Raw genomic sequence first — 63,524 nt, 5'->3', positions numbered from 1 at the left:
TTGTCAAATGTTGTGCGTAGCTGTTATAGGAATGCATAATTTACTTATATTGTAATGCATGCTTACTTAAGGAACCATATAATTTGTATTCTGTAGTTATGCCAAAAATAAATAAATAAATAAATAAATTAATTAAAAAGAACATTTTAAACTCGCCTTAATTACAACTATTTTGTACTCCGAAACAATATTTGACGCGAAAATTTCCATTAGTTAAGACCATTCTTAGGCTGCTGTTAGACGGACAGTTTGTGTATATTTAACATTCAACTACGCGTGCAGTCAGTAGGTACTGCAGGTGCTGACCGGGCACGGCTGCTTCGGTCACTACCTGCACAAGGTGGCGAGGAGGGAACCGTTCCCCGTCGTGCCATGAATGCGGCGCTGCGGATGACATCGCGCAGCACACCCTAGATGTGTGCAGCCGGTGGGATGAGCAGCGCCGTACCCTGACGGGGACAATAGGGCGGGACCTCTCGTTGCCGGGCGTGGTTGCTGCCATACTCGGTAGTGAGGAGTCCTGGGAGGCGGTGGTGGCCTCCTTTTGCGAAGAGGTTATGTCGCAAAAGGAGGCTGCGGAGCGGGTGCGCGAGGACGCGGCGGACGCCCACCCGCTCCGGCGCAGACGTACGGGGAGAAGGCGAAGGCAGTTCGCTGCTCGCCGGATCGTCTAGTGAGGCCAGCGGGCTCTGGGCAGGGATTCCGGAACCAGCATTGCATGGCCTCACTCGTCTGGAGGGCGGGTCGGAGGACAACTGACCAGCCCCTCCGTTGACGCGGGAGCCCTGGCGCAAGCCAGGGCGGCCGGGCGGGGTCGCGGTGAATGTGCATCGACCCCACGGCGCCGACTCAACCGGCGGGAGGTAAACCCGGGGGGGTTTTAGTGGGGTAGGCCCTCCTGTCTGGAGGAAGAGTCCCCACATAACCCCTGAGTCTCCCTGGGCTCAGGTGTATCTATAAACATTTCCTCCCGTAAAAAAGTAGGTACTGCAGTAATGCATGATTAACAAAGATTGGCAGATCATTAATGTAAATGAGAAAGGTCCAAGCATTGAACCATTGCAATTGCCATAAACATTGTCTGGGCGTTCCCGATATGAACTAAATATCGATATTTATATTAATAGCACCACCTAGCGAGTTTACCACATACCTACTAGTTGATAGGACCTAGTAGGTATACCACGCCGTACTGTTAAGTAACGCTGTTCGCCAGGTGTCGCTACTAACGCTCATCATACACACACAGTACCGAATATAAAATATTGGTCCACAACATTATTCTTTTAGTAATAATACTAATAATAAACAGGTTACAACTGCTAAATATAAGGCTGCAATATTACAAAGTAAAATCGCTAAGTAGCAAAATAAGCACGTAGTGATTTTAGTCTATGTAATACTTAATGGGCAATGTAATGTGCAACGGCGATGGTAATATTAAGCGAAATGTGGATTATTATACGACAATTCGTTTAAAATTACGAGGCCGCTAGCGAGCGGCCACCGAAACAGCGCGATAACTTTTTAGCGAGTTAAATGATGTACGTACGTACGTACAAAGCTTCGACACGAAATACTTCTTCGTGACGATAGACGCAAGAGCGACCCCAGCTTTAGGGAGCCATTACATTTGCCGGAACATCACAATACTGGGAATCGCATTATAAAAAATTAATTCGGAAAAAGCTATGTCCGTGTAATAAGACTCCATTCCGCATTAGAAAGTACGAGGACTCCTTTGCCTTTGAAAAAAATGTCCAAGAGATGCATAATTAATCCAAGAGCTGAATAATTGCGATTTATATGTTTGGTTTCATGTTACCTACGTTTCTTTATAACAATATGAACAAAAATGGAAAATTTTTGTTTGCCCTTGTTCATTTAGTTAGGTAATAACCATTGACAATAAACTGGCCAATAATGTTATTGTGTGAGCAAATATGAGAAGAGCTAATATGAGTCTTGGGTATAGGGGATACCTATAGTATACAAAAAATGTCACAGGTGTCCGAAGTGTCCGAAGTGAAGTTGAGGGAGGGCGCTGCATTCGCCTAACGAACATCGCTCTGTGTTAATTTATTTTAAAAAAATAGCTACTATAAGTTTTCCAGTTCTTAATGTTTATATAAGTGTTCATAGTTGTTCAATTCGCCAGGAAAACTATTATCATCGTGAAATACCTAGTACTTTAAGGAATTTTAGAGCGTAAATATCGGCTACAAAATTTTCTCTGTACGACTGTTAAACTTGTGTATGACTTTAAATTTTAGTAATAAAGAATAAAATTTCGTGATATATTCCTGCAAAATCAGTGAGTGTTGTGAAATTAATCAAAACAACAGGATAAAAAGTGTTTTTTAAAAAGGAGACTCCTTGCGTCGTTGCTACCGTTCGTTAAAAAAGTGTCTTGCTATTGTCATTTTATCTCTAGTTGTATTAATTAAATAATAAAAACAAAAAATAAATTAAATATTCGTATTTTCTCGGATTCGAATCTGGGGGTCTACTCTCGATCTCCGTCCGAAACAATTAATGCCAAATAAGCAATACTTGACCAAATGAAAAGACGCGTGATGCGAATGAACGATGCATACTGGATACTTGTCTTTTAATTTTGTCGAATATTACTTGTTTGACAGTAATTGTTTCGGACGGAGATCGAGAGTAGCCCCCCAGACTTATGACATCCGAAGTGGGTCGGAGTTTTCTAGATTTGCATTGTCTCGGATTCGGAACGAATACCAATCGGATGCTGTGGCTGTGCGCAAACGCGTTTAGAAGAGGCCGGCCGGCGGGCGCGGCGCGGCAGGCGCATGACGTCAGTCTTGTACGAACGTCAGGTCAAACAATTCTTTACATTCACGCACATCTGGCCGCCCCACCAATTTTGTATGTATAGTATCATTGACCTACCAATAAAGTATAGTCGAAATCTTGCTGTTGCGTAGAACGGTCATTCTCGTTTTTCATTGGAATTAGTGACTGGTTTGGATTTTAAAGCTACCTAAACGTGAGTGTCATTTACTAATCTCTTCTTTATACGTCGTAGTTAAACTTTATTTTTTATGGTTTGTGGCAAAATTCCTATCAAAGACGTTGTAAGAGCTTTTTAGCTGATTTGATTGAAAAGCTAGTAGGTGTAGCACGTGAATTGGTACGTATATACATATATATACAATTCATGTTGCGATTAGTCGCAAATTGCATGGTGTTAGCGAATCGTGACAATGACTTTATTGTTTTTGTTAGAAAATTACTTTCAAATTGGTTAATCAAGAATTGATATTTATAGAAATAAGAATAAAAAAGGGTACGTATCAAATTAATGTTAAGGAAACGCTGACGGCCGGCCGCCATTGCAAAAAATTGATTAGAAAGTACGTGAAACAAGGAAAAAATATTAGTATGTCGCTGCCTTTATACAACAACGCAATATTATAGAATAATACGATTTTGGATTATATCTAAAAGCATACAGCGACGAGCAGAGCAAGTGAAACTACCGTGAATAAAGCACCCATCTTCTGATGACTAAATACAAATTACACAACACATGTAGGTACTGCTTGGTGGTACCTATCTGCTACGTGATGTTTTGTTTACAATAAATAAATGCTCTCGTCGTCGCTGTATGCTCAGTTTATTAGTCATCCGTTCAAAATTGTAGTAGGTATTTGGCAATACTGCGTTTTCGTTCAAAGACTGTAGAAAAGGCTGTACGGTAGAACCACGGAAGAAAGAAACAATGAAGTGACTTAAGCCTCGATTACTATCAGAACCTTAGGGATGGAAGAACCGATGTCGCTAAAACTGACACATTCTTAATTTGAAACACTAGAAAATCTCGATATTGATTGGTCCCAGAGTCGTAGTTTCACATTTAAAAAGATTACATTGGTGAAATTACAGGCACACTTGTCAACCTTTGTCTCAGGGTGACGGGCGCAGTGGTAGTGCCCCTCAGATCTGCGATTTAAAGCTCTGAGTGGCACTGTAACTGTTATGGATAATAAAAATAATAATATAATAATAAAAGATTCAGCTCAACACTGCCATCTAACGGTTAATTGCTGAACGACGGCAAATTGGAGTTATTAATTTGGTTCTCCTAAAAAGAAGCGATCATTAGGGCTAGCACGATAGGGCGCGACTAGCGCGAGAGTGACATAAAGCGAGAGTGAGATAATGCTATTCTCGGAAAGAGATCTAGTCGCTCTCGCGCAAATCGCGCTTGTTTGTGCTAGCCCTGCATATTGCAGGGGTATAAGCTGTACTTTCGTCTCCTGTAACAAAAAAAATATTTCGATAAAGAGAAAATAAGACCATTTATTAAAATGAGACTTTCCGATGATACGAAATACAACCACGAATATTATTTTTGGTGCGGTTATCATTTTTGCACTCCAAAACAGCGAAATAAGGCCTTCTTCCAGGACTTTGGAGAATGTGCTCGAAAGAACCACTATACAAAGCGAAAGTGGCGGACTGAGCTCTGATAGGTCTTTCGAGACCTCTAGTTGGCACGCGTCAGACGCTAACTAACCACTTCTACTGTATTTATTGTTCTGTGGGGAAGAACCTTTGTTTACCCAATGAAATGGGTGTAAATTTGGTGAAAATAAAAAAACAGGCATTGTTGTGTTTGGTTATTATAGTGAAAGGATATTATAATAATTTATATTTATAACTATAACAGTCACTGGACTTTCTATGTCTGCTGTGAAGATTGGAAATTAGGCACAAGTATTTTCATACGCTGTTATATAATACCCAGCGGAAGATCAGTTAACTTTATTTTATTTAACTGCCTCTGTGGCCGAACGGTTACCGTGCCGGACTGCCATGCAGAGGTCCCAGGTTCAATTCCCGGGCCTGGAGAAATATTTGTATGGCCTACATTTATTTGTCTCGTGAGTTTGGGTGTAATTTGTAATTGTCGATTTGTGTGTCCATGGCACCTGCGACACAGGGTTTCCCTAATGCGGGGCTATGTCGAGTGTGTGCGTTATTATTATTAGTATTGCACATGGGCAAACTCGTTATCGATGTCTGTATCTGAAGGATGATTAAGCACTGTTTATCCGAAGCGTAGGTGGTTACGCAGAAATATTTTTTGTTAACACTTACCTGCATTCCGTAAAACTTTTTTTTTAATACCAAGTGACGGGACGAACAAGTCATGCGCGCCTGGTGTTAAGCGACACGCCTGTCTACAACAGTCGCAGTGCCACTCAGAGCTTTATATGGCTAGGATTTGAGGGGCACTGTCACTGTGTCCGTCACTCTGGATGAACTCTTTAACAAGGACCTCTACTGCTACTAAAGTATCTATAGCGTGGATTTAAATGCGTTTCACTTGTATAAAATTGGGTCCTATTATAATTTTAAGTATTTACATGAAACGAGTGAGGGGACTACTTAGACACAAAAAGAATTATGGAGAGTAATCGAGAGATACCCTTACCGAATAGAGGGGTAGCTAAATACGACTTCGAGTAGACAAAAACACAGAAGAAAAAACAATGGAAGTGGAGAATTAAAAAGACACGCTATGAAATCCTGATAACGATTAATCATAGTTTCTAATTTAAAAAGATTCTTTTAATATAATTTAAACTTTACTCAGTCGCTATAACGTTGAAAGTTCAATACCTTAAGTGCTGCCATCTTGCGATCAGTAGCTGGACTACGACGAACGATTAACATCTGAACGAATAGATTTTTTGCAGTCAAAACAGCACATTGTGTGACACACACACAACCATACCTATCACACAGCGACAATGGCGGGCTGAGCTTAAATAGGTCTTTCGAGACCTATAGTTGGCACCTGTCGGACGCTACTAACCACTTCTACTGTATTTATTGTTCAAGATAATAATCCGATGACGTGTGCACTATTACCGCGGAGAAAGTAGGTAAAATAGCTAATAGCTTTGTAGCATTTGTCAACAAAATGCGATATTATTATACGCACGAAAAACGTTACCCTCGGTTATATGCCAAACTGTGTATCTAATGTAACACAGTCTATATTATTTTTAACCGACTTAAAAAAAAGGTGGAGGTTGTCAGGTCGATTGTTTTTTTGTGTAAGTTACGCGATAACTTTTCGAACCGATTTTGATGATTCTTTTTTGTTAAAAGAGGGTAGGACCTCAGGAGTAGTCCCATTTAGAGGTACAATCAGAAGAAAATATTCCACCTCTAAGGGTGGCGAACTAGGAGATGAACGACTTTTGAGGTTGGTTTTTTTCAATGACATACAAAAGTAATTATCTATAGTACGTTTCAAATTATTGTGTAACATCATAATTATACAGGGTGGAACGGAACGACCGACAAAGCCGAAAATATCACGTTGAGAACCCAACATACATGAGTTTTATTTACTTTAAATGTAAAATCAGAGCAGTTGAAAAATATTCGTCCAGATTTAAAACTTTCGCGGTGCAACAACCCTAAGCGAATCAATCGTGTTAGTACATCTACTGCCCCACAGGCGGCGTTCGTGTCATTGGCACTCGCAAAAGAAATAAGTGCTCTCACTTGAATAGGTAATTAAAAAACATTGAACTTACTTTAAATTAAAATGATGTTCGATTTGTCCACGTCCCCTTTACTCTTGCAGACATTCCAGACACATTCCTGGGTGTGCCGGTCATACGCCGATGTGGTTTTCCACGCAAACACACTAATACATTTCACTTGCTTAACACAAGCACTACTTAATAACGGCATTATTCTAAAAAGTTGCTGTCACAACCCAAAAACCAACAAGTAAACGTTGTTTTTTTGTTGTAAACACGAGAAAAACATGAGACCACGAGTTACCATACAACCAGGCATTTTGAACTAATTTATGAATGAAAAAGTGTTACCAACTAGACTAAAGCAAATATCACTAAACAGAATGTTCCCAGTAAAGGTAAAAGACTCCTGAATACTAAGATAAAAATAATATTAAATTATTAAATTATAAAATAAAATATTAAATAAAATTAAACCTAATTAAATACGTGTCAAAAATACCAATTTTTTTTTTTGTCGCTAGAAATAAAAGACGCTTTTGATTTCAAATCATCACATAAAGGGACAAAGTCACTTAATTGGCAACTCTGCATAGAGATGCGCGCGGCGGCGGCGTACGCGTCGGATATCATTGATTATTAAATATCTAAATGTTAATTTTAAAAAGACAATTATGATAAAGAAAACTTTCGCAATAATCGTATTGTCTGGTATAAGTACCATGAGCAATTTAAAAGTAAAAGTAAAGTAAATGCAGATCGTTTAATGAATTGTAATAAATAATCAAATTTAATCAAAACTAAGAAAGCGAAACGTGGAGGTGGTCTGCAGACCTCCAAGATCCTCCGATTTATTTATTTTTACATTACATTTATTAAAATTTAAACTACACAGCTCAAGTTAACAGAAATTTTAGTTTTAAATGTTGATATCAATAGAATGAACTCTTCGTTTTAAAGTTAGTAAATTCTTAAGTAAATTCTTGTAGTGTAAATTAAAACTATTTCCAAATGCATTCATAAATAGACTAGTACAAAAAAACGATCTCCCCATTATGCTAGCAAAAACAGATAACAGTTATCAAGTGTCCATCTCTAAATTTCTACTGACGTGATTGGCTGCCTCAATTTACTATTTTACGTTAGGGCCGGATTAAGAGTTACGAGACTATTGTAATTTGAGTAGGTACTTGACGCATGTTGTAGAACGTGTTTACTTAATTTAGTTATGTTTATTTAAGTTAGTCTTATCTTATGACGCAGGCAATATGAGTTAAACTCCTGATAGGGTCATTTAGAAAACTTCACTTTTCTTAAGTTGACAACAACCTAAGAAAAGTGAAGTCTAAATGACCCTGTCAACTATGCGTTGTCATAAACTACCTACAAAGGTTTAAAAACAACATGTTTCCCGAAGATTCTATGAGAGGTGCATTTTTTCGGTAAATGTAAATATTGGGTCGTCAAACACTCAATTTAGGGGTGTGAATTACTCTCAAAGTAATACAATAAAATACCCGCGTAATTAATCATCATTCACATGATGACTGATCAAAGAAAGTGGTTGATCAAAGAAAGCGACTGATGGGGTGCTGATCAACGACGGAGGTCAACGACCTACTAAATTACAAAGTTTTTGCCCTGAGTACCTCCCGGTAGTTGCCTCCAAACAGCTGTGTTTTATGATGTAGGGTTGACAATACAGACTTTTCAAGCAAATCTTTATCATTGAATAACTCGGAAACTATTACACTTAGAGCAAAAAGACTTTCAGTACAATTAAGTACATATTTAAGACTCTTCACAGTTTTCCGCTTTGTCGGTCGTTCTGTTCCACCCGGTATTTATGTATAACGAGATAAGTACGTTCGAACACAGACCACGGTCAATGATAATATCTCGTGCGATTTTCCTCAAAAGTTGCGACGGCAAAAAAACGTATTTATCCCTCTGCTCTGTTATAAGAATTCTCGTGGGCCATACATACCACTTGGTTTTTTCGGAAAGGCATAGACTTGATATTTTGTTAACTATTATTTCTACTTTTAATCTACACAAATGTGAATGTTTTTATTTATTTTTTAATGCATTGGCCTACCATTATCAAAATAGGTTCTACTGAAAGCTAATTATAGTTTTATTGCCGAGAAAATATTCACAAATCTTTTTTTATATAAATCGTATTATTTACAATTCGTATAGCGTTTTGAGATTTGGAAGGTTACCCATTCAATTAATTTCGTCGGGGACAGTGCAATAACGCGTAACTAGCATTTGTTTATGAGTCTCCATTTCGGTAATTAAGTCGCCTAATCAAATCCGCGTAAAGTCGTGGCAACTAAATTAGCGTGATTTACGGGAATCTATTGTTATCAGTCCGTAGACAACATAAGTTAAAGCTCACTGTGCAAAAATGAGAGTTGTAGCCATTGAAATAACAAAGCGAAATTCGGTTTGGTGCGGATACGCGCTTTCTACCAATAATCGGGTGCTTGAACGCTCCCAGGGTAGTGTATCTGTCTATTTCTTTCATATGATTTAGAATGTAGTTCCATCTCGCTCTTGTTAGATGTCAACTAGCCAGGCAGAGGCAATAATTAATGTTTAAAAAGTAAAACTCATCATCTTGCCTTGCCATTCTCGTTCAACTTTATTTACGTATTTAAGCAATTCAGTTTTACCACGTCGTATGAATTTCATGGAACTTGGCTGGTTGCTTAAAGCTCATAGTAGGCCCCCAGGTTCTTTTTTTCGAATGCGGTAACACCCCCTGGACACCATCCAATTACTTCCGAGGCCTTCCCCTATGACTCTTCAGCGCCCACTGGGGAACCACTTTGGGAAAGCATATTTTATATGAAACCGAATGCTGCGTAAATTACGTGACTCACAACTCAGAAGGTTATTGTACGCTGGTCTTGCCTCACCGATAATTATAACATCAGTTACGTAGAAGAACTATTGTTCTATGGGACTATTGTTCAGCACACATTCAATATTTCTTTGTTATCCGCAGGAACATCATGACTTCCAACGAAACAAATTCCACGAGTTCCTGCACAGCGGAATTCGGCACAAAGATCTTTGCTTATTTCAACTTGGTAAGCACCTTTTTGATGTTTCTATTTTGCTTTTCACTCGCTTTAGGATTGTATGGAGGAGTAACGCTGATACAGTAGACCTAATGATATATTCTACACAAACTGTTTGGACTTGGCAGTTGAAATAATAAAATATTTTGTGGTGCCTACATTAAGAACGGCTCAAGATCGTTACTAAGGTTCGTATTCCAGAACTCTACTCAATGCTCAAGTCAGGATTTGAGTATGATTTCGAGCACTGCAAATACGACCCTAATTGCAAAGACTTGACTTAAGCATTGAGTACAGTTCTACAATACGACCTTTAATATTCAATACGCTTTTTTAAGTGGAATAGGGTATTTCCCGAATAAGGCATTTTGTGAATGAGGCCTACCACGATTACGTAGTTTTACGACCATAGGTCATTTTGCGAATAGGTCCTTTGTCGACTAATCCCCTCGAAGCGACGAATTTTTCCAGCTACCGTGTATGTCAAAGCCTTTAAAAAACCCTATTTACTACGCCCACTAAAGGCTACTGTGTCAATCAAAAACACTAATATCAAAAACAGCATTTTGAGAAAAAGTTGCGTATAGAATTTTTCGGTGTTTTGTAATTTTTGAGGTTGGTAACATAAAAAGATACATTTAACTTACGTTGTACATTAGATGTTAAAGAAATCTATCTAACCAACTGAATTTTACTCTGGAATATAAGTTATTTATATTGAGAAACTAATACATTGCTTTTCTTTTGATAACAGCCGACAGATGCTTGTTGTCATGAAATTACAAAACACTTTATCGAGGCTTATTGTGTTTTGGTTTGACACAATAGAAGGGATGAATTTTGTACGGGTTTTTGCAAGTAACGTTAGTAAGAAAGTATCTGCGATTCGTCCTTACATTCGTGTGTAAAATATTTCAGTTGTTTAACTGTAGTAGTAGCAGTAGAGCTCCTTGTGAAAGAGTTCGTCCAGGGCGGTACTGCCACCTTACCTGTTTCTGCCGCCGTTACGAGGGGCTCTACTGCTTTTAAATGCTGGACCATGCTGGACTGCCACGCAGAGGTCACGGAATCGATTCTTGGGCCGGGAAGAATATTTGTGTGGCCTACATTTATTTCTCTCGTGAGTTTGGGTGTAATTTGTGGTCTATGTAGTGTTCATGGCACCCGCGGTACAGGGTTTCGGCGGGGCTATGAGTGTGTGCGTTATTTATCGTGAGAGCGCAGGGAACTTTAAGGTACCTGGAGTGTGTAGAAAGTATCTTGAGTTTCCAAGAAATAGATTCAGTGTCCCTAATTTTTAAATTAAAGTCAGACCTCAAATACAAAATAAGTACTTACTAATTCATTACAACATTTTTTCTAGGTCCTCGTAAGCGTCTCAACTCTAACATCTTTAGTCGCGTTTGTGTACTTCATGATTGCGGGAGTATTCCTATCCTTGGTGCATACGCATCAAGTGGATCCTGTGTTGATAATAGGAACCATTATTTCCTTCGTCTCGTTGTTCATCTTAGCAAAGGGTCTTATCTTTGCTATACTTCTCGTCTGTGGTGTACGAAAGGTAATGTGCCTATAACGTAGAAGCTACATTCTCTTAGAGTTATGTGAAAATTTCACACACATATAGACGATTTCTAAAATATACTTAAATATATTCTGAAATATGCATATGTGAAAAAAAATTGTTATTGACAATTGTTTAATATATTATCGTTCAATGTAGATGCCTATCTAAAAATACCTTATCACGGCATGTCCGAGCAGGATTCGAACTTGCATTCTCTACGCGCAAGGTTATTTTTAAAACTATAAACTACGTACCTGTTGAAAAATAATATTATTTTATGAAAACACAGGTTGTATAGAAGTTGACATGTAACAAAATAAGTATAATATAGTACTTACATATAAAAAAATAAAATTAAAAAATGTAAAATAAAATATTAATATAATAATAAATGTAAAATACTATTAATTCTGTACAAAAAGTGCATTGTTTTGCTTACTGTACTAAAGTTATGATTTATTATATCTTTACATACAAGATTTTAGCACTTTAGTTAGTTCCCCACTTAAGCTACATTAATTATATAAATAAATGCACTACTCCACACTTAAATCCCATTATAATTTTCAGCAAAAGCCACAATACATTAAAGCGTACTACGTATACGGAATCATTGTTGTGGTACTATCCTTGTTCTCTGCAATCAGCATTCTGGCTACTACGTCGGAAATTGGACTCATCATTTGTGTTTCGATCTTCGTCGTTTGCGGTAAGTTTAAATCTATTAAGATGCTATTCCGTATAACGAACAAATGTCGCGTGTTCCCTGCAGTCCGGCACCGTTACTAACATTTTTACCTGTTAATAATCCATCCACAAAAGCTTTAACTAATTTTATGGTATGGTTGAAGATAAATTATTTGCACTGATCAATTCTTTTACTTAAGGGTCGAAACACAAAACTGCGAATCGGCGCGAATTGCTGCGATGCGATTTTGTGCGGCAAGGCATCTCACTGCCACTGTTCGGGTAACCATTCCTTCGACGATCGTCAACGGTTCTCAACGTATGGTTTAAACTTAGTAGCGACATGTATCGTAAAAAGAGTGTTGCGCTGCTGTTATTGATAAGAAAGTATAAGAAACAAACACAAAGAAGATTAATATCGCCGGAATGCGCGATGCGGAGCAATTCGCAAATTCTTGCGCAGTATTGTGTGTCGACTCTAAAGCATGCATGGACTTCAAAAGCAGCCATGGGTGCGCTAAATGCTTTTTCTGAATTCTAGTTTTGAATTATTTCTTTACTCAACAGGTCCATTTCTTTTTAACAGCAGGTTCTTCGTAAAATACCGACAGCAGACTCTTTTCTTGCCATTGCGTAAAAGTACTTAAACTAGTTGTTTGCACTATGCAGATGGCACTTGCGTTACCGAGACGATTCGTTAGCTCTTTTGTCATTTTGTACTCAAGGTGAAGGCGATAAGACGAATCAGTGCAAATAGTTCGCCAACTATAACTACAGAGTGTGGTAACGGATTTCAATATAGTATGGTTTTTGCATTATAACAAAAAACCCAATTTGGCACGAATCTGCCTTATATGTGCCTTATTTCTTCGCACCAGCAAAACAAGCTGGCATTTATGTGTTAAAGATTAACCGACAAGGAAAGCCAACGATTAAATAAAAGAAATCGATCCTGAAAATATTTTCACACCGATATTCAATAATTTCTATATCGATTCTGTTCTTAAAATTAACACGGTTATGGTCCTCGCCAAAGAGGAAAACTGCGAAAAAACAACCTAGTACTGAGATTTGTTTTTTTAGTAAGTACCTATACAGGTTTTACTGCTAGTCTACGGGGAAATCCTATGATGAAATCGAATTATTAAAAAGTGACGTAGTCATAATGTTTTGGTATTTCCGTCGTCGACGAGACGTATTATACAACTATGTTTATTGTCGGAAATAAAAAAAAAGAAAGGTTTATACGAAGAAAGTATGGTAGTCTGTTGTCCAACTTTGAAAAACAGTCGAAGCGCAGCGAGCGAAGCGAACGAAGCTTTCTTGACATCTAGTCAAATTGCGCAATTGGGCATGAAATTACAAATGAGCATAAAACCTGAGATTATTTACCGCGACCAGTGACCTGAGATAAATGAGGTTAAAGGTCACCACGTCAAGTTAGTGGCAAAATATTGAATTGTAAGATTTTGTGTGCAAGAAAAACTTTGAAAACAGAAAGACAATAAAAATGAGAATGATTACGAAAGACTGTTGCGCTTAAATTTATAGTCTTTTGGGATGACCTTCAGTCGTGATAAGTTCATTAAAATCGACTGCGTCTATCTTCCCATAGAAAAACGTCATGGAACAGTTTCAGAATCGAACCGGGTAGGTTTACGAGTGTTTAAATGAAGTATTGAGTAAGTTGTTTTGTCCACAGTACTCTACTCTTTCATCCTAGCGATGATCAGGAAGACATACCGGAATTATGAGACGTTGCAAAACCAGTACCAGCACATGCCTAACAACGAAAAGGTGTTATTTTAAGAAATATCTATTTTGAACCACTGCTGCATTTAGAAATAATCTTTGTTGTGATGAATTTTGATCTTAAAATAAAGTATAACAGTGTGGGCATGGGAGTGTTTATTATTACAGGATCGATATTTATTCCCCATGAAATTGGGCAGGCAGGTCATTGTAGTTGATAAGTGAGCTGAGCTGAGAATAATTCAATATTTGAAATAAAGGTATAATTTGTGTTTATTATATGTATTACATTTGCACAGGAGTGAGTACTAGAGTAAGGCGTGTGGGAAGTATGGTAAGAAACCGACCTCAAAAATTCATTTATCCCCTAGTTTGCCATCCTTAGAGGTGGAATATTTTCTTCGAATTCAAATGGGACCACTACTGAGGTACCCTCTTTTGCAATAAAAAAAGAATCATCAAAATCGGTTAACAGGCCGGAGTTATCGCGTAACATACATACAAAAAACTACAGTCGAATTGAGAACCTCCTCTTTTTTTGAAGTCGGTTAAAAAAGGACCGCTAAGGAACTACTCAAATTTTAATTTTAATCCAATCATTTATTTCTTTGTTATGTACATTATACACTGGTGACTATAATGCATTTTTAATACTGTGATCCAATAAAGTTTTCATAGATTAGTTCTTATTAGTTTGTAAATACACTATAATCATTCTGTCCAATGAAATATAACACATGAAATGAAACGTAATTTTTTATCATTGAAGTAATTAAATAATAATTTCTTAAATTCAACACAAACAAACAAACACGAATCTCAATTATTTACCCTCTCTTTGACTATTTTGACAAAGAGGTATGTTTTACAAGAAATGTCTTATATTATTCTTGCCTTAAGACTGACTATTGTATATGCCGAATCCATAAATTTACCCTCTCTTTGGCTACTTTGACAAAGAGGTATGTTTTACAAGAAATGTCTTATATTATTCTCGCCTTAAGACTGACTATTGTATATGCCGAATCCATACATTTTAACATTTTTTAAGAGTCTCAAATTGTTTGTATTTATACCTGTTGATTTGAGTTTATTTATAGTAACTTGTAATATGTATTATAAGAGCAAAATTCATGTTTCTAATTTCGAGCACTACAGTTTAAGTGGAATAGTGATCAATTTCAATATTAAGTGTTAAGCATGCTTTTAACTGTATCTCTAATAAGTTATTAATTATATTTCATGAAAGAATATTTAATGTATAAAAATATTTTCAAATTAATGTTGTGTTTACGATTCGGCCATAAGGTCAATATAAACAATTTAAAAACTTGTTTTATTTTATCAAACTTACGTAATCCGTGCAGATTCCAAACTTAGCCGTTATTACAGTGATAACAACTAATAATTTTTTGTACTCACAAAAGACAATTATTCTAGAGTACCAAAGATTAAGCCCTGTTAGTCCTAGGCAATAATGATAAAACATTCAGCCATAAAGACCTACATCCTAAAAATTCTTTCTGATTACTTTAATATTATAATAATTTTAAAATATACTTTACAAAAACTAGTCGCTGTAAAGTCACGTTTTATAAACTTTAGTGTGGTCATTTGACTTAAACAAGGATTAAGAATTTGTTTTTCACCAAGTAACGGGACGACTAAGTCGTGTGCCTGGTGTTTAGCGACAAATCTTCGCAAGTTCCATGTGCCTGTAATTCCACCAGCACCCTTACTCTTCATATCACTAACGCAGTAATAGGTAAGGTGGCCGTACTTCCCTTTTTTTTTTGTTAATCCGGGGGAATCTGCTTACAGATACCCCGGCCCCGCGGGGGCAGAGCCGGGGTTATGTGGGACTGGACTGAACCCTGAAGGGGAGCAGCCCGACCGCACTAAACCCCCGGAGTGTTCCTTCTCTCCGCTGTAGGTGGGGGTACGGGTACGCTGTTGCACTCGTCCGCGCCCCCACCAGCGGCTGGCCGCGCCCTGCGCAGCCCCTCCCCGAGAAGGGAGACACATCGGTCCCCCGACTCCGAATGTGAGGCTCGCCGAACACCAGACGAGGCTTCCATCCCGGGCCCCTTTATGCTGGGCAACGAACTCCCCCGAGTCCGCTACCCAGGGGCCATGGGGGGCCAGGACAGCATCCACTCAACTGTGAAGTTCAGTGGCTGCTCCCCCAGGCCCCGCGGCGGATCTGACGACAGGCTCCGCCGCAACACCTAACGCGCTTCCGCGCGGACTCTCCGAAGGGAGTCCCTTGGAGCGCCCACCACGGGCCAACCGCCCACATTCGGCCGCGGAGGATAGGACGAGCGGCAACGACACACCGACACGTCTCTTCCCCCGCGGCCCCGCCGCCACTGCATCGTCGAAAGCGGTGCAGCCCCGCCAGGGTCGCAGAGGACAGGACGAGCGGCAACGACACACCGACACGTCTCTCCCCCCGCGACCCTCCTCCTCGCGCATCCGCGCGGTCCCGCTGACCAGACGAGTCCCGCCCGTACTAGAGCCCCCCCGCCACGACAAGGCGGGAACCCCTTCTTGGGTTCGTACTTCCCTGGGCGAACTCTTACACAACTGCTACTAACTACTCTCTTTCATTTTCACCAGTTAAGCAATCTGTTATGGACCTTATCAATATTAAGGCGTTTTAATTGTGAAAGAAAGGCCTTTAAGCAGTAAAGTAAGTCAGGTTTGTAAAAATTTACCTAATTTAATTAATTGCTAATCCGTCACTTTTTCATCAACACCAGTGGCGTGTTCTCTTTGCAGATACCCGGTGGAATAATTATTAAACACATGCCCTTCGAGCCATAATGCGTCTGTTACACATTAACAATTTTATGAACAATGATTCTTAAAGCCGTTTTATGGTATAAACTCATTTTCTTCGCAACCCATCGCAACACACGGAACCGCATTAAACCGGTCAGAAAGGGCTTTACGTCTATGTAAATTTTCTCCACTAATGTTTTACAGTACCAGTGGCGTAGCGTAGATTGCTGCAGCCTGGGGCCAACCTCAAATTTGGTGCCCCCTCCATATTCACGATTACAAAAGTAATTTGTTCCATATTAGCCTGTCGTCGTCACCTTTGTGTTGTTCAGGATATCGTTCTTTCAAATAGTGTCATTTATTTTATAATTTTAAGTAAAAAAAGTATTTTGACCAGTTAGGGCTGTGCTGGGCCGCCCTTGACCTTGGGACCCCTTTGCACCCCCAACGCCTCGGCACTGGTGTGGAATAAATTTACTGCTAGCAATCATGACAGTACTTATCGGTGTAAGTATGTAAAGTTTATGTAGGTGTATATTATTTCAGTCATATTTATATTTACATTTAATTTATTGTATTTACAATAATAGTTCCGTAGATTTTCTCCATTCATCACTGCCAGAGTTGGCTGGATGAGATCTGTTCCAGAGTTAGCTCACTTTTGTATAAATAATGTAACATTTAATTTTTAATGACATTTCTTTGTGCAATAAAGAATTATTATTATAATGAGAGAGAGAAAGACGTAGTGCTTTCATGTCGTGGAATAGAAACATGCAACGTCGTTTTCGCTCTTATTGTGGGCATGCAAAGCTTTTACTGAGTATGGGGACTCCTTTGGTTTTTAAAGATTTTTTAATTTTATTTATAATACTAAGTCATGGGTCGCGCAAGTCGTGCGGCTGGTGGTAAGCCACACGCCTGTCCAGAACAGTTGCAGTACCACTCAGAGCTTTAAATCGCAAAGATTTTAAGAGGCGCTGCCACTGTGCCCGACACCCTGAAGAAAGAAAGACATGCCCAAGACATGCAAGGTAATGAAATCCAAGAGCCGGACCTACGTTTTTTATATGAACATAATTTTTATAAAAAAAAGTAACCGACTTCAAACTTTGTTTACCAAAATGAAACTAAAAAGATAACAATCGGTTACCGGAAAGTGCGCGAAATCGGATGCATCTCCTAGCTTAGAGGTGGAATATTTTCTTGAAATTAAATGGGACCAATAATAAGGTAGATAGCCTCTTTCCAACAAGAAAATGATCATCAAAATCGGTTTACAAATGCAGGAATAATCGCGTTACATACACACAAAAAATATGGTCGAATTGACAACCTCCTCCTTTTAAAAAATATAACGAAGCTTTCTGTTTTGTTTGTTCTGTGAGTGTAGATTCCAGAAGAACGAACATGTATGTTCAAACGAGGCCGGTGTGCTGCGGCGGGTGTGGCAAGCCCATGATGTCAGTCTTTGCACGCACGTTCGAACAGGGGCCTGAGCATAAATTTGTAATCGTTCACATTAAATATCGCGTTTACGTTAACATGTTTATTTAGAGCTTAATAATACATTCATAAGGTTTAAATTAAAATCTTACCGCAAACGCGATATTATGTTTACATATTTGAAAACTTACGCTAAGGCCCCAGTGTATATATCTACTTTCATGTATACTTATTGGCCGCCGCAAGTTTTGTTTATTTGAAATCTTGCTGTTGCGTGGAACGGTAATATACTATTTATTCACTGGAATCAGTGATTTGTTTGGATTTTACAGCTGCTTAAACGTGAGTATGCTATTTACTAATCTCTTTGTAAATATACGTCATAGTTAGGCATTTGTATTTTTTATACTTTGGGTCAAAATTCTTATCAAAGGAATTGTAAGAGCTTTTAGCCGATTTCATTGATGCAGCAGTAGAGCTCTTTGTGAAAGAGTTCGTCCCGGGAAGTATTGTCTTTTTATCTATTTTTGCCACTAAGCAGTAATGTTAGCATTACTGCGTTCCAGTTTTGATAGGTAAGGGTTTGCTGGTGAAATTACAGGCACCTGGGACATGTCAAGTCTCAGAGTGATGGGCGCAGTGGCAGTGCCCCTCAGATCTTTGCGACTTAAAGCTCGGAGTGGCACTGCAACTGTTATGGACAGGCGTGAAGCTTACTTTCAAGCGTACGATTTGTTCGACCCGGCACTTGAAATTATATAAATTATATAAAAAAGGTTTGTAGGTAGTGAATTAGTACGTATTTTGTCTACATTTTGGTAGTGGTGGTATTCGAGTAGTAGTACCGTGATATTATTTTATTGTATTTTGTTCAAAAATTAGTTCTAAATTGGCTAATTGAGAATTATAAGTTTCATCGAAAGGAGAATAAATAATCTCAGTACAGAGTACTAAAAAAACCAACCTCAAAAGTCATTCATCCTCTAGTTTGCTACCCTTAGAAGGGAACATTTTCTTCAAATTTAAATGGGACCACATCTGAGGTACCCTCTTTCCAACAAAAGAAGAATCATCAAAGTTGGTTCACAAATTTATCGCGTAACGTACATACAAAAAAAAGATGCAGTTGAATTGAGAACATTCTCTTTTTTTGAAGTCGGTTAAAAAGAGTATTTACGGAATGCTGGCGAGAGGCCGCCATTGCAAAAAACATTGACGACAAAGGACGTGAAACAAGGAAGACATACTAATATTGTTATGAAGAGACTGTATGGTTTCTACCATACAGTCTCTTAAGTAAGCCTTCTGGCTTACTCATTTAAATGGGTGAAAATTAAAAAAAAAAAACGTAATAATTTGTAACACTGGAGTTTCATATCTATTATAATATCTGTTGTGACGATTGTATAGCAGGCACAGATAACTTTGTTTGAAAATTACAATGCATAAGAATAGTTTATACTAAGTTGTTATTTAGGTTACCCAGCGGATGGCAAACAGTACATAGACATTGTTGGCGGAAGGTCAGTTAACTTTTTTGCATACTGGCAAAACCATAATCGACGTCTAATTCATGGATTGTGTACTGTTTATCCGAAACGTAATTGGTTACGTAAATGTTTTTTGTTTATTTTAGTTTTAGAATAGAATAGAATAGAATAGACATTTATTGCAAATTTTGTATTCCATAAAACCTATAGCGTGCATTTAAAAATGGCTGATAATTTTAAGTAGGTAATTATTACAAGAAACGAGGAAGAAGACTGCTTAGAAACAAAAAGTTTTTGTTATGAAGAGTCATAGAGACATAACCAATTGCAATTTAAAATATTGTTGGGTCATGGAAAAAATTCCATTTTGAAAAAAAAAAATGTTTTTCTGAAAAATATTTTTTTTTCTTATATTTTTTCCATATTTTTCTACGTTTTACACCTGTCAAAAATTTAAGATACTGAACCATTGACTTACAGTTATATGGACGTCGGGTCCGCGCTAAAAAGTGTCCGCACTTGTAAGGCGCTAAAATCGTATACAGAGCGCCAAACTCCGTTTTAGTCTTCATTTGTTCTACTGACAGCGCGATACTGCGATGACATTACAATTTAAATTTCGAATAGGTTGACTTGGGACATTTTTTTCGTGGTTTTTGTATTAGACCAGTCGTCCATTTATTTGTAAGTCAATGTAGGTACTGAACGAAAACGATGGGGCCAAAAAATTACCTCTTTTCCTTTTGTTTCGATGTTTCCCAATCATTTTCAATCTTGTTTTACTGTAACGGTAACACAATTTTATTTTATAATTCACGCTAAATAAAATTTCAAAACGTATATATATATATATATCTATATATATAACATAATATACAGTCTTCGAATTAGTTGTGTACTTGTATAATAGTTGATTTCAATTTTATTCTAAAATAGTTTACCTTCAAAATATTCTTGAATTATATTTGTCAATTATTTTTTTCTTGTTATCGTAGACACGATAACCATTGACCTACCAATAAACGATAACTAATTTTGTTTATTAAATTATTTTGTTATACTTCAACTGTTTTTCTTTCCTCGTTATAGTAAAGTGAAAAGTTGCGTGTTTCGCTCGGCAGCAAAGTTGTTTTGCGTCTCGTGCCCTGAAACCCTCCCTACGCTCAGGATTCTATTTTGAACCCACTTGTTTCCCTCGTGGTTCAATTCACTCGCGTCAAACAACAGCTGTACGGCCTTGTATAATAAATAACTATTACAATTATGAAAATTGGTAAAAACAGTAAACTGTCGTAGGAAAGATGTCAAATCGAAGATTTCTTAATGGTAAACTTTTTGAGAAACATTTTAGTACTGATTTTTACTTCAAAATTAAGCACAGCAGCGACTCAGCTTTTTTTTGTATACATTCAATATTTCTTTGTTATCTGCAGGAACACCATGGACACCACCAATTCCAACGAAACGAATTCCACGTCTTGCTGCACAGTGGAATTCGGCACAAAGATCTTTGCTTATTTCAACTTGGTAAGCACTTTTTGATGTTTCTATTTTGCTTTTTACTCGTTTTAAGTTTGTCTTGAGGAGTAACGCTTTAATACAATAGACCTAGTGATATTACAGTCTAAACAAACTTTTTTACGAAAAAAACCAACCTTAAAAATTTGCCTTTTGGCATTTCTCCTAAAACCGCTTTCGCTGTATTCGTTACCTCCCGGTCTCCTCAACAATAATAAAATTGAAACGCATATGTATATCCTGCTGTACACTATTGAATACTTCCTTTCATCTGTTTGCAATTTCCATCATCAGCCAGCTCTAAATAAAAATATTGTCCTCGTCCTCCTCCGTCCTCGCCCTCTTCTTTAAATCCATTACTGTCTACCTCTCTAAACTTCTAAATCTACCTATACCGCTTACTTAAAAAAAATGGCGGTAACTCTTAAACTAAAGTGTTTTGGTATTCTTTTGTTTTTTCGTCTTTTTTGCATTTTAGTCGCGAAAATGAGTGCTAGTGGGAAGAGCAATAACGAAAATACTGTAATAAGATACATTCCAATACGTCATCAGAAGTTCAGCAGACTACTATTAATGTGCCTGGAACAATAATAACATTTTCTTTTAGGAATTGTATTTTATACATTTTAATGTTAATTAATTTCTTTTTAACTCTTTCTATTATACATCGTCCTCTCTTTACTATTTTATTATTTCCTCGCATTGTTTGAGAAAAATTCTATACATGCATCGGCGGGAACGGGGATTGCTTGACTCGTGTTAATACAAGGCCTTGTAACTCATACTCGTCCAACCACCCCTTATTTTCCGGCCTCTGCAATAATGGACTATATACTCTAATTTGCCGCACATAATTAATAATAATAACGCACACACACATAAACCAAAACTCACATACACACTCAATCACGTTATGAAACCATTACAAATAAACCACATTTTTTCGCATACTTACACAATATACTTTACATCATATAAAAATGTAGTACTGACACTTCATCAGATACAAACACAAACACAAAACTTTATAAAACACCAGACACACTTATTCTTGTTTGCTGTTATCAACTGCTTATTAAATAGAGCCATCACTCATCTACTGTGTAGAACTGAATTACCTTCTGAAACACTCATCTACATAATCATTTCAAATGGATAGCAATCTTATAAATTCAAACGAATTAGACGAACTTGCAATAGTGGAGAATTATGCTTGTCCCATTGAACACATTTCAAATTACATAAACATAAGTAACGCAGATCTAAAAATTATTTCCCAAAACATTTGTAGTATATACTGTAACCTTGATGACCTTCTGGCTACATTGACCAAACTCCAGACTAAAGTAGACGTCTTAATTTTAACTGAATGTAGTCTGAATCTCAACAAATCAATTCCCCATATGGATAACTACACTGGTTTCTTTACCACAAAACATATAAATAAATGTGATGGAGTAGTCTTTTATGTAAATAATTGCCTTTCGACTAGTGTTGAAGAGATTATGCTAAAGCAAGCATCATGTTTACAAATTACCGTAAATAACGTAATTATTCTGGGAATCTACCGCTCTCCTTCAAATACAGATGCGGCTGAATTTCTTGACTCTCTTGACAAACATCTCGCAACTATAACCAGTGCTAAAAACGTTGTTATTGCAGGGGATTTAAATATAAACCTCATACCTAAGGTTGACGAACATTCACATGTAGTTAAAAACAGAAATAAGTACCTTAACATGCTAGCAATGCGTGGCATTCTACCTGGCCACAGATTACCTACCAGGAAGAGCAGCTGCTTGGATCATTACATGTTGAAGTTGGATATGACAAATGTATCTGCTGCTGTAGCCGTTCTAGACACAACAGTAACTGACCATTACATGATTTTTCTAAAAATTTCAAATATAATCAACAGAAATAACTTATGCCCCAAAACAAAAACAACTATTAATTATGACAAAGCTTTACTTCTTGTACGAAATAGCAATCTACACGAACTTCTTTTACAAACCAACCCTACTATATTAACTGAACTTTTGATAAATTCTCTAAAGAGATGTTTGTTAGAGAGCACAATATTAAAGCCTATCCCATGTAATGTGCGTCTAATAAAACCTTGGATGACCCTCGGTCTACTTAGATGTATCAGAAATAGGAACGATATGCAAAGTAAGTTGAGAACGGACTTAGATGATGATAATAATATACTCAAAATTACATATAGAAGATACCGAAACTTTGTTACAAATTGTATTAAACAACTAAAACGAAAATATGATAGGGAAAAATTCAATAATGTTCAAAAACATCCGAAAAAGCAATGGCGTGCTATTGATAATTTCACAAATCGCAAAAAGAACAAAAGTATTAGCTCAAAATTATTACAAATTAAATCCTCGCCTATGGAATCAGTTAATTTTGTTAATAATTATTTTTCTAACGTAGGCAGAACATTGGCCGAGAATATTTGTACTGGGCTCCCTAATTCACAACCAAATGCATGTTTGATGAATAACTCCTTTGTTCTTTTAAATACAGACTGCCAAGAAGTTTATTCCACTCTTATGAACCTTAAGGGCGACAGTGCACCTGGGATAATATACCTACCAAATTTCTAAAAATGGCTTCAAAACATGTCGTCCCTATTATTACACACTTGGCTAACCTCTGCTTTGAGCAAGGCATTTTCCCACCAGCATTAAAGTGTGCCATTATAACACCAGTGCACAAGAGTGGAGACAAAAATACTCCCTGTAATTATAGACCCATATCAGTTCTAACAGCTATTTCCAAAATAATTGAAAAGCTGATGAACTCCAGACTAGTGAGCTACTTGAATAGAAATGATATTCTATCAAGTACACAGTACGGTTTCCGCCAAGGTGTATCCACAGAAGATGCAGTATCGACCCTTGCCTCACGAATTGTCACCCAGGTAGACTCTGGAAGGAGATGCGTTGTCGTTTTTCTAGATTTAAAAAATGCATTCGATACCGTTTCAATTCCTATCCTTGTGCGCAGACTTGAGGAAATTGGCATCAGAAGTACACAACTGCAGCTCTTTGGGGACTACCTTCACGACCGGAAACAACGTGTCAAAATAGGCGACGTCGTCAGCGAGGAAGAGGACGTAATTTTTGGCGTTCCACAGGGATCCGTTATGGGACCGACCCTGTTTCTAATTTACATTAATAGTTTATGTAAAATGAAACTAGAAAATGGACACGTCCTCTGCTACGCTGACGACACTGCAGTTGTGTTCACTGGTCATTCGTGGGAATCTGTACGTAACTCTGCAGAAAAGGGACTTCGCAAAATAGCAAACTGGTTTAATTCAAACTTGCTCACTCTTAATATGACAAAAACCAATTACATCTGTTTCACCATAAACAGTACCACTCAGCCCAACAACAATTTTACAATTAAAATCCATACCTGTGCTAATCTCGATACGTGTTCTTGTGAAGCTATAGAAAAAGTCGCGTCTACAAAATATTTGGGCATAGTGGTTGACCAACGATTATCGTGGCACCAGCATATAGAACTGGTAACGGCTAGAGTGAGAAACCTTATATGGATATTTAAAAAACTCAGGCATGTATTAGACAAAAGCCTTATTAGGAGCATTTATATAGCATTGGGGCAATCTGTAATGAGCTACTGCTTGCCAGTTTGGGGCGGAGCAAGTAAAACGAACTTCTTGTACTTAGAAAAGGCTCAGCGATCCTTGTTGAAAGTTATTTATTTTAAACCCTACAAATTCTCCACAGAGGTTCTCTATCAACAAGCAAATGTCCTGACTGTTAGGAAGTTATATGTTTTACACACCATCCTCTGTGTCCACAAAACTTTGCATTTAAATCATGCACTTCTCGACAGACGACGCCATTATCAGGTAGCTGCCGTAACTAGAGTTCGTACCACCTATGCCCAAAGACTATTTGTTGGACTCTCCACTTATCTTTACAATCTTGTTAACAAGACAGCAAATATTTATACGAAAACCTCCCGAGAATGTAAAAAGGCATTAGGTGATTGGCTTAGGATAAAGACATATGATGAAATTGAGGCCCTAATAAAAATGGGTGAATAACTCATTTGTATTATTTACTTAATTAGTCTAATTAAGTTGTCTTATCCCCATACATTTATATGTAAACAACCACATCATAGAAACGTGCGCCCACCAATACACAGAAACACAGGCACTCAAACACACACCAACACACACCAACACAGGCACTCAAAGACACCAACACACAACACACACACACACACACACACACACACACACACACACACACACACACTTAAACTTAGTTCATAGTGTATTTTGTTTTGTTTTTATTCTTTATTTACTGTTAATAAAAATGTAACATTGAGGAGCGGGGCTTCTAACACAAGTAAATTTTACTTACAAGTAGCCCCAACATCGGACATTGTAAAATTATTATCTAGTGAATAAATGAATTTTGAATTTTGAATTTGAACACTCAACATAGCCCCGCACTAGGGAAACCCTGTGTCGCCGGTACCATGGACACACACATAGACAACCACAAATTACACCCAAACTCACGAGAGAAATAAATGTAGCCCATACAAATATTTCTATTTGATGTTTTGACATTCGGCCACCTGGAGTATTTAAAAAGTGTCTTGCGTGTCCAAGAAATAGATTGAGTGTCCTCTAATTTTTAAAATCAGATCTCGAATACAAAATAAGTACTTACTAACTCATTACAACTAAAATTTTCTTCTAGGCCCTCGTAATTGTCTCAACTCTAATATCTTTAATCGCGTTTCTGTACCTGTCGATATACCTGAGAATAATCCTGCCCATGGCGGATGAGGAGCAAACGGATCCACTGCTGTCGGTTCAAATGGCCATTGCCATCATCTCGTTGTTTTTCTTTGCAACGGGTCTTGTCTTTGCTGTACTTCTCTTCTGTGGTGTACGCAAGGTAAAGTACCTATAAGGTAGAAGCTACATTCCCGTAGAGTAATGTGAATCTTGGTAAAACCATGAAGTACCTAAAATTAATATCCATTGTAGACGACTTATAGGTCATTGTGAGACCTATACTGTACAACACGGTTTAAAGTACAACGAGAAAAAGAGTGAGTTCTTGCTGTTTAAGGGTAAAATTAAAGAACCAGCATATGTACCACCAATACTTTTGAATGGGATACCTTTGAGGCGTGTTGCACGGTACCTAAAGTACTTAGGACACATTGTGACAGAGGACTTAAAGGATGATCACTCAGCGCAGGGCGTTGTCGGTTCGAAACTATATGTTGGCTCATAGATTCACAAGGTGTACGACTGGAGTGAAGCTCCACACTCTTTAGAGCATAATGCCAGAGCTTCTACACATGTGCTCTATGGTCCAACTTTACGCTGAGATCGTACGGCGCCTTGCGAGTCCAGTATAATAATACCTTCAGGGCCTTGTTGAAGCTTCCCCGTTTTTGTAGCGTATCTGGCATGTTTGCGGGTGCTGGCATGGATAATTTCTATGCCATCATGGGCAAAATGTCCACTTCGTTAGTACGAAGGTTGAGGGGTAGCAGCAACGAGATCCTGGAGATGATAGTAGACAGGATGGATGCAGCTGTGTTACGGAGGTTCAGTTGCATGTTCTACGTTTGAGTCAGTGAACCACCTGGGCGGCTGGGTTTGTCCTGTTTGTTATATTTAGGTATTATTTTTGTAATTGAGTACTAATTCTAATACTACATAGTTCTAAGGTGTCATGTTACTAACTAACTTGTATGGACTACATTGTCTGAAATGAATTATTTTTATTTTATTATTTATTTTTTATTCTATTTATTGTTATTTTCAGCAAAAGCCGGAATACATTAAAGCGTACTTCGTGTACGGAGTAGTTGTGGTGATGCTATCCCAGTTGTCTGCAAACGTCTTTGGGGGTGCTATGTCGGTAATTGGACTCATCATTAGTGTTTCGGCCTTCGTTGTTTGCGGTGAGTTTAAATGCATTATGAAAGCCATTAGGTGGTACGACTAAAACCCGTTTTGACATGAATCTGTCGTATCTATTACTTCACACCAATAAAACAAAGCCAAAGAAAAATAAGAGACGAAAAGCACTCAAAATATTTTCATACCGATATTGTATTAGGTTCTGTAACTTACTATATTATCGATTTTGTATTTATAATTTCCATAGATGTGGCCTTCCCCAAGAAGAGAAATTTCGACAAAAATACTTTGATACTCAACTTTTGTTTTATAAGATTTCATTACCCTTACAACTACTTTTACAGGATAGATTTAAATATGATCAACTAGATGCCAATTAAATGTTTCCATATACATATACCACAACATTATACACATAACGTTTTGGTATTTAGGTCGTCGTCAAGACGTACCTACTACCTTTGTTGTCAGAAATAAAAAAAAGTTTATACGAACAGAGTATGTTGTCTAACTTAGAAAATTGGTCGAAACGCAGCAAGCGGAGCGAGCAATTTAATTAAGGTGTAGTGTTGTCTGTATGATATAATTAACATCTTGAATGAATATAAAAAAACGGTGAAATAAGAAAAAAATAGAAATATTAGAAAGACTGTAGCGCTTCGGTAGGGGATCGACATTCCGCAGCTTAATTTATAGTCTTTTTGGGATACCTTCAGTCGTGATAAGTTCATGAAAATCGACCCCATAGAAAAACGTCATAGAACAGTTTCAGAATCAAACCGGGTGGGTTTACGAGTGTTTGAAATTGTTTGTAAATGAATGAAGTACTGAGTAAGTTGTTTTGTCCACAGTACTCTACTCTTTGATCCTATTGATGATCAGGAAGACATACCGGAAATATGAAACGCTGCACAGCCAGTTGGAGCACAAGGATCTCGAAGAAAAGGCTTAAGAAATATCTGGTTTTAACCAAAGAAATAATCGTCGATGTGATGAATTTTGATCTTAAAATAATTGTATTTGCTTGCTTTGTTTCCGACTAAAAATCTGGGCTTGGTATTGTTTACTATTGCAGGTTCGATATTGTAAAAAAATTTGCAAGCAGGTATTAAGTAATCGCGTTTGAACGAATTTTAGAATTAGTGATATTGTCCGATTCTAGTAGATACCTACGTCGAAGAGTCAATAATTCAATAGTTGAAATAAAAGTATAGATAATTTGTGTTTAGTATACATTGACTTACAAATAAATGGACGACGGGTCTAATACAAAAACCACGAAAAAAATGTCCCAAGTCAACCTATTTAAACGTAGTGACATGTAAAGGAATATGAAAAAGCTAAAACGTTTAATTTAAATTGTAATGTCATCGCAGTACTGTCTAATTTCGCTTGCTTCGCTGTCAGTCGAACAAACGAAGACTAAAGCGTGAATGACGCTCTGTATACGATTTTAACGTCCTATAAGTTCGGACACTTTTTAGCGCGGCCCAGACGTCCATATAATTGTAAGTCAATGTTAGTATATTTAACTCTTGCACAGTATGGAACAAGAGTGAGTGAGTAAAAAGGACTGCTGAAGAACTATTCATATACAATAATTTATTTCTTTGTGATGTACAGGACATGAATTAGTTAAAAGAAATGCATTTTGAATCACTGTGATCCGCCTCGCGGCTTATAAAGTTTTCATAGATTCGTTTGTCACGCAGTCCGATAAAATATGATGACATTTATTACGTTTGTGGAATTAAAAAAATAAGAACACAGTAAATTTTATTAAAAATCTCCGTCATCAATCATTGAGGTAATTAAATAACAATTTCTTAAGTTATGCATAATTCTTGCAATTTCTAACTTCTCGTGGAAATTTGTTGTAGACATTCCAAGTTATACAATTACACTCTTTTGAAGTGGAGCAGTTTTTCATGGTCTAATTTGTAGTAGATCGACGGCGAGCCCGTGTGACGTATTGAAACTAACTATTGAACTGGTAGATGTCGCTACGATGCTACGAATTCAAAAGGAGGAAAAACAAATTCCATACTTGTTGTGAAATCTTGAGAACACTTAGGTATCTAAGAAGTACGATGGCTGGTACTCTTACCCCATCAGACTATAATTGCTAATTGAGGGTGGTAAGGTGCAAAATAAAGTTTAGCGAGAGCATCCTGTCATGCATGAATGATCCATAAAGGTGAAAATCACGGCGCAGCTTTACCAACGTTGCAGCAAAAATATGTATCGAGTACGTTTTAATATTTTATTTTGCCGTATTCTCTCTTGAATAGTAGGTAATATTAAAAAAAAAGTCATTACTGGCTGATTTAATTGTGACTAATACTTATTCATAGTTTACCAATTTATACATTTTCGTTATTTATAAATACTCGTTTAAAGCAGTACAGGTGTTCAATATCACAAACTTTTAAATGGCGCCTTTAAAATTTACGGGAAGTCGAGATTGTTTTATTTATGTGTATATAGTTGTTGTCTATGCCTAATTTTAAATACATACGCTCTGGGATGGGACACCGTGCAGGCCAACAAGAATCTCAATTTTTTTTTACTTTCTCTTTGATTAATGATTACTTAGACAGATAGGCATGATTATAATGAAGTGTTTCTTAACATTCTGACATTAAAACTTACTATTGTGTGTGCCGAATTCATAATCTTGGTACTTACATCATTTAGTGTCTCGAATCGTCTGTCTTTATTTAAAAGTACCTGTTGTTTACAAAATTCATGTTTGTAATTGCGATACATCGAGTATATAACCAGAAAAGAAAAATCCCTGGCAATTCATTAGGTAAATGGGCCTTATATCGCTTTTAAATATAAACTTCGATTGCGCTGAAATTACAAATTAGAAAACTGATATAGTATAGCGCCAACAACTGACCTGTGTGTACGTCTCTGTATATTCCAAAAATATTCTGGATTTATTGTAATAAAGATGATATCTCTAACAATGGGGTTCCATGCGGTGGTGTGGGAAAAACAGCAACACATCTAGTTACAAAATAAACGGATATATTATTAAATGGATAATAATATTTAATATTTATGGATAATACAAATATTAAATTAACACCCGTCAATTGCTTCGAATTCGGGCTGACCAATCGGAGCGCAGTTGTCACAGTAATGATTTGGCAGAATCTTAGGGCAGAATAGTTTTCAAACAAATTAAATGACATTTCGTGTCTATACCTGGTCATACACTCAATGTATCGGCCACACTTAAGTAAGTAGAATAGAGATCAATTTATCTCTAAGAGAATGTTAATTAAACGTGTTATTTTAATTAAAAGTTTCATAAAAAAGCTGTTATAATTATTTTTATAATTATTACTAAAAAATCCCTAGACTAGATTTTTTCTGTATCTCCAGTAATGAACACCAAAACTCCACTGATTAACTAACCAGTAATGGACACTCACCAATAAAGCACACCCAGTAATTGATACTTACCACAAGAAACGTGTTACTATGATACAAAATTTTGTCTTAAATCTAATAAGATTTGAGACAAAAATTTTCTAATAAGAAATGATTTTAAAAATCAGTACAGTGTACTAAAAAACCGACCTCAAAAGTCATTCATCCCCTAGTTTACCCTTAGAGGTGGAATAATTTCTTCAAATTTAAATGGGACCACATCTGAGGTAGCCTCTTTCCAACACAAGAAGAATCATCGAAATCGGTTCACAAATGCCGAGTTATCGCGTAACATACTTATATAAAAAACCATACAATCGAATTTTGAACCTCCTCCTTATATTGAAGTCGGTTAAAAAGATGACGAACACTGGTGCTTGTCAGTTACTGGCGCCACCACCTGCCTAAATTGTTTATTAAATTTGGCCATACATATATAATTACATGTATTTAATACACATATATTTTTTTCTGACATTTTGCTATTTATGTATAAATTTTCAATTGAAAATTGTTGTTTTATTTAATTTGCCTAATCCGTGCAGATTCCAGAGATATTTCAGAGAACTAAAGTGACCGACATAGCTCGCAAAACCAGTAAGCTTAAGTAGCAGTGGGCCGGGCATGTCTACTGGAGCAGACTTGTTCTGGAATGGCGACCACGTCAAGAAAAACCTAGTGTGGGACCATTGTGGGACGCCCTGCAGCAAGATGGACGGACGACCTGAACAAGGTGGCCAGCAGTGGCTGGGTGCGGGCGCCCCTAGACCGGGAAAGTTGGCGTTGGTTCTTTAAAATAACAAGCTAAAAAACTAAATTATGAGTGACCCGGACATATCATGCCGATGCACCCAGACATAGGTATTTATGTGCTAGTATCAAACCCAATGGGTGATCAATCCCTCCCTCTCTCCTTAATGATAACTGAAAGGCATACTTTGGAAGCTCTCGTCAAAACGAATAATTTGAGCCCAAACACAAGGTAGCTGCTGTATATTGTTCACAAGCAGTTACCAATATCAGGTGTTGTATTTGATTGTCCTGTGACATGATTACGACAAATGGAAAGATGAAGACGACCTTTGATTTGTGAGAATTCAACAAACACACTGCACATGCCTATAACATTTGAGTATTTTCCTCGATTTCCATAGGTTCCCCTCATCAGATTCTGACTTGGTGACAAGGGCTTATCTCGAAAGTATATCCTGTTTTGTTGTTTAGTACAAGGTTTTCTATAGTTTTACTTCGTCCTGGGAAGCACTGCAACTTAATTATTTCTGCTGTTGAGCAGTAAAGTGATCATTATTGAGTTCCTGTTTTGAAGGGTATTGGTGAAACTATAGACACACGAAAATTTGTCAACTTTATATGTTAGAGTGGCACTGCGTCTCAGGTTTTTGCGGTTTAGAGCTGTGAGTGTCAGTGCAACTGTTATGGATAGGCGTGCCGCTAAGCACCAAGCCCACGACTTGTTCGTTCGTCCCTTCACTTGATATCATGAAAAAGAAGTCAATGAGTGTTTGTCAAACATTATATATGTCAAATTAAATGGGCAGTGTTAGCCTAGCGCGATAACGATTGCTTCTGAAATGCAGATTTCGAATCCTTGTGACAGCGTGCACCTATGGCATTTATTTTGAATTTAAAAAAAAAATATTTTCCTACCATCCCCCCGATATTTATTATTCGGGGTCCTTGAATACATGTGTTTTCTATGTATGTTTCTTTGTTATTTTATTTTTTAATTTATTTCGGATTCATTTGCGGATGTTTAGTAGTAATACCTCTCGTTTAACGGATGCAGGAAAACATGTGACGTGATGTAACCTACACGTCGAGGAAAGTTAACAAATCTTAGAAAATGTGTAAAGATCCCAACTCGCATTCGGTCAACGCAGCGGAGGCAGAAAGCCTCACCGCAGACGAGCCACGTGTCTTTTTTTGTTTACGGGGGAAATGCAAGCATAGCCTCGAGCACGAGGAGGCTCAAGGGTTTTGCGGGACTAACCCTGCAGGTGGAGGGCATACCCACTAAAACCCTCCCGGCTTACCCTCTTGACCAGGTGTTGTGGGCGCAGTGCGTCTCGCAGATTCACCACTAGGACGCGACGCCCCCGGCCAGCCCGGTTTCCACCAGGATTCCCGCGCTAGAGAGCGGAGAAACGGCTCACTTGACCCATCCCCCCAGACATACCTTTCTAATTTGTGCCCCAGACGGGTAGCAGTGCGTAGCAGTGAGACGTATAAGGAGTTAATGAAATGATTAAATTAAACGATAATCTATGTATAATTGTTTATACATTTTATTTCTTACACAAGTATAAATGTATATAATAAATTCCTTAGGCTCAATTTATATTGCGGCGGAACTGAATGGAAGCGAATTTTTGTAACGATATTGTATGTAGTATAATGAACTTTATGGTCAATTGTGTTTCGTACAAACTAGATACGAGCCAAAATCTGCCGCGGAATGTGCGAGCTTCTCGAGAATAATAATCATATTTTGAAATAAATCTAATAGTTTAATAGGAAAAATCTCTGGCGTTCTATATAGAATCAATTTCATCATTTAATGTTCTTAAGTGATTTCCCGAATCCCAAAAAGGTTCAGGACCCCGATTCAAAACTCTTCCATATCTTAACGAAATCGTTCGGTTGGATATCGCTCTCGAATCGAAGGGCGCTTTCCGAGCTATTCAGAACATTCGAGTTAAACGTACGATGTCTTTATCTAACAACGTTTATGGAGTTAGTCGGCACATATGGATTATACGAAAAATCTAGTAATCGTACGGGTGTGACGTCATTTCGGTTCGGTTTCGAATACGACAGTTTGACGTTCGATTCGGTTATTGTGAATAAAAATGAAAAGAAATCGTACGATATCTACGATATCGACTCGGTCGACAACAGAGTTATTGTAAGTTTCTGAATAAAAAATATTGTCGTAAGGCAGTCTCCATTTTCTGCCTATGTTCCTTGAAGTTTAGGTAAAAAAACTCTACCTATTCCGATCCCTGCCCATGTCCGCAATGACGCAACAGACAAGACGAATAGGAGAGAGAGATAGGCGCTACCGATCTTTCTACCTATTGCGATAATTTTTATTAGTTCCTACTCTCTTTTCTTATTTTCGGAACGGTTGTGTTTCTGTTGACAACAATGCTTTCTGAATTAACTGCAAACTCTTGTCATAGAAGTATTATGCACAGGTCGTACGTATATCATGTAGATTATCAATCAATCTTGGCTCTTAGAAGTAAGTGATTCAACGTGCCTGAAAGAGAAAATAATATATATACACGGTCAATGTATGCACGACGTCATACTGGCGACACTGTAATAAGAAGGTTTGGCACGGAAGACTATTTTTATAATATTTACCCTACGTCTGTAGAGCAGACGTGTCGTGTGTGTTTTAATTCATTCAAAGTGGTTTCATTTTATTTTCTTCCGTACAAAAGTAAGTAACAAATTCTGGTAGCAATAAAACTGCTCCAAAGCACATTACACTCAATATTGTGAAATTGAGAAAACACGATTTAATTAATATATCTTATTGCGCATAATGTAATTATTTTATATAGTACATAATATTTAGTTATCCACTCTTAACGAAAACATAATAAATATTGGTTACGTTCAGTAATTTTTTGAATTTTCAAATCGTTACGGCAGTACCTATTCGGTTTCATGTGCATTATTATGCTGTTTTCATTTTTTACAATTAATAGTATTTTATGCAATCGTTGCATAATGAGGATTCTTAGGGTCGTATTCCAGAACTCTACTCAATGCTCAAGTCAGGACTTGAGTATGATTTCTAGTGCTTTAAATATGTACGACCCTTAAAGTCGAGCTCTGTGTTTATGCCTGTTTATTATTATGGCCTAAATAATAGGTACGAGATTTTAAGACCTAATTATGTGATGATTGCATATAATACTTTTTGTACGACTAAATAAAATAATGAAATAGAACCAATATTTATGTATATTTTGCTAACAGTCCATGACAACAAATGCATTTATTTAAAATAAATGTTAACCCTTAGAATAATAACACATAGAATGATAGTTTCATATCAGACGAACTGTCACAAGTGAGGCAAAAATCAAATTCATGTAGGCTAGTTTTAGTAGTAGGTTATATTTCGGTTTTAGTGAATATTTATATATAAAAAAAAGTTGAAATGCGTTACTTCCTTGTGGAATGTAATGTTAGTATCTATTTTATGTTTGTCTGACGTATTTTTAAACTAATTTACCGCACATTTCGTAATTTTTAGCTAAAATTTTTGAGATGTTCGCGGTGCAAGTTGACCCTGAGCACTGAAGGCCCGCCCGCTCGTGTAGGCCCATTGGGAGCGGTTCAATTTGCCTCACTTAGCGTGTGCGGACTAGGTTTCTATGCGTTATTATTCTAAGTTTTAACCCATTTATAAAGGTAGGCAAAGGTTCCACCACACAGCCTCTTCATATATGAAGACGAAAGCTAAACAAACGCTTTAAAACAAAAACCAAAGAGAATAAAAGTGGCCAAGTACCGCTTATATTTTTAACTAATAATTGCGTTATTATTCTAAGCTAATAATGTTTTTTATACATATAAATGGCCTGGTTTTACGCCAAACCTATCAGGGGTCAGTATAGCGTTTGAGTAGCGTCCTAATTGGTATTTTAAATAGCAAAAACGCGACGTTCCTTTTTGAAACTCATTAAATTCCTGTGTCCAGTACTTTATTGTTCATTATAGTTCTGTGTACGAAACTTTAATGAAAATTTTCAGCTCTCTGGTGAGTACCACAGACAATAGAATTTTGATTCAGAACTAAAAAGAGCGCCTATAAGATATAAATAATTATGAGATTACAATTGATAGATTAAGCTACTGGAGTAGAAGATACTAATTTTTCTGTTGTACAGACTACTATTCCACTAGTATGTATTGTGTTTTCACAATATGTTTTGATTATTTAATAGGTACTTTGCATAGGCACCATACTTACTTAGTTATAAAATTAAAAGAAAAACTTTATTATTACCCGACTGCGTCAGAAGGAGGGTTATGTTTTTCGAATATATGTATGTCCATTACCATGTCACGTTCTACAGCCTATACGGGTTGAAGGATTTTGATATACGGTGTGTCGTTAGATCCGTCTTGATTATGGGAGTGTCATAGGCTATAAAAAATCAATCAAAATAGAGTGACAAGGGTACATTTTTTTGGTGTGATTATTTATTTAGATTACATTTGTCCATCTCCTAAGGACAACGAGCAGTAACCATTTTTGTCTTTCAAAATTTAGTATCATATCATTACGTTGTTAATAATTTTTTATTTAGTCGAATTGTTATAACTTTTTAATTTCTTTTTTTTTTAAATATTTTTGAAAACCAATTTCTGTTAAAAATATTTAATTTATTTGCAGGTTTCATAAATTGTCGACAAAAATCATGTATGACAAAAGTCGTCTCGCGCCCGAATTTGGAACTAAAATCTTCGCTTATTTCAACTTGGTTAGAATTTTTCTTTAAAAATATCTGTTACGTATTATACAATTTCAAAATGTTCGTTCAACTCGCATTTTTCGTTTGAAGACTCAATGTTTTTTAAGCTGTCTAGGTCAATGCCTTAAAATTTGGTATACTAAGGGAATTCGACGACATTCAATAATATAATAAACTAAAATTGTACTAGGAAGACCCTGTATCGCGGTTGCCATGGACACACATAGACATCCACAAATTACACCCAAACTTACGAGAGAAGTAAATGTCGGCCATATAAATATTTTTCCCGGCCCAGGAGTCGAACCCAGGACCTCTGCGTCGCAGAACAGCATGATAACAGTCAAAGATATGGTAACCTCCATCTGATGCTGCAACCGGGACGGTCTGCAGACCACCCAGCTCCTCAAGCACTTACAGTAGAATATGTTTGGGCTCATTTGAATTGGCCTCCACAAGTTATTGGCTAACAGATGGTGACTTTATGGAATAGAGTATTTTATCCCGGTTTTTAAAAATTTTAGTTTAAGTTTTATTATGTTTTTTATCCGACAATGACGAATTCAAAGGAAGTCTTTGTAGCTGCAGAGCTGAGCTGCCTTGTGAAAGAGTTTGTCTAGGGAAATAGCTGCTGGCACTTTACCTACTTTTAGGTAAGGTATGTGAGAGGTACTGTGTTTCGGTTTTGAAGAATAAGGGTGCTGATGCTGGTGGAAATTACAGGCACATGGGACTTGTCAACTTATGTCTCAAAAGGTGGCGCAGTGGCAGTGCCCATAAGACATTTGCGATTTAAAGCTCTGAATGGCACTGCAATTGTTATGGACAAGCGTGTCGCTTACCACCAGACGCACGACTTCTTCGTCCCGTCGCTTGGTATAAAAAAAGTCTATATATATGACATGAAGGAAAACATGATGACGAAAGAAAGGAGCAAATGCTCTTCGAAGCCATACTGGTGGTGGTGGACTATGATATCAACCTTTGGAGCCCTGTAATGGAATGTACCTACGGATTTTTATTTATTTTTTAATATTTTTCAGGTCTTAGTAGCTTTGTCTTCCGTGGTCGCATATGGTGTTGCAATATTTTATATATTTTTGTTTATCGTAATCCAAATTTTCGACATGAATGCCGCAATATTCCTGGCCCTGTTACTGCTTGCACCTACAATTGCATTAATATTTGCTGTCATCTTGTTTGTTGGAGTTAACAATGTAAGTACGCACAAGAATAACTCTCTACTACTCATTTTCTATTGAGCCAGTATATTGTACGACTCTACTGACAAGTGGTTACTCCGCGTGCAAATCTCGCGCGTATATGCATCAAGAATTATTTATTAAAAAAAGTGATGAATGACCATTCCAATAGTCATTGAAAACATAGGGAAAAAAGAAATCAAATTTCATTTCCTATAAACAAGTGTGTTTTAAGAACTGAATATATATTTTTCATTTCAGGAAAAGCCGAAGTTTTTACGCGCATACATTATCTACGGCGTCGTGGTGATATTGCTTAGCACTGTTAGCTCATTCTTGATGACATTTGTCCCTTCTCTATGCTCTTTATTGTTCGAGGACGTTTGCGCGTACCCACCGGCATTTGCAGGAGTTTTACTCGTTTGTGGTATGTAAAATAAACATCATCATCCTATTTAAGAGCCAGGCTCTTGTCAGTGTAGCCTCGTCCACTCTTCACGGTTCATAGCCAGCTCTTTGATTGACCTCTCTAAAGCTGCTAATTTTGATCTTCTTTTTTGTTTATTACAAACAAATAAACCCATTACCACATATTCAAGGCGATAGCTGTGTAGTTGAAGGGTTGATGAGAAATTTAACGAAAACCTAAATGTATACGTATGATATGTAGGTACTCTTCGGAATGATGCAGAGTACCTTTCTTTGAGAGCTAAGTTTAAGGAAATTGACATTCTTATACTAGCGTCACGATACGTTTATGAAACGGTAATTTATGTTAAGCAGAACAGTAACTTATTTATGAAAGATAGTCACAGAAAACATTAATAGGAGGAATAAAAATAAACTGGCCGTTATCGATAGTCGTCTTCACGAAGTCACAAATTCATTTAAGGGGCTATGTAACAAGATTCCGGTTGATACAAAAATTTTTATTAAATTAATAATAACAATAATAATAACCTTTAAAATAATAATAACCTTTATATTAAAGGTTATTATTATACTACTTCTGAGTACTTGGATGACAAAAATCCGTAATAGTGACCCATTTAGCTTGTGCAGGTATTCCCGATCTAAGATGTTTGAAGAAATATTGCAAATGATAAATGTATTCAAATATACCTATATTTACAAAGAGCAACCCCTAGTTTCTTGCTCATTCTTCTCAGGGGAATCTGCCTTACGAATGAGCGGTAAAGTTTAACCGATGTGACGATTTCAAGTGTAACATGCTTACTCATGAAATAATTTAGATTTTTTTAATGCTTAGGGGGAAAATAGATTTTGTTCTTATATAAAGTTTAAAACTTGATAAAGTCACACACAATTTGTGATGTATTACATAAACAAAGTATATTAACAACTGGTTTTTTTTCGCCTTCAGTTTAACCAGGATTCCCCGTATTACCACATTCTGATTAATTATTATTAACTTTCTGTAAATGCCGTTACTGTTCATGAACGGGTTAAAGTGTAGCAGCGCGCACAGATTTTTCACCTACAGCACGCTTTTGGCGGAAATGCTCAGTACGTCCTGCAGCTTGATTTTGATTGCCTCCCGATCGGAAACTGCGGCTTTTTCGAGTCGAGGCGCATAATTGCGATGCTTTTCTTTTTTTTCTAATGTAAGTGTGTATTTGACCTCCATCTCATGGAAATTGACTTGACTTGACGTGACGATGAGGTCGACGATGGAGCATGTACACCTAGATAATGCCTATTCACTCTCGCTTTGAAAAGGTCCAAGTTATAACGTTCAGGGAACAAGTCTGCAGGCAGGGAATTCCACTCCATAGCCGTTCGCCATATAAATGTGGATGCGTAACGCTTCCTGCGAATCTTTGGAATATCCACAACATAGGGGTGGAAGCCAAGCCTACGCCTAGTCCCCCGGTGATGGAAAGGGGAAGGCGGAATCAAATCGTGTAATTCCATCGCACACTCTCCGTGATATATCCTGTAAAATACCGATAAGCAGAATTCACAACTGGCCGGTCGGAAACTTTTGACATTTCTAATCGGAACAACAGTTGATTTAACTCACAAATTAGAAAGATACTTATAGTAGGAATCAGGTTCATCTTCTCGTTCAGTAAACCCGTCTGACTTCGAGACGAGATTCCGGTTTGAATCAAAATCAGGATGCTGAACCGAGGCCCACTACTTAATTAATTTTCAATACAGGTTTCCTCGGTCCTTACATAAGAAATCCCACCTGGATTGAAAGTTATAGGTACTCTATAAATAGATGGTTCTATTCGTGACAACCATTTTGGTCTTTCTATTGAATTTGTGAAAAACATTTTCATTACAATCTACTGCTGCCTTTATTAATTTTTCATCTTGTTCACAGTTATATACAGCCTCGTCCTGTTCATGGTTGGGAAAACGTATGGTAAATTCAAGGAAGCGAGAAATCATGGATTAATCCAAATTAATCCCCCAGGGTATCCGTGTGGACAAAAAATCGACATAAGTTCCCCAGGTTATTGTAGCAGGGGATTCAAATGGACGGAGGGCAAATATTTTACACCTGAAATAAATCTAGAAAAAAAAGGTCCTGTCTAGAATATAATCGAAAACCTCTCTATGTGATATATAGTACCTAATAACTACTAACTATAACTCACTATACTTTTAGAGACAAAACTCATTGTGCCATAAGATATTTATATTGTAATTTATGCTTGTGTAAGAAATAAAATGTACAATAATTATACGTAGATATTTTCGTTTAACTTAATCATCATTTCATTAACTCCTTATACGTCCCACTGCTACGTACGTCTCCTGAGGGGACGGGGATCCCCTGCCCGCATTTCACGGTCTCGTCCGTCTGGGGGGATGGGTCGAGTGAAGCGACCCTCCTTTCTCAAGCGCGAGAACTTTGGTGAAAACCGAGGTGGCCAGTGGAGGGGTGTCGTAATGGTGAATCTGCCGACGCACAATAAATGGAGTCGCACGGCACCCACAACACCTGGCCAAGAGGGTAAGCAGGAGATTTTAGTAGGTATGCCCTCTATGAAGGGTTAGTCCCACATAACCCTTGCTCGCGTCCTCAAGCTCGAGGCTATGCATAAACCATTCCCTTCCACTAGCAAAAAAAAAAGGTACGGGTCTCCTCTGCGGTGAGGATTTAAGCCTCCGTCTGTTGGGGTCTTCCCACATTTTTCAAGTTTTATTTCTAGTCGTTATAATTAGTTTTTTTTTTTGCTATTTTTGTCTATTCTGTTTAATGTTATATTGTTTTTTGTATTTTCTGTTTTGTTTTTAATTATTTTTATTTTATTTTGTTTGTCTATGTGTTTATAAAATTTTTTTGTAACTATGTGTTGTGGCGTTGCAATAAATGTCTATTATATTCTATTCAAATACCTGACATTAAAAGTTTCATGAGCAATGAAATCATTAAACAGTCGCAGGAAAAAACTACAACACTATTTATTATTCTATGAACTCACAAGTTATTAGTTCCCTTATTTAACGAATGAAATTCATTATAATTAGTAGGTAATGTAATGACATAAGATCTAAAACAATTATAACGCTAATTGAGACTAATGCTCCGCAGACATTCCGAACGTATCTTCTTATAAATACATTTACATACGTATTTTTAGTCCAAGAAGACGTAACATTTATTTTCTCACTCCTTCGCACACTTGTTTACAAACAAACTTAACCTCGATGATGATAACTGTGGAGTTCGAACTCTGATAAACGATACGTTGACAATAAGGAAAATGCGTCGGGCCTTTGTGTACAACATTCTGCACTATTAGTTCTCGGAATCCCAAACAAAATTACACGTGTTGGCGATGTGTGTACGGTACAAATAATCAACATTGATTCAACTTTATGTTGGTTTCGTTGGGTTTAAATTTCCAATACCGACTAGGTGAATGTCTTAATGCGAGTGCGTGTGGGTGTACGCGGTAAAAGAACATTACCAGCTATTTTAAGAAGGTCTCTACCGATGGATGAAAACGTAGATATAGTATAGCGATGACCTATGCAGCGATATTTCAATTCATATGAAGTGAATTTTCAAAGGAATTTTCGACCTAGGAAAACCGGTATGCAAGCCACTCGACCACGGAGGTCATCTGATAAAACGTCAAATAAAAAAATAAAAATCTTAAAACGGAGTGGTTTGAGTAACGGGAGAAATTTAAGGGCATTAGCGAAAACCGGGTTGAAAGAGAAGGATCTTCAACAATGGTAATATTAATAGAAAACGACGATTCTAACAACGACAAGTATACCAAAAAGAATAGTGAAGTTTTGATTATGTAGGGAGTCAAAGTGCGAATGCGGTACAGAGACGGGAAAAAATAAGTTAATCTAACCATTATGAATTGTATAAGTATTCTACATTTTATGTACAGAAACATTCTAGGTATTGACATCAAAAACATATTTAGTGTTTTGTTTACGATCTAACTCTGCGTTTGGGGAAATACAAACTGAAATCACAGATTAGCAAATATACCAAATGGTGTTCGGTGTAAACAGCTTCTAATAATAAGTTGCCGTCTGTAACTGTAATAAAAAAGACGTAAGAAATAAATACAGGAGAGTTTAAATTTAATAACTTCAGCAATTGCACAATTTTACCTTCAGTGTCCAATAATATTTTATGCAAACGATGCTAATGATGTACTCAAAGCTGAGTACTGTAATTTATTTATTCATTAGTTATAAATAGGTACTGGATACTAGAATAGGTGCGAGAAAAACGGGTACGAGATTTTAAGTAACAATAATCTCAGTACCTACTCATTGAAATTACACCTATTCGCCAAGTTTTATTGAAATCGATTACCGGAAAGTGCGCGAAACAGGATTCATCCCCTATTTTGCCACCCTTAGAGGTGAAATATTTTCTTCAAATTTAAATGGGACCATCGGTTCACAAATGCGTGAGTTATCGCGTAACATACATACAAAAAAAAAGACGCGTGTGACGACAGACGCACAATGTAACGCGAGTGTACCATGACATTTATTTATTTATTTATTTTATTTATTTATTTTTATTAAGCATACATTACAGACTAAAGTCATTGATTACACGTAATTTAGGTTAACAAGGGGAGTTCAGACAGTAGTCCACAGATATGTATACAAAGTTAGTTCTTAAAATGTTAACATCCAGTAAATAACAAATTATGAATTTAAAGGAATACTTAAACTACACAAACAACTAACACACTAACAACTTGTACAACCAGATAAGTGACTAAGTACATGTAATATAAAAAAATAAAATAAAACAAAAGATAGATACAATATATAAAATAAAATAAAATAAAATAAAAGTGAAACTGCAACAACCACGACAATATCATCCAACCATTTTACAGATATCGCTATGGAACTTATAATAGCGACTGTTGAAAATGTCAATTACAGAATTGACAGCTGTGAGGTCATTGTACCCCCGACACATACGGGTGATGGGGTTAAAGAAGGAGGTATTGTTGCTGTACACGCACAAATTAAAGGTCCTAGGATTACGGAAGCGGTAGATAATGTTGAAGTTGATTAAAGAAAGAAGAACAGGGGAATCGATTTTAGAGTGAATAATTTTGTAAAGTGTAAGAATTTCGGATCGTTTACGTCTAACTTCCAGGGTGTTTAGTTTAAATTTTTTTTTATTTTAATTAAGCGAATGTGTGCGTCCGTAGTCCATATTTGTTTTGTTATTATACTCTGCTACAATTAGCCATTTAGGCTTTTTCGCACAACGACCTTGCGGCATCAGGGGTCCAGTTTAGAAATTTCTGCAATTAGGCACACATGCTTTGAAAACTCCGAGTTCAATATAAATGCGTTTTGCGCTATGCAGAGACTTTCTGTTTGTTGTGAATAGTGTAAATTCTGGATTGAAGAATTTGGAATAAAACCGCTGAGATGTGTTTCAAGTATTGTGTTGAGCCCGAGATGAAGCAGAAAAAAAGGGTTTTTACATTATGGATCGTCGTTTATACGTTGTCAGCGCTTCCTTTGGGCGATCTCAATATGAACATGAACCAACTACCCATCTTGTATTTTTAGTTTGTGCAACTACCGATATTAATACCGCCACCTAGCGAGTTTAACAAGTACTACTTGATGGGACCTAGTATATCGCGCCGTAGTGTTACGAGGTCTGCTCGCCAGGTGTCGCTACTAACAAATAAGGTGTGGATTTTTCGTCTTATTACATCTATGAGATAGTAAAAAGTCACTACTTACTTGTTTGTTCTCTGGTGATACGTAAAACACATTGGTCTCTAATAGTCTGTGCATTGGTCTTTTCTTAAGAGAGTGAGCGAATCGGCCAACATTATTGTGTGAAGACCACAGACATGTGTGAAGACAGTATATACGCTACGCGCTACTTTTTAACCGACTGGAAAAAAAGAGGTTCTCAATTCGGCTGTATTTTTTTGTTTGTATGTTACGCGATAAATTTTTATTTCATTTTTATATTTATATTTGTTAACCGATTTTGATGATTCTTTTTTGTTGGAAAGAGGGTCCTTCAGAAGTGGTCCTATTTAAATTTGAAGAAAATATTCCACCTTTAGAGGTGGGTGGCAAACTAGGGGATTAAGGACTTTTGAGGTGGCTTTTTGTACTCTGCACTGAGACAATTATTAGGTGAAGACTCAGTTTTTATAATTCTTGATTATACGTATGTACTTTGAATTCAATTTAATTTAGTGTATAAATTTGTAAAATCGATAACCCAGAAGGCAAGTGACCGATAAACCGAATTTATTTTTTTTGATTATCTAGAAACGCTGATTAGTTTCTTTGTTTGCTGTAGTTACAGAAGAAAAAGGAAGATAACCGTTCAGTAAAATTTTGATTCAGGAACATTTGTTACATAGATACATGGTATGGTATATTGGTATGGTGTCTAGTTAAGTTTTTGACTAAAACTTTAAAAGAAATATTATTTATTGCATATCAAAAAACTTCTAACCTAACCGAGGGGAAGTATCAGGTCTATATAAGATTTATTAATGTGCTTTCCCGTTTAATACTCCTCACTCTGCTCGTCGTCGCATCTGTTTTTATTGTTTTTTAACTGACTTCAAAAAAGGAAGAGGTTCTCAATTCTACCGTATTCCTTTTTTTGTTGGAAAGAGGGCACCTTATAATTGGTCCCATTTAAATTTGAAGAAAATATTCCACCTCTAAGGGCAAACTAGGAGCTGAATCCGTTTTCGCGCACTTTCCGGTAACCGATTTCAATAAAACTTGGCAAACATTAAAATTTACTGAGGTTGTCTTAACTTTGCATGCACGTGAGCTAAGTTAGCTTAATTGCGTCCGAGCGGAACACCCTGGTTGCCCGGATGGGGCGAGATCTCTCTCCGCCAGGCTAAGAGCGGCTATGTTAGCGGATCAAGTATCGCATGAGGCAGTGGTCTCCTTCTGTGATGCTTCAGAAGGAGGTCGCCGAGAGTGATCGGGAGACGGCTGATCCCGTTCCTTTGCGGCTGCCGCCGATTGGAGCGGGGGCTTCGCGAGGAGGACGACGGGGCGGTGTGACTCGCTTCGTCGTGAGGATCTAGTGGGAACTAGAGTACCCTACTTACTTTCACTTACGTACATACTTTCATTTGGTCAAGTATTGCTTATTTGGCAGTAATTGTTTCGGACGGATGTCGGAAGGAGATCCAGAGTAGAACCCAGGTTTGCTGTAAGACTCACAGAAAGTGGTGATGGTTCAATAGATAACGAACTTCACTTCACTACACTAATGTCAAATTTATCAGTGTTATGATATTTGAAATCGTACGTGGGCGCATTAAATTTGTCCGTTGTACAGTAATCGGTCTTTGTTGTCGTGGAGCGTAAAAACAATTGTTTTTGTTCGTAAACTAAAGATGTAAGTTTTGTTTTTTACTGAGGTACTAATTAATGGTTGAAATAAAGTTTTATTCATATTACTAGCCTAGATATCAAAATTAATTTAAGTCGATTTATGTTTCAGATGGTCGAATCATCACAAGTGGAAAAAAAAAGTAATGGTATTATGAATTTCACCAAGTCTTTGTCTGGTACCAAATTGAAGAGTGGAACACTGTTCATTGGTTACCTCAATGCTGTAAGTACCTACGTAAGACAATAGGGCAAGTTCGGCTCTTTGAGTGAAATCTGTGCTATGAAAACAAGATGGTTATTATGAATGGTGCTAGCATAGTATAATCGCACAAAAAGAGCAAGTAGGGCCACTCTCGCCTGATCGGCGCGTAAATGCCTAGGTATATTTCACTCAGATCGTAGGATTTATACATTATTGCGGTGTGTCGAGGACGGCTTCACAAGGGTGGAGAAGCGGAAGAGGAAACCCACCAGCCGTAACATTATTATTATTATTATTAAGTGGAGTACATCAGGCTAAAAACCAAATACACCCTGAGGATCGAGAGGTTGGAGTCCCGCCACAACGTGAATTTTAATTCGATTGTGGTGAGAGCGCCGACCGAACATTTGTCGACCCTCATGATGGAAGAGTTTTGGCCGAAGGGTGTACATAATTTGAAAAAAATTAGGTGCTGTATTGATAAAACCTTTCTTTATATACATATCGATATTTTTATACCAACATCGCGGACTTGTTATCTTGATTATGGATTATGATTATAAAGTAGAAATGAAATTCTGACTTTAGGCGCCCTTGTTTAGACTACCGCAAACACAACAACATACACATCGCTACCATTTTACGTCATTTTTAACCGACTTCAAAAAAAGGAGAAGGTTCTCAATTCGACTGTATTTTTTTTTTAATAAATGTTACGCGATAACCATATAACATTTGTGAACCGATTTTGATGATTCTTTTTTTTTTGTGGAAAGAGAGTACCTCGGTATTGGTCCCAATTAAATTGGAAGAAAATATTCCACCTGTAAGTGTGGCAAACTAGGAGATGAATCCGGTTTCGCGCTCTTTTCGGTAACTGATTTCAATAAAGCTTGGCAAATAGAGTAATTCCATGAACTTTTGAGGACAGTCTTTTTTTGTAAAAAAGTTGTTTAAACACCGAGTAAATGCTTCAATTGTACAATTAATGATACGTGTGATGACTCGCGCTAAGCACCACAAGGTTATGCGAGTGTGTGCGTCTGTACACGGCGCGCGGCTGTCGTGCACACATACAAGCCGCGCTACTACGTTTGTATGAAGTTACCATACTTGTTTTATTTTCCTTTGGTGCTAGTTTGGAAATACCTATTCCACTGGAAATCAAAACCTAATAAATTGTTACATTATTGTGTATAAATTTATCTTTACATTATGAACGTAACGTATGTTATTTTAGTAGCAGAGCTATTATAGTAGTTAGAGCTCCTTGTGAAAGAGTTCGTCCAGGGAAGTACTGCCATCTTACCTATTTCTACCGCCAAGTAGTAATGTCAGCATTACTGTGTTGAGGTTATGAAGGGTAAGGGTGCTGGTGAAATTATAGGCACATGAGACTTGTCAACTTACGTGTCAGGGTGACGGGCGCAGTGGCTGTGCCCCTCAGATCTTTGCGATTGAAAGCTGCAACTGCAACTGTTATGAACAGGCGTATAGCTTACCATCAGGCGCACGACTAGTTCGTCCTGTCACTTGATATTTAGAAAACATGTGCTTGGATGTTGGTTGAAATTGGAAAAGAAAAAATAAACTAGGTGCCAATATTACGAAAGTTACCTAAATGCAAATGCCTTAGTTATGGACAAGGGCACGGGCAGTATGGCAGGTAAACATTATCGTAACGGAAATGATATATCTGTATGAGACAGTTAATTGAATTTTGACATCTGATTGTTTGATTTTTGGTAGGTAGAAGTCCTTGTGAATGAGTTCGTCCAGTGAAGTACTGCCATCTTACCTATTTCTGCCGTCAAACAGTAATGTCAGCATTACTGCGTTCGGGTTTTGAATGGTAAGGGTATTGGTGAAATTACAGGCACGTGCGGCAGTGCCCCTATTGCCTTTGTGGTTTAAAGCTCTGAGTGGCTCTGCAACTGCTATGGACAGGTATGTAGCTTACTATCAGGCGCACGACTTGTTCGTCCCGTAACTTGATATTATTAAAAAAATCTGATTGGATGTTGGTTTCACCAAAGCGACTGAAAGAACTTGGATGATAATTGGTGAACGGGTTCTTTTATGTTTGGTGCTCAAATCCAATTTTATGTTTCAGACAATCAGCAGTTTGTTCATCATAGTGTCATCGGTAGGCCTGTCGAGTAATTTCTTCGACGTGAATGAGACAGTTTTTAATCCGATTAAAGCCTATTATGAATCCGTGAACTACATCGGCCCTCCTATTATTCTTACGTTTGGAATTGTTTGTTTCGGATTCACTGTTGCCTTGATTGTTGGTACTCATATGGTAATTTTTTTTTCTAATTATCTACAACTTCGATATACTCTTTTCTGATACCCTCACCACTTTTATAGCAGTTTTCCTCGATATCAATTTCACTCAATGTAGTCAATGGATTAAGCTTTGGGGGAACCGCCACGTTTCTGTTTGATGGGGAACAAGCACCATTTCTTTCTACGTTAGTTTTGATTATAGTGACCCTCCCTACCTACCCTTAAGGCATACAAGAAGGACACTATAACCTGTGCGCGCACAGGAACCTTACAAGTTCAGGTTCTGACCCCAGATATACAGGGTTCTCACAGACCTCTGTCACTTGACTTCATCCGGTTCTTCGAGAGGCTAGTGCCTCGGGTGATCCGCCCCGGGTGCACGTACAGTACCCTCCCTATTTTCCAGATAGGTACCGGAGCTGTAGGCACGCTCACTTCCCGTTGCGCATTGCACAACTAGCAGTTGCCACCGCTAAGCCGTCGACTCTGAGTTCACTACCAAATTTCCTCATTGGTGGCATTGGGTCATTTCCCGACGCCGAAAAACGACGTCTCTCACTCTCTCGTTCCCAATAACCACACCGGCTGGAGGGACCGGAGGATATCTAACTTATCCTCTACTAGCTCTCTGGGCTAGTGCCGGAATTGCCAGTCGCAGTGTCCTGCGACAATGTCCGGACATAGCTTCCAACTTCAAGGGCAACTCACGTGCCCCGCGCGTCTCCTCGACCTTGATGCTTGATGCTCCTAGATGCTAATAAATTGTGTAAACGGACTAAACGTCTTCAAATTGTTTTTCAAATCTCTATACAATGTCAATCGGTTAATTATGTTGGAGATGAAGTATGTTTTTTTCGTGACGCCCTGTATGGGAAGCATATACCTCTTAGTAGGACATAATTATATCACAATATACTATCATCATATGTCACCCCATTATACATCGCACTGCTGGGCACCGGTCTCCTCAAAGGGTTTATGTTATGCTATAGACAGCCATGCAGGTCCAATGTCACAGGTGGGACAGTGATATCACAGGTATCATATTTGTAGTATACGAAATGGTTATTATTTATCAGGAAATTCGCACCTTTGGTGTAAAAGGGCCACAGTTGCAAAATGAAAACTTTTCTTGAGAGAGTTATAAAATATCACTAATTTATTATTTCGATGAATTTCAAGCACTTTTGGCGTATAATATAATAACATGTGGTTGTATACCAAGGGTACGAAATGTCAGAGTGATGGGTCTAGTAACAGGACTTCTCAGATCGTAACGATTTAAAGCACTGAGTGATACTGCAACTGTTATGGGCAGGCGCGTTCCTCACCAACTGGAGTACGACTTGTTTGACTATTTAATCATAAAAAAAGAACAAAATTTCGTATTCATATATAACGAGTATCATTCAGCTGAAATATGATCACATCTTTTTGTTGCACTGTGTATATCTGTATAAATACATAAATAAATAATTAACGCACTCATTCGTAGCCCTGCACTAGGGAAACCCTGTGTCTCGGATGCCATGGACACACACAAATACAACCACAAGTTATGCCCAAACTCACGAGAGAAATAAATGTAGACCCTACAAATATTTGTCGCGGCCCGAAAATCGAACCCGGGATCTATGCTTGGCAGACCAACTTGGGAACTGTTCGGCCCCTGAGGCATTTTCTGTATGTCTGTGATGTTAGCACAATATGACGTATTCTTGTTCCTTGGCATATGTTTTATCATGCCTTTATACGTACACAAGTCGTGTAATCGCATATTTGTAATACTTAGTATACGCAATTTTTCAGGAAATGACTCAATTGATGCGTTTATATGTGGCCTTCGGGGCTATCGGCCTTATGCTGTCCACTGGTGTTCTGAGCCTAATTGTTGTTATCATGGCGTTATTGGGCAAACTAACCTCCATGATCTTTGCAATGCAGATTTTCTTTTTCTTTGGTAAGTATACACTAATATGTTTCGTGCCGTGCTTGTGCCGAATAAGAAAAAAATATGCCACCACCTTGATATGCACCCAATGTGTGCACTTTGTACAATAAAGTATTTTGTACGAGCATTTGAAAGCCCTGGCCCTCACGAATCGTTCAGTGTTTTTGGGATATAAATATCTGTGATAGTATGACTCAATTAAGAAAAAAATATTAAAAATATTGTTTCAATTGGCATTTAAAAGAAAAATACTCAATTAATTTATTGAATGAGATCAAATTTAGTACAATAAACCTAATTTATAAATTATTATTTTGTTTACTCATTCATTACATAATGCTTATATTTATTATACTTATTTTACATTTAGCTAAATGTATGAAAAAAACTCCTAGGCCAGGGTATCCTACTTCATACAAATTAAAAAGAATGAATAATGGGGCACGTGGGTCATAATATTAATTCAACACACTAAATTAATACCAATAGAAACTATACAAGTAAAAAGAAATGTGATTCCCACGATTTTTGCCTCGGAGGCCCTTGGCGTTGAACGTGTTAATGAATATTTATTTTACTTCCACTTCGATCTACTTCAAATTTTAAATACCGTGGAAGTACGATGATACTACAATAATATAATGGTAACATTGATTTGCATATTACCCCCATTCCACAATTACAGTAAAATTATCGTGTGTATGCTCATTAAACGGTTTCGACGAGTTTATTGTGGATGGAACCTACACTGCTTTATATTGGGGGCTTTTTCATGTTATTTTCTGGAGTCACTTATTCTATAAAGACGACTTTATTTTTGAAAACGTGACGCAGATATAGACTGATAAGTGAAAGTTAACTTATCAGTCTGTATCTGCTTTTTAGATAACCAATTGGTTTCCTCATAATTCTATTAATAAAGCGATGACGAAATCGACTAATTTGTTGTTTATCTATTTAGGTATGTACGTGTTTGAATTGCACGTGATCCAACGAACCATCGAGCTCTTCGAAACCCCTTCTGACAGTCAAGGCAGAATTGTGCCATGTGAGTTTCGTTAAAACAAAAAAAAAGATATGTGAGTTGAATATTATGTCTATAATGGGCTCAAAACATAGTACCTACCTATATTGTATTATTAAGACTTAACGTAAGACGTATGACCTAAGTTATTGCAATACGAGTTTGCAATAACAATTATTCAATACATTTAAGAGAAAATCGCGCAGTTTTCTGGGTTTTTTGCAATATACTTATTTAGATTTTGACGGAAATATATTTTTTTTATAATATCAAGTGACGGGGCGAACAAGTCGTGCGCCTGCTTGTAAGCTACACGCCTGTTCTAACAGTGAAACTCAGTGCTTTAAATCGCAAACATCTGAGGGGCACTGTTACTGCGCCCGTCACCCTGAGCCATAAGTTGACAAGTGCCTGTAATTTCACCAGCACCCTTACCATTCAAAACTGTAACACAGTAATGCTGACATTACTGCTTGGCGGCTGAAACAGGTAAGCTGGCAGTAATTACTTCCCTGGGCGAACTCTTTCCAAAGTAGCTATACTGCTAATCAATATTTGCAAGTAAATAATAATTACGCGTCGTTCAAAACGTCAATGAAGCGCCAGTGTAAAAAAGAGATCATAAGCCGTCGAAATAGAAACTAATATATTGCGACCATTTGCGATTTATGGAAATTTCTTTATAAAGAAAGAAAGAAACAAAACTGTTTATTGTACAAACACGGACACGCATATAAACAAAAAAATAGGAACAATAATAAAAAAAGAATATTAAAACAATTCTCATGAATAAGCAGTTAATTTACTGTCGTGTGTGGACATCTATATATTTATGTGGATAAAACAGAATATAATGCTCAAAAATAAACGAACAGAGTGTTACATCCTATTAGGGCTGCAAAATATCATTTATAACATATTTGCTCGTAAAGTGGCTGAAATCACACCAATTTCAATATCGTAATGTATTTCATTACGCACTTGTGCGTTATTGTAATGTAAAACACACAAGTGCGTTATTGTAATGTAAAACGCACGAGTTTTTTTTTTTAATAAAGTATCATGCACGGTTTTTTAAGATGCTCCGTCTAAAAATGAACGATATTTTTTTAAATCTTTGCAAAGAGTTTTTATGTTAGAAAAGTGGTCAATATTTTATGAATAAAATTAACTTTGGGAGATAAAATATAGTAAATAAACAATTAATTCTTTCATTTAATTAATTTTGACAATAAAATAAATTACAACCATTTCTCTGTAACAAAAACACGAAAATATTAATTTATTTTATTAGTAATACTGGCTATTTTTATACCTTTGCCTAAAAAAAACGTTGATGCGCGCGCATGGCTAATTTGTGGACAAGTAAAAATTATTTCGCGCGCTTTTTCTTTTCGCTGTATTATAAAAACATTATTTGAAAATGTCGTCAAGTAGTGATGAATTTATTAATTTGACACCGCCACAAGTCTTAACCGCAGCGAAAAAGGCTACTCTAAGCCTCTTACCTGAAAAATCGACCGATAGATACTTACAAGCGTATCAAAATTTCATCATATGGAAAACAAGCAAAGATGCAAATTCATTTTCAGAAAATGTGTTTTTAGCCTATTTCATGGAACTTTCTCAAAAATATAAGTCAAGCTCATTGTGGTGCTCTTAGAATAATAACGCATAGAAACCTAGCCCGCACACGCTAAGTGAGGCAAGTTATTTATAGAGGGTTCCAAACGCGTCCCAGGAGCGCGCGGGCTGTTAGTGCTCAAGGTCATATTGCACCGCGAACAGCTCCAAAATTTTTTGCTAAAAATGACGAAATGTGCGGTAAATGGGTGTAAAAATACAACAGACAAACAAAATAGACACTAACATCGCATTCCACAAGTAAGTAATGCGTTTCAACTCATATTTTTATGTAAATATTCACTAAAACAGAAAAATAATTTCGCGGCAACAAGATACGAAAGTGTTGCAAAGTAACGAATTTTTTTTCTCCCCATTTTGCTATTCTGTATCAAAATAATTATATTACGTTTTTAGTGGTGCCTGTAATTTCGATTTATTTGCGCATTTTGAAGTAATATTTACTCGAATAAACATTAAATGTTTTCGTTAACTCCTGTAAGTGATTGGGACACTTAATTATTTTATAATACTTTTAACGGCTCTGCGTTCATGCTTTATTGAATAATTATTTATATTAATTTTATTTGAATTGGAGCACATATTGCAACAAATTTACAGTATATATTTGTTTCTACTATAGTGTTGGCACCACCAGTACAACTTTGATAGCTTATTATATGTCTTTCTTTTCGTAACTCAAGCGAAATATTTTATATTAAAATATTTTATTTTCTTAAAAGGGGAGCATTCTTAAGCGATTTTTTAATCTATTTTAACAGTTATTTTCTTTAATGTTTGCTTATGGCATTTTCGGTTTTAGGTTTCGAATATGGCACTTATTTCTAAATCCAAGATGGCGGGCGCGATTTTTCGAATAATGGCAAGTTGGGTATCGTTTTCGAGATGTTTGGGAATGTTCAATACAAATATGTGACTCATTTCTAAATCCAAGATGGCAAACACGACAGTTCAAACAAAAGCAATATTCGTAATGAGCACCCCCAAATACCTCGAAAACGATACCCAACTTGCCATTATTTGAAAAATCGTGCCCGCCATCTTGGATTTACAAATAGTGCCATATTCACATTGAGCATCCCCAAATACCTCGAAAATGATACCCACATAGCATTTTTTTGAAAAAATCGTGCCCGCCATCTTGGATTTACAAATGAGTGCCACATTCGTAATGAGCACCCTCAAGTACCTCGAAAATGATACCCATATTGCATTTATTTGAAAACTCGTGTCCGCCATCTTGGATTTACAAATAAGTGCTATATTCGTTTTTCATCGACAAAACCGAGCATATCTGTAGGCACCTGATCGACAATGTCGGGCAAATCTGTAGGCACCTTTAACTTAATGATGAGTTAAGCAAGATACAATTTCCCCACTTTTGAGGGAAATGTTATTCCATGGCATCATTATTTGTATATTTGTGTGCGTGCCGACGAGCGTAGTTACAAGTTGCTTACGCCTACATGAATTTGGTTTTTGCCTCACTTGTGACAGTTCGTTTGTTATGAAACTATCATTCTATGCGTTATTATTCTAAGGTGGTGCTACTATTCAATGCTAAAAAGCACTATGAAAACAAACCATGGTATTGATATCAAGTCATACTCCAACTTGATAGCATTTCTAAAAAGACGCTCAGATGGCCATGTAAGTAAAAAGTCGAAAGTATTTTCGGCTGACAATATCAAGAAGTTCCTAAAAGAAGCTCCGGATTGGCGATATTTGGCAACAAAGGTCGGTTGAAACTAAATTATTGTTATTAATTTCTTTAACTTTCGTATTTCTTTACAATATAGGTGTTTATACGTTCTTTTTATCTCTTTTCAGGTTGTATTAATATGGTGCATGTAGACGTCAAGAGTTGGCAAACATAACAACTAATGATGTCGAGAACCATGGGCTGGTTCTTCTTGTCCAGGTCAAAAACACAAAAAATAAAATTCCAAGGTCGTTCACAATACAGGGGCCTTTTTACGACGTAGTGAAGAAATACGAAGCGCTTCATTCAAAAAAAGCTAATTCCAACAGATTTTTTCAAAATTACCGAAATGGAAAATGCACTAACCAACCCATTGGCATTAATAAATTGGGAGCAATGCCGAAAGAAATTGCCAATTTCTTAAATTTGCCTCAAGCACATGAATACACAGGGCACAGTTTCAGAAGGTCCTCGGCTACATTGCTCGCCGATTCAGGTGCGGACTTATTGACACTAAAACGCCACGGAGGATGGCGGTCAAGCAATGTAGCCGAAGGATACATAGAAGACTCGATAAGAAATAAAGAAGAAATTAGCTCTCGCATTACAAGGAACATAAATTTGGAGTCAAGTGTTGACTTTCAACCATCTACGAGCACACACGCGTACATTCCACCATCGTCGCCGCAGCCGCAACCGCCTCCGCCGCCGCCACCGACTGCAGAACTCTGTGGTCTCGTTTCTCCTACTTTCACTCAAGAGAGTGAGAGAGAGACTGGGGAGATTGTAACTAATAATAATAACTTGACAACATTAAAAATGCCAACTGGCAACGTAACAATCACTTTTAGAAATTGTTCAAATTTCTATAACTGCTTTAACAAGTAATTAAAGATTTATTCGTTTAAGAAAGTCAGAGTCTTATTTATTTCCTCGCAAATATGTTATAAAACGTCGTATGACATACGTGCGCTTTGAAAATTACAGCCTCTGCTTTCTTATAGCTGTAATTTCCAACTTACCGCACTTATATCATAATGTACTATTTCCGCACTATATAGATACATTACTTAGTAGATTAACAACAAACAATATTAATCATAACGTTTAAATTTTCTTATTTAAATATTCTTATTACTTACACATTTTGTTTTTTCAGATGAAAAAGACACATTCCTACCGCCATACGAGGGATGCGAATTTGAACCACGTCTTACTGTCGGGTGCGATTCGTAATACATAACAACAAATGATATATTTTTAATCGATATAATTAATTTATGGTATGCAAATATTTGACATGTTCTTGCATGATATAAAGGTCACTGGGTATAATAGATGATTGATATAACAACTTTCAATCTAATATACCGATCGCATAATGTTCATTTTATATAAACACTTCAGATATAACATTTTCACTGAGTTTAATGTTGAATGTGTATGAGTGAAAAAAAAAATTGATATAATTCCAGTGGTGTTTACGTGCAACGGTGAATGTACTGAATTTGTTTACATTTCCTAGTTCCGACCTCTTCCTGCGGGTTTAGGTTAGGTTAGTATATTCGTCGTTGTACTGCGAAAACCAATTGTCTGGAATTTTCACAGAAAATTACTTAATACGCATAAAACGCATTTGCTATTTGGTTCGATCTCCATCTGTGGGCTTAGGTTAGGCTAGTATATGCAATTAAATATTCTGTTTAAAGTTTTAATAAATATATTTTATAATACAAAAAGCTTAAACCTATAGAAAAACTATTATATTTTGCGATTGTACATTGTACACGACATACCGTCGGGTGCGATTCGTAATACATAACAACAAATGACATACTTTTAGTCGATATAACGCTCAACAGATATAATTAATTTATGGAATGCAAATATTTGACATATTCTTGCATGATATAAAGGTCACTGGGTATAATAGATGATTGATATAACAACTTTCAATCTAATATACCGATGGCATAATGTTCATTTTATATAAACACTTCAGATATAACATTTTCGCTGAGTATAATGTTGAGTGTGTAGGTTAGTATATGCAATTAAATATTCTACTTAAAGTTTTAATAAATATATTTTATAACACAAAAAGCACTTAAAGCTACACAAAAACAATTATATTTTGCGATTGTACATTTTAATGGTATAAAAAAAAATTCTTATCAACATAATGTAGAGCGCTTCAGCTATTCGTAAAATGAAATATTGTCTTATATTATTTAATACATTATACTGGCAGTACTTATACCATTTGTTCATTATGTCACTTAATCATTATATCTAATGTTTCTTATATTGAAGGTTCATTATACACATTGAAATTATGCCTCTTGTTGTTATACCTTTTGTTGATATTATTTATGTATATACAGTGAGTGATTATATCTTGTAAAAATAATATCAAATGTTATCATACCAAGTGAAAATAGATTATTTGTTGTTACATCTTTCATTACACACCCCTCACCGTCGCCTTATAAAACAATAAAATATTGAAAAAATATTTACTTTTTTTTCTTAATTTGAAATTATTAGCCTCCTCCACACCTCACGGTTCATAACCAGACTTGATCTCTTTACAGCTGCTCACTTTGATGTTCTTCTTTATTTGTTCACTGGACGCCATTCCTGATATTCCTCTCTTTCTTTTTCCTTCTATCATCCATTATAATTCTAACAAATACGTCATTACGTAACAAATTCCAAAAATTTCTCCCGCTCTCTGTTCTATGTAGTAGCTATTAGCAGAAACTTAAAAAATTACGTTTTCCCGTATAAATTTATTTACCTATGGTGTTTTTTACTTCCACTTTATTGTATTCAAGGGTTTCTTTCTTCCTTTCAAAACTTCCTCATTTGATATCTTCTCAATCCATTACATTTTTTACATTCCTCTTTGCAATCGGAGAGATTTCTCCTCGTCTCGCATGTGCATGTCTCGTATCCAACCAGGCTGGCTCTTCTTATTGACTTTATTAGCACTTTAGTTAATTATTATTTCTATTTCCTTCTTAGATTTCCTTTAAGAGATGACTTGTCATATCATTGTGCGTCAATTATTTTTTATGTCAAATAAAATTAAAATAAAGTATGCGCGGATAAGATATTCTGCTTAATCAAGACTGTCTGCCAAGTACTTTGAAAACGAGAGAAACTGGCAACCCAGACTTTTACTACAATGCAAGATTAGCTGAAAAATGTTTTTAAATCTTTTAACCGACTTCAAAAAAGGAAGAGATTCTCAATTCGACTGTATTTCGTGTATCTTATGCGATTACTCTGGCATTTGTGAACCGATTTTGATGATTCTTTTTTTGTTGGAAAGAGGATATGTCAGTATTGGTCCCATTTAAATTTGAAGAAAATATTCCACCTCTAAGGGTGACAAGCTAGGGAATGAATCAGGATTCGCACATTTTCTGGTAACAGATTTCAATAAAACTAGCAAATAAATTTAATTCCACGAACTTTTGAGGTCGGTTTATTTATATAAAAATTATTATTATTTAGTTGTCATAATTCCAAGTGACGGGACGAACAAGTCGTGCGCCTGCTGGTACACGGGACACGCTTGTCCATAACAGTTGCAGTGCCACTCAGAGTTTTAAATCGCAAAGATCTGAGGGGCACAGCCACTGCGCCCGTCGCCCTGAGACATAAGTTGACAAGTCCCATGTACCTGTAATTTCACCAGCACCCTTACCCTTCAAAAAACTTTGAAATCTATTTCATAAAATGATTTGAAATCTAATAAATTCAATATATTTATTTCAATTTAACTATTTGGTCAATATTAATTCAGAGTTTTCAGATCAATCTACCTATGCATACTACCACTTACCATTGCAGTATCGCAGGATACCTTATAGTTATTGATGTCACTTAAATAAACGAAGTAGCAATGATAGAATATTATCTGGATATTCCTAGAGCACCTCAGCTTTCATTGCCCAAAAGCACAAAGTCTAGATACATGTAACATACAAAGTACATGTTTTTTTAAAGTTTTAATTGTAGTCTTACTACGAACTAGTTGGAATGTCGATTCTCTACTGCAGCGCTGCAGTCTTTTTTTTCTTTTCTCGGTTCTGCATGTTTACGCCCGCAAAATGTTACTGAATGTTTTCCCCATAGACTTAACAAGGTCGGAATTCAAATTTTGTGCTTGATCAATCATGACGATCATATCAATGACAGTACAATTTTATTTATTATTCTACTTTTGTATTTAATGCATATCGGTTGAGGAACATCGCAATATAAAATTAGATTTAGGTATCACAGACTGCCCTCTATGCAGAGCGTGCCGAAAATGGCCGAGAACATCCCTCTGCAATGCTCCGGCGTGGCCAACTACAGGGCGAAGTACTTTGGAGTGCCGAGGTCGCTCTCCGAAGTATTCAGCAAACCCAAGAGGCTGCTGAGGTTTCTGGAGAAGCTTGGGTGGCACGAGTAGGACCCTGCATCGACCGCACCCGCCCGGCACACCGTACCACACCATAAAAAATTAGATGTAGGTAAAAAAATGTCCAACGGCTACCAAAGTTCGACCAAACACTAAGAAAATTTCCTTCAATCCAGTAGGATTCAAACCAGCGACACAGTTTGCGAGACGGGGGCTAATCGCTCTCCCAGCTAAAGATTTATTTCACTGGTATGTCCGCACGTATTGTCTGTGTAATTTTGTTTATTTATGTATAAAAAATCAACATTGTATTGATTCAAAATCAACATTTTATAAACCTATTCCTGGCACACCAACATAAATACCTATACCAAAGAAAAAATAGAAATCTTGTACTTACTATAAGTAGATTGTATTACAGTCTTGTGCTTTTTTTTTTCAATATATGAAAAAAGTCAAAAACAACAAAAAGGAAAGAAAGGGAAAAAGAGGAAAAAAGGGAGAGAGAAAGAGAAAACAAAAAATAGTGTTAAGTAGTGCTAGGTATTGTACTATTCTGAGTACACTTCTCTCACACATTCTCCCAATACACTCGCATGTAACCAACACTATACATACTGTCAAAGACAAAATGTAGGCCAATAGCAATGCGTCTCTGATACAGTACAGACATGGAATTTAAAAAAAAAGTCTTGTGTTTATTTACTCACGTACGTTGTAAATATAATTGTACCTTTTTTATAAAACAAAAGACTAAGTTTGTGGAATTACATCTAATTGCCAAGTTTTATTGCATTCGGTTACCGGAATGAGCGCGAAACCGGATTCATCACCCTTCGAGGTGAAATATTTTCTCTAAATTTAAATGGGACCAATACACTATTTCCAAAAAAAAGGAATCATCAAAATCGGTTCACCAACGTCCCAGTAATCGCGTAATATACATACAAAAAAAAGTCTGTTAAAAATAGTATATTGTCGGATGACAATATACTATTCAGGTGGATACCTGACTTCCGTCTTGTACGACTTGGGAACTTCACAAAAGACAAACATAAATCTTAAGTATCTTTAATTCCATTGTTGAAGTTTATCTAGTATTATAACCCAAAAGTGGGCGCCTAGTTGTTTCCTTGTTGTAGCCCCTGAACCCTCTCTAATGCAAAACACGTACTTGACATTTATCATTATATCAAACAGCAATAGATAGTAGTAGTATATCGATAGATTACGAATTTTACATAGTTTGTGATTACAAACAGTGTGTTGTGCGGGCTGAAGTCAGACGCCTGCGTATTAAATTTGCTATATATATTTTATCAGAGTCCTTTGTTGTCCCGGAGTGTGGTTATTGCTATTGAATTTTGTTGGGTAATTGCAAAATAAAAATGTAAGTTTGTTGTGTTTTTTGCTTTGTAGCAAAGTAAAATAACCTCTAATAAGTGAAATGTATTACCTTAAAACTTTTATTTTCCCGTGAAAATATAACATGCATACTTACATGTATATTTTTATTCGCATTAAGGCCTGTAACCGTCTATATTGAATGCTATAATTACATTAATGTATTTTTCAGATGATCGATCCGGTGCCACAAATGGAAAATAATAAAAAAAATTGTCGAGTCATGGATTATACAAAGTCTTTGTCTATACCCAAATTGAAGAATGCAACTCTGTTCATAGGGTACTTGAATATTGTAAGTACTGTAGGATAATAGCGTGTGGTCAGGTCTATAGGTTATGTCTGTTTTGGGGCTACAAAGTAAAGTACCCTGGCAATATTCCTGTGGAAATCAGACCAAATGTCAAAATAAGTGGTGGAGCTGATAATTTCAATCAATATCTCATAATAAATGTAAATGAATTATCAATAAGCAAACAATTTATTGAGCTCGGTGTAAGGTAGATAAAAGCAGTGAGCAAATATACCTTTGATCGCTCATTGTTATCTACGTTTTAGAAGTTTATTAATCCTAAAAATACATTTTCACACGTCACACGTGACGTATACATTTATATTATGAATAAAAATGCTTGGATATTTTACTCAATCACGCCAAAGTGACAGCCGGAATTCGAATACAATATACATTGACTTACAATTATATGGAAGTCGGGTCCGCGCTAAAAAGTGTCCGAACTTATAGGGCGTTAAAATCGTATACAGAGCGTCATTCACGCTTTAGTCTTCGTTTGTTCGACTGACAGCGAAGCAAGCAAAATTAGACAGTACTGCGATGACATTACAATGTAAATTCAACGTTTTAGCTTTTTCATATTCCTTTACATGTCACTACGTTTAAATAGGTTGACTTGGGACATTTTTTTCGTGGTTTTTGTATTAGACCCGTCGTCCATTTATTTGTAAGTCAATGACAATATAGAAAAAAATTTATTGCAACGCCGTAACACAAAGATAGAATAAACTTTAACTGCCTCCGTGGCCGAACGATTATCAGCCGGACTTCCTCGCAGACATCTCGGATTGGATTCCCTGGCCGGGAGAAATATTTGTATGGCCTACATTCATTTCTCTCGTGAATTGTGGTTATCTATGTGTGTGTCCATGGCACCCGTGATACAGAGTTTCCCTAGTGCGGGGCTATGAGTGTGTAAAAAAAATAAAAAAGTAAAACGAAAAAAAAAAAAATTAAAAGAAAACAACGAAACAAAATCAAAACATTTCAAATTACAAATAATTTGGATGATACATAAATTTTATGGAATATCATGATGTTTTACCATGGAAGTGAAAAAAAAAGCCAATTGACTTAAGGCGAGGTATTGCAACGCGCGCCTAGTTATAGGAGGTGAGGTGGGGGCGGGGGATCGCCCCTCGCGTCCCGCAATCCGCGCACTGTAAATTAGTATCAATAAAATAAGAACAGGCGGAGACAATTTGACACCGACATGATGTCAACAAGCGCCCGACTGCGACAGACGGGGTAGCGAGCGACGAGGGTGTAGTCAAACCCCTGGGCAATTAGTAAATTTTTGGATAAATGGCTACAGTTGAAAATCAAAATTTTGCAGGTTTTCTGTGGTACTTAAAGAGAAATATCTCCTTATAAAAATTATACAAAAAGTTAGATATTTTATTCTTAAATAACTCGTTTTAGACTTTTATTTTATCCTGTTTTCAGCATTTTATATGATCGAGTAAAGTACATCCTACAGTGTAACACATTAGCACACTCTTTAGACAATACACTTAGGTGTATCGTATATTCTTGTAAGATCGTTATTTAGTAGTAAATACCTGAACCGTTTGATCTAGCAAAACAATTGTTCCCGCTTCTCCTCCGGTGACTAAGTTAAACCTCGATTACTATCAAAACCTGTCGCCAAAACTCACACATTCATAATTTTTAAACACTATGAAATCTTGATAATGATTGATCGTAGGTACTTTCTAATTTGTCTTGTCATTACGTTACGGCTACTATCCAGCGTACTGCCGATGCGAAGTCCAGAAGGTTTTTCAAACCCATCAGCCCACAACCACAACGCACCCCCTCACACAAACATGCACGCACCCACTCACTCACGCACGCACACACACACACACACACACACACACACACACACACACACACGCACACACACACACATTCTCATAGCTTAAGTTAAATATAATTAGCATTATAACTGTCTTTCCCTCTATTCATCTTGGTTTTATCTCGTCAATGTTCACTAATTTTTAAAATAATTATAAGGAACTCATCCATTTGAATCTCTGTCTCTTGAGATACAGGTTTTTACCTAGTTCAAGAGTCAGTGTCGTTACTTGCTACCTGTTCCGCTTTCATTGTAATTGTTGTATGTGTATTATTGTATCTATTTGTAATTTGTGGAAATAAATAAATTTTATTATTTATTATTATAATTTAAAAAGAAATAACAAATTCTGAACTGTTAATGTAATTAAAATTTTGCCATGTTGGCACATCTAAGAAATTTCTATACTACAGCAAGTTACATTTTAATTTTTATATTGAAATTTCAATCAATATGCTGCCATTTAGCGGTCAATAGCTGAACGACGACGAATTCGAGATTATTACTAAGTTCTCAAAAAAAGAAGCGACCATATTGTAGTGGTATAAGGTTTGCTTTCCTTTCTAATGATAAAAAATGACGATAAAGAGAAAATTGAAAATTTGTTAAAATATAGAAATAACGCATTTTCTACGATTTTCGATGTTTTGCGCGAGATAATTGACACGCCACAACGTATACAGCGAAAATGGCCGACTGAGCTCAAGTTTGCAGAACTCCGCGCATTGTTGGCACTCGTGCCACGCAAACTAAGCACTGAAACTGTATTTATTAGTCTTTACTATCGTGATAATCATTTACTTTTTGTGAAATTACTTCACCAGATGTTATAATTATAAGTAGGTACAAAGATCGAAGTTCTGTTAGCGCGAAGAAGTTTTACTTGTGTCCGATCTTTATAATAATAATCTATTAAAATAAATAAATCTTCGTATATTAATAATTTGGATGAAAATTGGTAGACAGGTAGTCTCAACGACTTGGATTACCACGTAGGGTGCATTTTTATTCTTGATAAATCTAATTTAACATGGAAACTTCAAGCGGAAGAACTTTGTAGAAAACTTGCATTCTAAGCTTTGTCTAAAAAAGTAAAACTGGAATCCGTAGTGGTAGCTTTACCATGGTTTAGTTGCATCAACATAAAGGTTTGGTGTTTTATACTGGGGAAATTATAGTGAAAGAGAAAACATATTCACATCCCAAAAAAGGTGCATAAGAGCTGTGTGGGCTAAAACCCACAGAAAACTGCAAACAAATGTTTATTTCGCTTTGCATATCAACTCTACCCTCTTTATAGATTTTGGAAACATGTATATTTGTAAAAATGAACATCCATCAATTTATAAAGTTATCGGATGTCAGAGCAAGAAACACCTTTGTTGAAAAGGAGTATAGTCGGGTGGCACCAAAAATATGTGTATAATAAACTACCGGAAAACATGAAGATATCGCTCCATATTGATAAATCTTATTATACTATTAGTGATTATCTACATGGCAACTTATTAAATTCAATCACATTTTAAATCATGTTTTTAATATTTTCAACTTACATCTGACATTAGTTGAATTTTTTGATACAAATTTATTTTGACATTTTAATATTTCTATGCCGCTTGTTGGCAAAATATGCGGAACTTTTTTTAAATTTTGTAACATCTGTTTTTTTGGTACCACATTTACAAGAAATAAATGATATTCTATTCTATTCTAATTTTACATTCCAGACAATCAGTATTTTGTTCATCATTGTATCCTCGGTGGCCCTGGCGAGTTGGAATGATTTATTCGAGAATTCACACGAATATTATAATTTCTTCTACTTCGCGAATAGCGTAGTCCCACCTAGTGTTCTAGCGAT

At 36.7% G+C, this 63,524-nt stretch overlaps 5 protein-coding genes across 5 annotated transcripts in view; all 5 read left to right on the top strand.

Moving 5' to 3' along the window:
* The first annotated feature begins 2,784 nt into the window (after window positions 1-2,784).
* On the top strand, window positions 2,785-14,073 carry LOC113225614. Its single transcript, XM_026457969.1, has 5 exons — window positions 2,785-2,892; window positions 9,550-9,634; window positions 10,989-11,186; window positions 11,763-11,901; window positions 13,582-14,073. Exons 2-5 carry the CDS (start codon window positions 9,557-9,559, stop codon window positions 13,686-13,688), a joined length of 522 nt encoding a protein of 173 aa, XP_026313754.1. The 5' UTR covers window positions 2,785-2,892; window positions 9,550-9,556; the 3' UTR covers window positions 13,689-14,073.
* Window positions 14,074-20,809: 6,736 nt separating this feature from the next.
* LOC113225622 lies at window positions 20,810-28,115 on the top strand. Its single transcript, XM_026457981.1, has 4 exons — window positions 20,810-20,878; window positions 25,636-25,836; window positions 26,722-26,860; window positions 27,671-28,115. Exons 2-4 carry the CDS (start codon window positions 25,714-25,716, stop codon window positions 27,769-27,771), a joined length of 363 nt encoding a protein of 120 aa, XP_026313766.1. The 5' UTR covers window positions 20,810-20,878; window positions 25,636-25,713; the 3' UTR covers window positions 27,772-28,115.
* A 5,564-nt stretch (window positions 28,116-33,679) lies between these two features.
* LOC113225621 lies at window positions 33,680-39,682 on the top strand. The gene is made up of 5 exons (XM_026457980.1): window positions 33,680-33,732; window positions 35,704-35,791; window positions 36,826-36,999; window positions 37,246-37,411; window positions 39,338-39,682. The coding sequence occupies exons 2-5, from the start codon at window positions 35,729-35,731 to the stop codon at window positions 39,550-39,552; spliced, it is 618 nt and encodes a 205-aa protein (XP_026313765.1). The 5' UTR covers window positions 33,680-33,732; window positions 35,704-35,728; the 3' UTR covers window positions 39,553-39,682.
* Window positions 39,683-44,420: 4,738 nt separating this feature from the next.
* On the top strand, window positions 44,421-55,047 carry LOC113225597. Its single transcript, XM_026457933.1, has 6 exons — window positions 44,421-44,543; window positions 44,978-45,091; window positions 47,184-47,375; window positions 49,172-49,322; window positions 50,275-50,361; window positions 54,843-55,047. The coding sequence occupies exons 1-6, from the start codon at window positions 44,421-44,423 to the stop codon at window positions 54,917-54,919; spliced, it is 744 nt and encodes a 247-aa protein (XP_026313718.1). The 3' UTR covers window positions 54,920-55,047.
* A 4,291-nt stretch (window positions 55,048-59,338) lies between these two features.
* The window catches only part of LOC113225590, an 8,338-nt gene continuing 4,152 nt past the window's right edge, over window positions 59,339-63,524 (top strand). Inside the window, exons 1-3 of the mRNA XM_026457927.1 lie at window positions 59,339-59,490; window positions 59,677-59,799; window positions 63,391-63,524. The exon at window positions 63,391-63,524 is cut by the window's right edge and continues 52 nt beyond it. Of these exons, the coding sequence (XP_026313712.1) occupies window positions 59,677-59,799; window positions 63,391-63,524 (257 nt within the window). The 5' untranslated portion in view covers window positions 59,339-59,490. The remainder of the gene's footprint in view (window positions 59,491-59,676; window positions 59,800-63,390) is intronic.

This window comes from Hyposmocoma kahamanoa, unplaced genomic scaffold (genome assembly GCF_003589595.1).
Source record: "Hyposmocoma kahamanoa isolate Upper Pololo Valley unplaced genomic scaffold, ASM358959v1 168, whole genome shotgun sequence".
In the NCBI taxonomy this organism is placed as follows: domain Eukaryota; kingdom Metazoa; phylum Arthropoda; class Insecta; order Lepidoptera; family Cosmopterigidae; genus Hyposmocoma; species Hyposmocoma kahamanoa.
This window is presented reverse-complemented; position numbering and strand designations above follow the sequence as displayed.

Coding starts and splice junctions, on each gene's coding strand:
- LOC113225597 (XM_026457933.1), top strand. CDS start 44,421: ATGCTTCAGAAGGAGGTCGCCGAGAGTGATCGGGAGACGGCTGATCCC. Junction 44,544..44,977: donor GCGGTGTGACTCGCTTCGTC/GTGAGGATCTAG, acceptor TTTATGTTTCAG/ATGGTCGAATCATCACAAGT. Junction 47,376..49,171: donor TGATTGTTGGTACTCATATG/GTAATTTTTTTT, acceptor GCAATTTTTCAG/GAAATGACTCAATTGATGCG.
- LOC113225622 (XM_026457981.1), top strand. CDS start 25,714: ATGGCGGATGAGGAGCAAACGGATCCACTGCTGTCGGTTCAAATGGCC. Junction 25,837..26,721: donor TCTTCTGTGGTGTACGCAAG/GTAAAGTACCTA, acceptor TGTTATTTTCAG/CAAAAGCCGGAATACATTAA. Junction 26,861..27,670: donor TTCGGCCTTCGTTGTTTGCG/GTGAGTTTAAAT, acceptor TTTTGTCCACAG/TACTCTACTCTTTGATCCTA.
- LOC113225614 (XM_026457969.1), top strand. CDS start 9,557: ATGACTTCCAACGAAACAAATTCCACGAGTTCCTGCACAGCGGAATTC. Junction 9,635..10,988: donor TCTTTGCTTATTTCAACTTG/GTAAGCACCTTT, acceptor CATTTTTTCTAG/GTCCTCGTAAGCGTCTCAAC. Junction 11,902..13,581: donor TTCGATCTTCGTCGTTTGCG/GTAAGTTTAAAT, acceptor TTTTGTCCACAG/TACTCTACTCTTTCATCCTA.
- LOC113225621 (XM_026457980.1), top strand. CDS start 35,729: ATGTATGACAAAAGTCGTCTCGCGCCCGAATTTGGAACTAAAATCTTC. Junction 35,792..36,825: donor TCTTCGCTTATTTCAACTTG/GTTAGAATTTTT, acceptor AATATTTTTCAG/GTCTTAGTAGCTTTGTCTTC. Junction 37,412..39,337: donor AGGAGTTTTACTCGTTTGTG/GTATGTAAAATA, acceptor TCTTGTTCACAG/TTATATACAGCCTCGTCCTG.